Source organism: Mixophyes fleayi, chromosome 2 (assembly GCF_038048845.1).
Source record: "Mixophyes fleayi isolate aMixFle1 chromosome 2, aMixFle1.hap1, whole genome shotgun sequence".
Taxonomy (NCBI): domain Eukaryota; kingdom Metazoa; phylum Chordata; class Amphibia; order Anura; family Limnodynastidae; genus Mixophyes; species Mixophyes fleayi.
Window position 1 is genome coordinate 222,880,871 of NC_134403.1, and position 60,948 is coordinate 222,941,818.

General features: G+C 41.8%; 1 protein-coding gene across 5 annotated transcripts; it reads left to right on the top strand.

Annotated features, from left to right (window-relative positions):
- The first annotated feature begins 19,314 nt into the window (after positions 1-19,314).
- MECR (mitochondrial trans-2-enoyl-CoA reductase) lies at positions 19,315-48,811 on the top strand. Of its 5 annotated transcripts, none has more exons than XM_075195511.1 (10): positions 19,315-19,473; positions 22,353-22,450; positions 30,896-31,027; positions 33,334-33,477; positions 33,570-33,672; positions 33,969-34,071; positions 34,150-34,223; positions 34,540-34,600; positions 47,727-47,799; positions 47,932-48,811. In XM_075195511.1, exons 1-10 carry the CDS (start codon positions 19,376-19,378, stop codon positions 48,093-48,095), a joined length of 1,050 nt encoding a protein of 349 aa, XP_075051612.1. In that variant the 5' UTR covers positions 19,315-19,375; the 3' UTR covers positions 48,096-48,811. The 5 variants fall into 5 exon arrangements, with proteins under 5 accessions (XP_075051612.1, XP_075051616.1, XP_075051615.1 ...); XM_075195515.1 differs by lacking the exon at positions 47,932-48,811 and adding an exon at positions 47,586-47,635 and having other exon boundaries at positions 47,727-47,792; XM_075195514.1 differs by lacking the exon at positions 19,315-19,473 and adding an exon at positions 19,624-19,648.
- The last annotated feature ends 12,137 nt before the right edge of the window (positions 48,812-60,948 follow it).

The following is a 60,948-nucleotide window of genomic DNA, read 5'->3' on the forward strand; positions in this document are numbered from 1 at the left end:
TGACGAAGAAGAACCCAGCTCCAGCGGGAGAGTTGGAAGGTCGAATGAACCCACGCTGGAGATTCTCCTGTATGTACTCAGATGTGGCTTGAGTTTCAGGTAACGAGAGAGGATAGACCCGACCCCTGGGAGGAGTCTTGCCAGGTAGAAGGTCGATCGGACAATCCCAAGAACGATGAGGAGGAAGACGTTCAGACTGAGCTTTATCAAACACATCGGCAAATGAAGCATACTGAGGAGGGAGTCCCGGGGAGGACGATGAGATGGAAGATTGCTGTACTTTAAGAGGAATAACTTGAGAGAGACAACGATGGTGACATTCAGGCCCCCAAGACGTAACTTGAGGGGTGCGCCAGTCAATCTGGGGAGAGTGACATTGAAGCCATGGAAGGCCTAAGACAATCGGACTTGTCGTAACGGGAAGAATTAAAAACGAAATTTCTTCATGGTGTAGTACACCAATCTGAAGGGTTACTGGAGACGTACTCTGGGTGATGAGACCATTGATGAGACGTGATCCATCTATAGCCGTCACAGTAATGGGTGTTTTTAAAGTGATCACTGGTAGGGACCATTGATTCACTAGTGATTTAGAAATGAAATTTCCTGCTGCTCCGGAATCAATCAATGCCTGTGACTCAAAGGATTTGGTAGCAAAGGAAATCGTAACATCGAAAGCGCAGACTTTAGATTTCATAGACAATGGAGAGGACTCCAGGGACCCTAACTTCACCTCTCCAGAACTAGTTAGGGCCTGGCATTTCCCGATTTCTTAGGGCAAGAACTGAGCATATGTGTGGAATCAGCACAATAGATACAGAGTCTATTCTTTACTCTTCGTTTCCTCTCTTCTAAAGATAATTTGGAACGTCCTATCTCCATGGGAATCACAGAAGGTGAAACTGGACGAAATTGAGGGTTTAAACGAAGAGGTGCTTTAGCAGAAGTTGTTTTCTCAGATTCTCTTTCACGAAATCTCATGTCTACACGATGGCAAAGAGAGATCAAATCTTCTAGTGACGAAGGAAGCTCTTGGGTAGTCAGTGCATCTTTAATTTTATCGGAGAGCCCCTGCCAGAAGGCGGCAACTAATGCTTCAGTGTTCCACTGAAGTTCAGAGGCTAAGATCCTAAATTGAATGACATACTGTCCTACTGTATGGGAGCCTTGTCGCAAACGAAGAATGCTGGAAGCAGCGGAGGTCACACGACCTGGTTCATCGAACACACTTCGGAACGTGGAAATGAATTTGGCACTATCTTGTAGAATTGGATCGTTTCTTTCCCACAGAGGGGAGGCCCAAGCCAGGGCTTGTCCAGAAAACAAGGAGATAAGATAGGCCACTCTGGAACGATGGGTAGAAAAATTTTGAGGTTGGAGTTCAAAATGGACTGAACATTGGTTAAGGAAACCTCTACAAGTTTTGGGGTCCCCGTCATATTTTGACGGAGTAGGCAGGTGAAGCGTAGGAGCTGTAGACACCTGGGATGGCACTGGGGAAACGGAGGAAAGCACAGGAGCTTCAATACTAGCTGTAACAGTCTGTCCAGATGTTCCTTGGGAGGTTAACGATTGGTAACATTGAAGTAACAGCTGTTGGCGAGCATCCTGTTGCTCCACACGGCTGACCAGATGCTGCAGCATCTCTTTAGCAGTAGGTTCCGTATCTGGGTCTGTCATGGCCTGATCTTACTGTCACGGGCACTAGGAGTCTTTACCCAGGGATCACCAGGTGATAGGCTTACCAGAGCAGTATAGGTGGTAATATGGTACTCTGGTAGCAGGGTGATCACGGAACAGGAAATAGCAGATGATGAGATGCTCAGGAAAGTCTATGACTAGCAGCACTGGCAATATGGAGGTAGTAATACACGAGGAACTGTATGGACAAAGGACACGTGAAGGTAGTCAGTGGTCTGCGGTAGCAAGTTGTACCACTGCTATAGTGAGGAGGAATGTCCAACAGAAACGAGGAGGTGATGAGAGTCAGCGGTCTGCGGATAGCAAGTTGTACCGCTGTCAGAGTGAAGGAATGGAATCCAAGTGGAGGTATCCGGGGAGTCAGTGGTCTGCGTTAGCAAGTTGTACCACTGCTATGTGAGAGGATACTGGAACAGGTGAAACTGTAAACAGGAGTCAGTGGTCTGCCACTAGCAAGTTGTACTACTGAATATATATGTGAGGAGGTGCACGGGGAGAGACTGCAACACAATATATACACGGGCACCTTGACTTTGATCCACAGTAATATGCACAATATAAATGTATAAATGACTGAACAACACTGCCAATATAGAAAGTCTCTTGAAGTAATCCGGCATGAGATAACACAGTCAATGATGGCAGTAGAGTCAGCAGATAGTACACTCCAGAGGAGAACCAACACAGTCAATGATGGCAATAGACTCAGCGGATAGTACACTCCAGAGGAGAACCAACACAGTCCAGCAAGGTATGCAATACACAGCACAGTCAATGGGAAGTATGCATACCGTGGTTCAGGAGAAGGCAGTCAGACAGGAGTGCAGAGATACCTGAAGGGCAGGAGGCCAGCAGGATACAAGTCCCTGGATGGGTGAAGCAGGGGTCTAGCAGGTGCAGCGCACAGGTAGGTAGACCAGCAGGGAACACAGGAAGGCGTGGAGAGCGGATCAGCAGTAGATGGATGAGTAGCGCTGAGAAGTAACAGCAGCGGGTCTCTGCGGGAACACGGAGGTAACCAATAGCAACCAGCAGGTGCAGTAACGATGGGACACCGGAGCAGAGTTGAACTGGAACAGATGATCACGGAGAGTAGCGGGTAGCAATAGTGGCAGCAGACTCAAGGAAACACGGTAGAGTAGACAAGGACTGAAGACTGAAGCGCACAGAGGCAGCGGATAGGAATCAGCTAAACAGTCACGATGAAACACAGACGGGTTGCAGGTTGAAGACTGTAGTGCACGGAGGCAGCGGATAGGAATCAGCTAGCAGTCACGATGATGAAACACAGACGAGTTGCAGGTTGAAGCCTGTAGTGCACGGAGGCAGCGGATAGGAATCAGCTGGCAGTCACAATCATGAACAGGTGAGTGGATGTGGTTGAAGCCTGTAATGCACGGAGGCAGCGGATAGGCATCAGCTAACAGTCCCAATGATACATGGTAGAGTTGAAGTGATTAGAAGACTGTAGTGCACGGAGGCAGCGGATAGGAATCAGCTCACAGTCACGATGATACAGTAGATGGTAGAAGTGGTATGGGAACCACAGTAGCAGAAGTGGTTTGGAAACCACAGAGGTAGAAGTGGTTTGGAAACCACAGGAATCAGCAGGGCTGAATGAACAAGGAAACACAGGAACACCTTCAGAGACTCATGGGGAATGAGACTCCAAGATCAGGCAACGTGGTGTTGACCACAGGTGCTTAATATAGGGAGGTTGCCTGATCTGCCAATTAAGTTAAAGGAACATACACTGAAGGTTTGGAAAGGGCTGCGCATGCGCAGTCCCTCAGGATAGAGGACGTCCACGGTTCCTAATAGTCCGGGAAGAAGCACTCACAGTCCGGTGAGTGACACCGGATTAAATTATAAGCCCCTCGTAAGTCAAGTTTGGAAAAGATCTTGGAGCCACTGATACGGTCAAAGAGTTCGGAGATAAGAGGAAGTGGATATCTGTTCTTAATGGTGATGGCATTAAGCTGTCGATAATCGATACAGGGACGTAAGGTACCATCCTTTTTTTTTACAAAGAAAAAGCCCGCTCCAGCGGGGGAGGTAGATCTCCTGATGAACCCACGCTGCCAATTCTCCGTGATATACTGAGACATGGCCTTATCCTCGGGAAGGGACAGGGGATAAATTCTGCCCTTAGGAATGGGCCTCCAGGGTTGTAATTCAATAGGACAGTCCACGGGCGATGAGGAGGGAGGAGCTCAGAAGCTGCCTTGGAGAACACATCCAAAAATGAAATATAAGGAGCTGGAACCTCCAGATGAGTGGAGTGTGTCTGGCATGACGTAGAAGAAATACTTAGCTTCTTGGGTTTGACCCAATGTCACTCACCGGACCGTGAGTGCTTCTTCCCGGACATTTAGGAACCGTGGCCGTCCTCCATCCTGAGGGTCTGCGCATGCGCAGCCCTTTCCTACCCTTCAGTGTATGTCCCTTTAACTTAATTGGCAGATCAGGCAACACTCCCTATATTAAGCACCTGTGGTCAACACCACGTTGCCTGATCTTGGAGTCTCATTCCCCATGAGTCTCTGAAGGTGTTTCCTCGTTTATTCAGCGCTGCTGATTCCTGTGGTTTCCAAACCACTTCTACCTCTGTGGTTTCCAAACCACTTCTACTACTGTGGTTCCCATACCACTTCTACCATCAATATTATCATCGTGACTGTTTCCTGATTCCTATCCGCTGCCTCCGTGCACTACAGTCTTCTAAGCCACTTCAACTATATCTCATATCATTGTGACTGTTTGCTGATTCCTATCCGCTGCCTCCGTGCACTTCAGCCACTCTCCACATCTACTCACCTGTTCATCATCAAGACTGTGAGCTGATTTCTATCCGCTGCCTCCGTGCACTACAGCCTCCAGCTGGCAACTCGTCTGTGTTCCAACATCGTGACTGTTAGCTGATTCCTATCCGCTGCCTCCGTGCACTACAGACTCCAGCTTGCAACTCGGCTGTGTTTCATCATCGTGACTGTTAGCTGATTCCTATCCGCTGCCCTGTGCACTGCAGTCTTCATCTCTTCTCTCCCGTGTTTCCTCGAGACTGCTGCTATTATTGTCATCCGCTACTCTCCGTGATCAACAGCTCCTGGTCTACTCTGCTCACCCGTGTTCCATCGCTATTTGCACCTGCTGGTTGCTACTGGTTACCTCCGGGGATCCGCAGAGTCCTGCTGCTGCTGCCAGCGCTAATCGTCCATCTACTGCTGATCCGCTCTCCACGCCTTCCTGTGTTCCGCTGGTCTCTACCCGCCTGTCAGCATTGGATTCGTGTCTCATCTGCTATCCTGCTGCTAGATCATCACCATTCTCCTGGGTCCGCCAAGAGTCCAGTTCCGTGTTCTACCGATTCCTGTGGATTCGTGTCCCTGTTGGTTTGCTTACCTGTGCGCTGCACCTACTAGACTTCTGCTTCATCCATCCAGGGACTTCTCATCCTGCCGGCCTCCTGCCGCTCAGGTATCGCTGCACTCCTGTCTGACTGCCTGCTTCTGAACCACGGTATGCATACTTCTCATTGACTGTGCTGGTGTATTGCATATCTTGCTGGACTGTGTTGGTTCTCCTCTGGAGTCTGCTATCCGCTGAGTCTGTTGCCATCATTGACTTTACTATCTTGTTCCGGATTACTTCAAGAGACTTTCCATATTTGCAGTGCTGTTCAGTCATTCATATATATATCTATATTGTGCATATTTCTGTGGATCGTGTTAAGGTGCCGTGTTTACCCTGTGTTGCAGTCTCTCCCCGTGCACCTCCTCACATATATATTCAGTGGTACAACTTGCTAGTAGCAGACCACTGATCCCTGTTTCCAGTATCCTCTCACATAGCAGTGGTACAACTTGCTATCGCAGACCACTGACTTCCCGGATACCTCCACTTGGATTCCATTCCTTCACCCAGACAGCGGTACAACTTGCTATCCGCAGACCGCTGACTCTCATCACCTCCTCGTTTCTGTTGGACATTCCTCCTCACTATAGCAGTGGTACAACTTGCTATCGCAGCCCACTGACTACCTTCACGTGTCCTTGTCCATACAGTTCCTCGTGTACTATTACCTCCATATTACCAGTGTTGCTAGTCATAGACTTTCCTGAGCATCTCATCATCTGCTATTTCCTGTTCCGTGATCACCCTGCTACCAGAGTACCCTATTACCACCTACATTGCTCTGGTAAGCCTACCACCTGGTGATCCCTGGGTAAAGACTCCTAGTGCCCGTGACACCCAACTTAAACATCTCTTGTGGCATTAGGAGCCCCAGGAGGTGACTTGTGCTGAACTCCAATCAAACAGCGGTGCATGTAATATAAGCCATGGGAGACCTAGAATTACTGAGTTTAGGGATTGAGGTAAAACCAAAAACTCAATTAACTCGGAGTGCAGAACCCCCACCGTCAGTCGGACCGGAGATGTAACTTTAGAAATAGAGCCGTTCGTGACGCGGTTTCCATCCACGGCGGTCAGGAATAACGGCTGAGGTAAGTCATGGATGGTAATTTGGAGTTGTGATGCCAGGGTGGCAGAAAGGAAATTCCCGGCAGCGCCGGAGTCCACGAAGGCAGAGGTCAGAAGAGGGCCACTAGGAGAGTCCAACGTGATGGTCATGAGGAAATCTGGATTGGAGGTGGAGTAGGGAGTGGAAAGTCTAACTCCTAGAACGGCCTCCCTGTCACCGACTAGGATGGAGCGTTTCCCGGCCGTTTAGGACAGGAAAGTAGGCGGTGGCCAGCCTCACCACAGTAGAGACAGAGATTCTGTGGAAGTCTTCTCTCTCTCTCCTCAGGGGATAACCTAGAGCGACTTATTTGCATGTGCTCGTCCTAAACCTCTGGTGCTGGGTTTTGGAATCGAGGAGCTAGGCGAGGGAAGAAGCGTCTAGCAGAGGATCTCTCTTGAGTGCGCTCCCGAAAGCGGAGATCTACCTTATTACATAGGGAAATAAAGGAGTCCAGGTCTGCTGGAAGCTCACGAGACACCAGCTCGTCCTTGATGCGGTCCGAAAGACCCTGCCAGAAAGTCGCCACAAGTGCCTCATCATTCCATTTAAGCTCAGAAGCTAAGGTGCGGAACTGCACCGCATATTGGTCGACAGTCAGAGAGCCTTGGCGTAAGGAAAGGAGGCTGGAGGCTGCAGAAGATACGCGACCCAGCTCATCAAAAATCTTGTGGAATGCTGTGATGAAGGAGGAGACATCCTGAAGAAGAAGGTCATCTCGCTCCCACAGTGGCGAGGCCCATGCAAGGGCTTGTCCAGAAAGAAGCGACATGATGAAGGCCACTTTAGAAAGTACCGTGGAGAAGGCCCCTGCATTGCATTCGAAATGGATGGAACACTGGTTAAGAAACCCTCTGCATCTCTTAGGGTCCCCATCGAACTTCTCAGGCGTGGGCAACCGCAGCGAGGAGGAAGCGACTGCGGCTGAAGTGGATACAGGGGGAACAGTGCCAGACGAAGTGACAACAATGGCTTGAGGTCCAGAAAGTGAAATCTGCATCGAATCCAGGCGGGTGGCTATACCCTGGATACAGTGGAGTAGCCTGGCTTGCTCGGCGTCCTGTTGTTCAACATTTTGAGCCAAATGGAGTAGCAGGTCCCGAGCAGAGGGTTTGCCTTGGCCGTCCGAGGTCATGGCCAGAGTATGCTGTCACAAACAAAGAATCGGAAGGCCTTACCTGCTGGTATTTGTGCTGCAATGCCAGGAGGCGCGGAGTCTAACCACGCCCCAGGTCTTCACCAGGGAACCCCGGAAGGAGCTTTGGACTTAGCCGCTGAGACGTGTCGGTCGCGGCCCTCCCAGGTAGCCACCAGCGAGGTAGATAAGGCGTAGTCGTCAATCCGAGGTCAAAACCAAGCGGGCAATGGAGGTACCAAGGGGACAAGCTGGAGAGAAGTCAGGAAGCCAGGGGTCAAAGCCGGGAGGTCAATACTGGAACCAGGGGTAATCCGAGAGAGAGGTCAGGCAGGCTAGGGTCAGAATCCGGAGAAACAATAGGAGTATATATATATATAATATATAGGACACAAGGGAGCCTAGAGAGGGACTAGAGGACTAGATACTCTGGCACCCTAGTGGTGCCAGAGTCAGGTTTAAATAGGAGTAGATCCCCATACATTGGTGGGAGTGGAGCTGATCTGACCGCCGACAGGAAGCGGCCCTGAGCGTCTCCGTTGCCTAGCAACGGAGACGCGATGTTCGGGCGCTGTCTGCTGGGCGGAAGTGACGTCCCGTTGCCTAGGGGGCAGAGAAGGCGTCCGTCCCGGCACCAGGTAGGAGTGCAGGACGGCGCCTGACAATTACACAATGATATGATGGCATCCAAGGTGGTAGGGAGTATGATAAATGGAGAATACTTGGATCCAATAACGTAACACACGGCAAATAAATGTGAATCACTGGTACAGCAATAGTCCAGACAAAGTGTCACACTTCGGGTTTCACAAACGGAACCCAATAGCCAGGTATTTCTGAATTCAACAGGATTTATTTTGGTGTATAAATAAATCTCCAATGTCCAACAAATAAAGTCCAAAGTTACAAGAGGATAAAGGTCTGGTGGAAGTATCAAGTACTTGTAGTCCAAATCACAAGGAGGCAAGGTTCTGTGGAAGCATCTGGTTCAGATACAACACAATACTCGTGCAAAGGCTTCATAAGAGGAAGTGCCTTTTCTAGGCCCAAACAGGAAATGGGATCCAAAATGGAATCTTCATGAGACAGTCCCGGCCATCTTGGATAAGGGCTATTGTAAGGGCAAGTTCATAACAGAGATCCAAGATGGAAACCTCATGAGGCAATCATTGCCATCTTGAATGAGGGCAAATCTAAGGGCAAGTACATAACACAAAGTGATAATGTAGAACTGGCTGATCCGAAAACAACGATGATTCAATGTAGCAGGTGGGTTACTGGTATCACGGTAATTCTCTTTATAGAAAGCAATAAGCGTTGAACTTGTAGGTTCTACAGATGACAATCCTAAATGACAAGAATGAGCATAAGTACATCAAACACCTAGAAGTAGCAGAGGAGCGAAGTGTATCTGGGCCATGCGTGGAACTACAGATGACAGGTAAGTTCAGCAGGAGACACATCAATGAAATATAGCGATGTTGCACCAGCCGGGAAGAAATGGAAACTTGAGCCGTAGGATTAGCCACAGGTGCAGCAAGTAATTCACCATAGAAGTTCAGCGTGCAGGTGAACAGCGGAGAGGAGTCCCAGACAAGCCCAGCGTGAAACTTCAAGTGACAGGTACCTTCGGCAGTAGATTATCAATGAAGTAGTAGCGATGTTACACCAGCCGGGAAGAAATGGAAACTTGAGCCGTAGGATTAGCCACAGGTCCAGCAAGTAATTCACCATAGAAGTTCAGTGTGCAGGTGAACAGCGGAGAGGAGTTTCAGCAGTGGACAAACAGAAGGACAAGTACTGGCAGCCAAATCCTAATGCAGACTGAGTAACACGAAGAACAGGCAACAAGCCAAGGACCATGGATAGTTTAAATAATACTCCAGAACCAATGAGAATCAGGAGGAGGTCCAGAACAAGGTAGCAAGGAATACCTGTGTAAAAATAGTGTCTCAGAAGCAGGAGTAAGCTCAATCATCGTTCCTAGAGGAAAGTCACAGCGCCGGCACCTATCTATGGGACTGGCGTGTGACTGATGAAATCATTAGCGGTACAAGATTTACTCCAGTGATGTTCTGCTTTGCGAGAAAGTTTTTGTAGAGTTTGTGTTACTTTAGTGTGCCACGGTTGGCAAAGAAGTCTACGTGGAGTATGTAGTGTCGCTGGAGCCACTTCATCAAGGGCAGTTGCTAGGATTTGGTGAAAATTGGGTACTGCCTGATCAGGGGAGAATGTAGAAATTGGGGAGAGGTGTTGGAGAGAGGTGGAAAATTGTTGAAGATCAATAGAGTTGATAATTCTGCGGTTGTGAGGAGGCTTGGAAGAGTTTGACACTGGGGAGGGTAAAGAATTGGGGGTGAGCGAGTAGTTAATAAAGTGATGATCCGAGAGGGGGAAAGGAGTGTTAAGGAAATCACAAACTGAGCATAGTCTAGAGAAAACAAGATCAAGACAATGGTCATCCTGATGAGTAGCGGATTCAATCCACTGGAAGAGGTCAAGTGAGGATGTTAGAGAGTGTAGTTTGGAAGCAGTATTGGAACGTGGATTAGCACTAGGGATGTTGAAATCACCCATGATAATGGTGGGAATGTCAAAGGATAAGAAGTGAGGGAGCCATGCAGAGAAGTGTTCAAGAAATTTTTGGTGTGGTCCAGTGGGGGAGATGGATGACAGCAGCATGTACTTCAAAAGATGTGATCGTGAGTGATGGGACATTTGGGAGAACTGTGAAAGTGCACTGTGGGAAGAGAAGTAGTCCAACCCCACCTCCTTGTCTGCCTTCTGGTCTGGGGGTGTGGGTGAATTGGAGACCACCATGTGAAAGGGCTGCAGGTGAGACAGTGTCTGATTGCGTGATCCATGTTTCTGTTATTGCTAGAAGGTTTAGGTTGTTTGAGAGGAAGAGATCGTGTACGGAGGTAAGTTTGTTACAAACAGACCGTGCAATCCAAAGTGCACATTTAAAGGACTTTGGAAGAGAGGGGAGACAAGTGACTTGAGGTTTGCTGGATTTCTGTAGCTTTCAGATATATGTGTGTGGGAGAAGTGAGGGGGACCAGGATTAGGTGTTATATCACCAGCAAATAGATGCAGTGAGGAAGAAAGGTAGGAAAGATGATTGTAAGATGTGCATCCTTTTAGTTTCTGGCAACAGGGTGAGGCTGTTAAAGTTATTGAATTTAAATAGGAAAAGAGTTCATGAGTGTTAACTAGAGGTGAGTTAAGTAATGAAGGGGCAATGTGAACAGAGGTTTGTAAGGAACCATTGTACAGTTTGTATACACTAATCACGGCGTAATACATTATAGAGTGGCTCAATAAGCCGTATAACATCAGTACAAAAGATCTGTTTTTAATAAAAGATAAATAAGATGCGGGTTCCGCCACATTTTTTCGCACAAAAAAGCACTATATATATATTCTGACACCGAGTGTTGTGGAGGTGAACTGCAGATAATCATCCTGACCATCCCTTTCTGTGACCATCCTTTAGTACATGCTCAAAATGTATCTGGCAAATGCCCATTTCCTTATCCCTATTATTAAATGCCCATTCCCTGCAAAGACCAAACAAGAGAGGAATTCAAGACTGTATTGAACTTGAAACCAAATATGCCTAAAACTTTACATTTTCACTTGTCTCTAACCTGTATGTTAAAGTTATGTAAGTCTAGGGATTTGAATTTAAGATACAGTACACATAGCTAGTATAACGTTATAGTTTACCTCCAGACTATTAACAGGGGTATTCAGTTGTCAGTGAGTTTTGTTTTTTTGACCATGTTAAGTCATTTTAACGCTCTTTTTTATCATTTTTGAGCGGGTTAACTTTACCCGCAATTCAATTCCATTTTTAACGCTACGTTTTTTTTCATCAAACGGTCCTTTCGCGCTCCAGTAGAAGGTTGAAAGTATAGGGTGCGCGAGAGGCAGCCGCATTAAAAGCTATTCAATTGTTTTTTAACGCGGCGGGTAAAACAGGACAATATGCTGTTTTATCTCGCACCTCCTTGGGGTGTGTTAAAAATAAAAAAAAGTTAAACTTCTGTTTATCACTAATGCCTAACTATTGTAAGTTGATTTTCTTTTGAAAAAAATAATGAAATAAAAAACAAAACAAAAAACAAAATCCCTAATTAATTATATTTATGTATGTTTTTGGTACAAATATGAATGTAGTAATGTGTTTTGACATGGTATAGATGTGTAACAATCCTGTCCAGGTTTGCTACTTTTCCTGTCTGCTCTGTTCTCCTGTGGATCACATGACTCACGTTCAGGGCGTGCCATTCAAACCTGCTCTATTTAAACTCAGCACTGACACCTGCTCACTGTCAGTGCAACTTGTTTGCTAGCCTGTCTCCATGGACTTCTGTGCATTGTCTGATCCCTGTGTATTCCTGAACTCTCCTGTTGGATTTCCTGTGGGTGAACCTGCTTCATCAACCAAGCGCTGGTAGCACCATCTTTGGGACTCTGTTTGCAAGTATCTCTATGCATCAATTTACAAGACTTTGTTTATTATGACAAGTGTGCGGATGCTCATCATTGTGATACTCTGAACATCATACTCACCATCTCTGCTGTGTACAGAACTTTGCTGCATTGTTTCCATGTATTGATGTACTTATGCTCATATTCATTGAAGTACTTATTAAGCAGACCCATCGTCTTGTGTTCTTATTTTCGAAACATTGTATGATCCTGACTCAGCTAGTCACGTGCACAGGCCATCGTGGGAACCGCCCACTAGGCCTGATATTAATCCAGTCCATAACAGTTTGCACTGACCAAAAAGGAAATGAACACTATGGGCGATCCCTCTCTCAAGGACCTACTGCAATATGTAGTAGGGAGAGTGGAAAAGCAAGAGTCCAATCAAGATCGCCTCATGCAGTTCTTACAAGGTTTATCCTCTCGTCTGGATTCTTTTCAGAACACTCTGGTATCCTCCCATAAACCTGAGACCTCTGCTGAGTCTTCTTCGGATTCTGCAAACACAACTACCTTACACCCACAAATTCCCAATCCTCCAATGTATGATGGGAACCCCAAGTCATGTAGAGGATTCGTGACTCAATGTGCAATTCAATTTGAATTATTACCCAGGAACTTCCCTACGGATAGGGCTAAAATTGCCTACATTCTGTCCCTTCTTCCTGGTCAAGCCCTGGCCTAGGCCTCACCCCTATGGGAGAAGAATGACCCCTTGCTACAAAATTATACAGAATTTCTGACAACATTCAAACAAATTTTTTATGAACCTGGTCGGCTTTCCAGTGCAGCTTCAGGAAACCTTAGTCTACGCCAAGGTTCTCATTCTGTCAGGCAATATGCCATCATATTTAGGACCATGGCCTCCAAGTTGCGCTGGAATGATGAAGCGCTGGTGGCCACGTTCTGGCAAGGCCTATCTGATAAAATAAAAGACGTGTTGGCTTCCCGTGACCTCCCACCTTCCTTGGATGATCTGATCTCGCTATGTGTCAGAATAGATCTTCGATTCAAGGAGAGGGTTCAAGAAAAGGAACAGATCCGGTGTCCTAATCATCGCCCTGTTTTCCAAAACCCAGGGGCCTCTTTGCCCCCAGAAGAACCTATGCAAGTGGGTAGGTCCCACCTCTCTCCAAGTGAGAGGGAGAAAAGATTTAAAAATGATCTATGCCTCTATTGTGGAGGGAAGGCCCATTGTATCAGTACTTACCTACGCGTCTGGGAAAACGCTCAGGCCAAACAGAGCATGGTGGAACACCGTTAGGTCAGTTTGATTTTTCCCTCAACAGTTCTCCTCACAAAGAGAAACTCTTGTTTTCTGTTTTTCTGGAATTTCTCTATTCCGCTTGATGCCTTTCTGGATTCTGGTGCAGCCGGTAACTTTATTGCTGCCACTGTGGTTGAGAAATATCATCTTACTACACCACTGGAATGTCCTGTACGCCTTACAGCCATCGATGGCAGTAATATTCCAGGAGGCTTCATTCAGTTCCGGACTGTTCCTCTCACCCTTCAGATTGGAGTGCTGCATCAGGAAAAAATTTCACTCCTAGTCCTTCCAAAGACCATCAACCCCCTTGTGTTAGGTCTGCCATGGCTACATCTCCACTCCCCAACTCTGGACTGGCATACTGCTCAAATTTTGTCCTGGGGATCAGTGTCAGTCTCACTGTCTGAAGAAAGTAGTACCTCTTCATCTAACCACTGCTTCTTCGTTACCATCTTTACCTCCTCAATACCAACAGTATGCAGATGTCTTCTGTGAAAAGGAAGCAACCAAGCTTCTCCCTCATCGCATTTGGGATTGTGGAATCGAGCTCCTCCCTGACAAACCTATTCCTCGTGGTCATGTATATCCCCTTTCTCTTCCTGAGACCCAAGCAATGTCTAAATATATTCAAGAAAACCTGCAAAAAGGCTTCATCCGGAAGTCCACCTCTCCAGCTGGAGCTGGATTCTTTTTTGTTAAAAAGGATGGCGGCCTCCGGCCATGCATTGACTTTCGAGGCCTTAATGCTTTTACCATTAAGAATAGGTATCCGTTACCTCTCATCTCTGAGCTCTTCAACCGCATCAAAGTTGCCACTGTGTTCTCCAAATTAGATCTACGAGGGGCCTACAATCTTGTTCGTATTAAAGCAGGTGACGAATGGAAAACAGCAATTAACACACACGATGGGCACTTTGAGTATTTAGTAATGCCCTTTGGGCTTTGTAATGCTCCAGCTGTATTACAAACCCTCATGAATGATATTTTCCAAGACCTTCTCTATTAATTCGTCATCATCTACCTGGACGACATTCTGATATTTTCTCGAGACCTCCCTTCACATAGGGAACATGTAGGTCAAGTCCTAGCCTGTCTGAGAGAACACAACCTCTTCTGTAAATTAGAAAAGTGCCTTTTTGAGCAACCAGAGGTTCCTTTCTTAGGGTACATCCTCTCAGGCACAGCCCTTCAGATGGACTCGGCTAAACTAAGAGCAATTATGGATTGGTCCTTGCCCACTGCTCTGAAAGCTATCCAACGCTTCCTTGGCTTCGCCAATTACTACAGACAATTCATCAAGGGGCATTCTACCATCATTGCCCCATCACTGCTTTTACCAAGAAATCAGCTAATCCCAAGCTTTAGTCCCCCGAGGCCATCTCAGCCTTTGAACATCTAGTCAGCCTTCACTTCTGCTCCTATTCTTCAGCAACCTGAATGCCAATGTCCCTTCTTCTTGGAGGTAGATGCATCTTCTGTGGGCACTGGTGCAGTTTTGTCTCAACGTGACACTTCTGGGAAACTACATCCATGTGGCTTTTTCTCTCGTAATTCCTCCCAGCAGAAAAGAACTATGGAATAAGAGATCAGGAATTATTGGCTAATAAATTAGCCCTGTCTGAATGGCGACATCTGTTGGAAGGGGCCTTGTTTCCTATTACGATATATACCAACCATAAGAACCTCATTTATCTCTGTTCAGCCCGTTGTCTGAATCCTCGTCAAGCCAGATGAGCCTTGTTCTTTTAAAGATTTGATATTAGTCTTACCTTCCGTCCGGGATCAAAAAATAAAAAAGCAGATGCTCTTTCTAGCTCCTTTTATTCCGAAGACCAGGATTCTTCCAAGGACATTCATCCCGTCCTTAACCCTAGTTGTGTCTTGGCCCTTACTCCTGTGTATAAATCTACTTGCCCTCCAGGCAGAACCTTCATATTACCACATCTACGTCTCAAGTTGCTACGCTGGGCCCATTTATCTTGTTTCTCGGGTCATGCTGGAGTCAAGCAGACTGGAGAACTCCTGGGGGTAAATGTATCAAAGTGCGAGTTTGCCAGCGTGTTTAAATCGCGGCAAATCGCGGGTGTTTACCCGCGTTTTTTTTTTAAAAAAAATGGAAATGTATCAAGCTGCGATTTTGACACTCATGTTCAAAATCGCTGGTCATCTCTGGCGATTTTGAGCGATGTAAACACTCCCGAGTTTAGCTAACTCTCCTGTGTTGTAACAGTGAGATGTAAACACATCACTGTTACACTGACCTGTCATACAGCCGCCAGTAAATACAGGTTACGCAAGTAGCGTAGCGCATGCGCAATGCGCTACATTAATTGCGTAAGCGCTAGATACAGTATTATGTGATTTCCCCACTAGCGTGGGAAAATACCATAATACAGTAGTTAGCTCTTACGCAAACAGCGTAAGAGCATTGCGAAACGGACCTCCTACTAGGTAGGAGGTGTTTGCGGCGGCTCCTGTTTTTTTTTATTTTTTATCTTCAAGCAACACTAAAGAGTCGGGATGTACAAATATGTGCCCCTTCTGGGCGAAGAGTTCCTGTTGGCAAAGATTTTCTTATGGAGGTACAAATGGCTGGGACTGGGGCAAGCCGGCAAGATGGATTTACAAATAATAAGTGACATTGGTGCAAGAAAGAAGGCATCATCGGTAAGTATTTGGGTTTTATTATTTTAATAAATACTTGTGGTTTAAAAGAGGGTGGTTAGTGTATTTATTGTGGGTTTTATTATTTTTAATAAATGTATGTGGTTTATAAGAGGGTGTTGTGGCTTTGTAAACTTTTTTCTTTGTGGAACTACAGGGCCCAGCAAGCCAGGGATGTCAGGGCATGTTGGCACTTGTGGTTCTCCAAGTGCCAACATGTCCTGGCTGCCGTGGGTATGCTGGTGCTTGTAGTTATACAAGCACCAGCATGGCCACACTGTTTTTGGCAACCTGGCTGGCTGGGACTTGTAGTTCCACAAACAAAATTGGTGTCAGTTTGCTTTTTTTACCACTTTACGCTGTATTACCCTACTACCCACAGCCCAGGGGTGGTAGGAAGAGCCCTAATGCTATCAGCACTGGGCTGGTTCTTTCTAGGGGGGGGGGCCCGCTCGTTTTTTTCAGCGGACCCCACTCCCTAGGGAATCCAGCCCAGCGCTGAACAGTCTAGGGTTGGTTTGTCATAATGGTAGGGGGACCCCTGCTGCGCGTCTCCCTGCTATAGTGCCGCCAACCCTGGCTGGTTTGCCTAGTGCTGGTAAAGTGAAAATCGGGGGAACCCCACGCAAAATTTTTCCCCGATTTTCACAGGACCAGCACTAGTCAGGCAGCACTAGGGTTAAGCATAAATAGCGGGGAGACCTCACGCTTTTTTTTTTTTTTTCCAACTTTTATCTGTTCTTTACCATTTTAACACTGCCAGGGCAGTATAACAGTGATGTGTTTGTACAACACGCTGCTATCAAGCAGTCTGTTGTATCTGGCGTGTTTTGAAGCAAACTCTCCTGAGTTTGCTAACTCGCAGCTTCATACATTTGAGAGCTGTATAGCTGCAGTGGCAAACAGTCGGGAGTTTGATCACTGGCGATTTTGCAAACGGCGATTTTGACAGAAGCACAACTCTGGCGATTTTGCATGAAATCTCAGCTTCATACATCGGCGAGTTTCAACTTTCCTGAGAAAATCGCTGGAGTTGCAAACTCGCAGCTTCATACATTTACCCCCTGACCTGGTACTATTGGTGGCCATCCCTCTTGAAAGATGTGAAATCATTTGTCTCTGCCTGCTCTAAATGTGCACAACATAAGGTTCCTTGACATAGACCCTTCGGTCCTCTTATTCCCCTACCTGTTCCTGAAGTACCCTGGTCTCAAATATCTATGGACTTTATTACCGATCTGCCTCCCTCCAAAGCTCATACGGTTGTCTGGGTGGTGGCAGACCGTTTTTCTAGAGCAGCTCATTTCATTCCTTTCAAAGGACTCCCTTCTTCCGCAGTGTTGGCAGAACTTTTCATCAAAAAAAATATTTCGCCTCCACGGCTGTCCACTCCATATCGTGTCAGACCGTGGTTCACAATTCGTTTCAAGGTTCTGGAGATCCTTTTGTTCTCAGTTAGGAATTAAATTGGACTTTTTCTCGGCATACCATCCTCAATCTAATGGCCTGACCGAACGGACAAACCAAGAGCTCGAAAAATTCCTACGAATGTATGTGTCTGTTCACCAGATTGGCTGGAACTCCTCCCGTGGGCCGAGTTCGCCCATAACAATCATTTCCATGAAACTGTTTGTAACTCACCCTTTTTCGTCATGTATGGATGTCATCTCAGACCACCTACCTTTTCTCAAACTCATATCTTCTCAGTTCCTACAGTAGATTCCCTGCTATGCAAGTTTTCTCTCATTTGGACACAAACCAAAAGTAATCTGGAGAATTCTGCTGCTCGGGCTAAAAGATTTTACGTTAAGAAAAGGTGTCCTGCTCCTCCACTTCTTCCAGGGGATAAGGTCTGGTTATCCACCAAAAATATCCGTTTAAAAGTTCCTAGTATGAAACTAGCACCCAAATTTATCAGTCCCTACCGAATCTCAGATGATCAATCCAGCAGCTTTCAGATTAGAACTTCCATCCTCGCTATGGATTCCCAAGGTGTTTAACGTCTCTCTGTTAAAACCGGTGGTACAAAATCAATTTTCAAGCGTCACAGCTTCTCCGCCTCCAGCTACTTCTCAAGATCAAACTGAATATGAGATCAAACAACTATTGGACTCTCGTAGATCCATTGGTTCACTGCAATTTCTAGTCGATTGGAAAGGCCATGGGCCTGAGGAACGCTCCTGGGTTAAAGCTTCAGACATTCATGCCCCTCGCTTGCTCAAACACTTTTGGAAAAGATTCCCTAAAACATTATCGTAGGTGTCCGGAGTCCACCCTTATGGAGGGGAGTACTGTAACAATCCTGTCCAGGTTTGCTACTTTCCCTTTATACTCTGTTCTCCTGTGGATCACATGACTCCCTTCACTCCCCTAAAGTCTCGTAAACACAATTTTTAATGTGCAGGGGCAGCGTTCCCTGTTTTTCAATTGGATTGCACAAGTTTTTCCGCTGCGCCAGTGGCGGATCCAGGGGGATCTTGGCAATCGCCCCCCCCCTAGCGGGGCTTGCTGCCGACGGCTGCACGCTATGTGCAGGTCCGCTCGGCAGTGACAAGTAGGGACAGTGTGCTGCCCGGTTGCTCTGATTGTGTTTGAAACACAATCAGAGCAACCGGGCAGCACATTGTCCCTACCTGCCATTGCCGAGCGGACCTGCACATAGTGTGCAGCCGCCGGCAGCCTCAGAATTCAGAAAGGGTGTTTTTTACACAGCGGGAAAAAAAAAACTCGCTAACAATTAAATACCCCTCCCCCCCCCAAGTGTCTAATTATTGATTTTCAGCTACATTAAAGGTGAAATAACCTAGAGATAGGCAAACTGTAGTTTTCAAGCTGTTGAACTACAATTCGCATTATGGGGCCTAATCATCAATAATTTTTTTCCCCTAAAAAGGGACGTTTTCATGGAATAGCCACAAATCTAAGTACCTTGCAAATTTATTATTGGTGAATCGCAGCAGTTATCATAAATATCCTGCTGCTTTGCATTTTTTTATGAAATACATAGCAGTCCTCATAGTGTACCGCAATTTAGCAACCTTTGAAAAACATTTACACGGGGTAATGTACGACACATTACCGTTACAGCGCATGTGCAGCCATCACATGACTCAGGTCCTTCGGGTCAGTGCTGTTTGGATGCCTGTGCGCATGACAGAGTTATCAGCGCATGCACATTGGATTTGAAAGGAGGAACGAATAAGCCACCCAGGATCGCATTACAAAGATGGAGTGGTAAGTTGTTTTTTTTTTTCATATGAACTGCAGTTTATCAGAACTGCTGTTCCTGTGTAGGTTTTTTCATAAATATGAGAAATAGTTAAATCCTTATCAATGCGATAAAGATTGAAAACTATTTTTCATATTGTGCAGTCCTTGTTGAATATGCCCCTCTGTCTTAACTGGCTGTACTATTCACAGGTTACCTAACCTTGACGAATGACAGGAGAGACGCTTCCTCTTTATAATGCTGTCGGCTTGGAGGGTGCTTAGTCAGCTGTGGGCGTGGCCGCTAAGGTAACTGACGTTTAAATAAGTGGGCGAGGTTGTAGCGTCACAGATCAGTACCCAAGAGAAAGGAGAAGATATGTGGCCGGGATTGAGGATAATTGGGCGCCAGCTTAGCACGGCAGCAGCCCGGGGTCTGGTGTACGAGAGGCACGGGGAGCCATCGCAGGTGATACGGTGAGACACAGGATGTTAGATCCACATGGGAAAAAGACCTATAGAAGCACAGCATCATGGGAGGAAGCGTTTGGAGTGAAAGCCGACGCTAAACGCATGTGCAGAGGGGGCGTGGTCTTGTATACCTATATCATTCTATAGAATTAGGTCCTCACTTATCTGCCGAGTCAAGAAGGTGATGTAACTGGACTACACATCGTAGGCATCACATAGCCATAAATGGAAGGCTGAAGATACTAGTAGTTGGTAGAATGTGACGGGAGCAATGTTGTATATTTTTATGAAGTGCAGCCAAGGTCATAGCATAATTTCTAGTGTCGGGGACCTTCCTAGCTTTGAAATATGTTTTTTTTTTTTTATTTTTGTCCCGATTATGTGCTCCAACTTAACTACGTGACAAACATATATATATATATATATATATATATATATATATATATATATATATATATATATATATAATTTATTTGAATATTGTGTGTTTCTCTCCATGCCTTCTCTTTAGGCTTTGTAAGTTACCCAGAATTTGTCAACAGTGTTTCTTGTTTTTTTTTATTTAACTTAAATTACTCATTTTAGAAAGTCACTCTTTTTTTCTGTTCATGTGGGAAAGGCTAGGCCAAGAGAGCAGCTACCATGGTAATTAGCCCAGCTAAAGTTAGAATGCTAATCACTTTGCAAATTTTAATAAAACTATGCTGTGATTGGGGGTAATTATAAAACATTCATATAAATGATACGCAGATGGTAGTCATTATTTTAGTAGGAATAAAGTCTTCGGTTGGAAAGTTGTATTTTGTTGGCTGTGTCTCCAACATGAGTTCATTAAATTCTCATCAGTCATTGTGTGTGTTGCTTATACAAAAGTTTGGGAATGTTGCAGAATGACTGTCACCCCCAAAACTGTCAAATGGTGCCATCTCCCTTGTACCCTCCAGTCGCAATATTCTTTCCCCTAGGAATTTCTGGATACAGTTACGTTGTACCCATGTACAGAGGCAGCAAAATGGCAGATAAAAAAATGAAAGCTGAAACGTATAGTTTTGTCAGTGGACCCTGCCTCAGATTGTGTTTGTAAATTTGCTTTGGGAATTGGACTGGGAACACATAAAGGCAAAATATTGGTTTGTGAAACAATATTATGTCACCAAATGAGGACTGTTCTCAACTATACACTGCCACATGTCACAAATTTAGGATGCCTGATTTATTGTGATAGTGTAATAAACATACTCATTGTTTCATTATCATCTGCATCTGTAAACAAACTGGTTGATTTTTGCCAATTATAATTGGCACACCTTCAATTTCAGTGCAGCAGGAGGACATTTACCCCCTTGACTACATTTTGTGTTTGTATACTACAAAATAAAAGAATTCTGGATTATTTGTTCCTTCATTTACTCCAGTATTTGGTGCATTCAGTCTGTATAACATCAGCAGATGGTCCTTCTATAAAGTGGATGGACATTAGTCTATGCCAGCAGCCTCCTGACATATAGCAGAACCACTTGCATCTTTGGACTTTCTCTTTGTTTTCCTCCTCATAATCTCCATTCTCTATCTTTAAACCAATAACAGTAAGATCTGTAGCCCTACACAGTCATGGCCTTTTAATGTGAGCATGCACAGCGCCTGTGAGTGCTCTTCAGAAATATAACATATTGTTGGTAAATTAACAAAAATTGTGAGAACAATATGCATATTTAGCCAGTTATTCCTGACTGAGCGCAATAGACCTAACCATTAATTTAATAACTATTGACTCAACTTGAACAATGCTTGCAAATATTGTGTGTTTTTTTTTGTTTTGTTTTTTCAAACAAGCAGTAACAGACATTTAATACCGTTTGACAAATAAGTGAGTACAAAGTAATGCATAAGTTACATACTGTGAAAAAGATGTGACTGCAAATAGAAGCCGGTAATGAATGTATGCAAGAGCATATAGTGTATTAATAATTGAAAAGTTTTACAATGTTGTTAAGCATTAAACATTCAAACCAAAAAAACAAAACCAGCCAGAATCATCGTATAATTATTAGCCATTACAGTAGTGTACATAACATCCCAGAAGAGACATTGAGACAACCAGTGGTAATGGTATTCACGATGCTGTAAACAACGACAGTGTTTACAGCTACAAAATTATAAAACTGAACACTACGACATGTAAAAAATACCTACTTACCTGTAAACAGACACAGCCCATTTTTGATGTGACGAGAGCCAAACACTTCAAAATTACATCACTTGCAAACGCGACTTGGATATTTCGTTTTTTAAAGCGGAAACGCACGGACCCATGTAAGTACTACCTTTTACTTTAGGGTTAGGCTGTGGGTTCGGGTTAGGGATACAATTAACATTACCGTCCTCAAAAGGGTCCGTGCGTTGCCGCTTTAAAAACCTAAATCTACAAGTCGCGATTGAAAGTTACGTCATTTTGAAGTCTTGCCCTCTCACATCGGATCTGGCCTGTGTCTGTTTTTACATATCGTTGTGTTCAGTTTCATAATAATTATGTAGATGTAAACACTGTCAGTGTTTACAGCATCGTAAATTCGTACTAAACCCGAGACAACATATTGCAATAAAAGCGCAAGAGTATATGAGTCATAACGTGCATCAAACATCCGCCCCCAGTTTTCTATAAAGGGACCAGGTGGTGGAATCAAACACATTGAGTAAATCATTTTGCTGAGTTTCTGGTAATGGCCATTTGCAGTAAATTTTTCGTATTCCCTTAACATTCGGAAGGCAAATATGTAACTTTTTTTTTAAATGGTGATTGACCCTGATGCATAATGATGCTGCTATTTTATGACATGCTGTTGCATGACGTCAGGATGTGTAATAATGTTTTATTGTTTATTTAGTCTGCAGAGTCTAGATGTCTCTTCTCCATCCGATTATGAAGTCCGAGTTAAAATGTTGGCTGCCCCCATAAATCCTTCAGATATTAACATGGTCCAAGGTAAGATCTTTTTAATCTGTATAGAGCAAGTGTTCTACCTGATACTGGAAAATTCTTAACATAAATTTACGGAAAATATCAACACTTAAAAAATGCAATAGTTTAATGATTAAAGCTGGCCTGTATTATGCCTGCTCTGAAACATAACTGTAGGAATTACATTGAAGTATACGTTGATTATAATGTAACAATGACAAATATCTGTGCACTATTATGGTGCAGGTCAATGTCGATGTAAGATTAAATCACAAGTACTGGAGGACCAGGCACAATGGGAGAAATGTTGAGACATCAAGAAGCAATAGCAAAGATGCAGATCTACTCCACAACTCTAATTAAGCATGTAGCAAAGTTTCACAGAGACTGGGCGCCTGGTCACCATGCAGATCAAAATATGTCCGCCACTGCCTGGAACACCCTGGCTCTTGCTCGGTCAGGTCCCCGCCACATGTGTCCTCTTTCTAAATGTTAAAAATATTTTGTCTCTCTAATCTTTCAGCTGCTATCTGCTTAAGCTGTAAGCGCTCGTTTTCCTGTTCTGTAGTTAACTCTGGCAGCTGATCACCTATAAGCCCATAATACAGAATGATCGTGGCTTCATGAGCGATATAGCATAACTTTTAGCTGGGACTAGGGGTGAGTATACCATACACACTTGACAGCTTTGCTTTGCGCGCTAGTCGCCAGATAGTGGCCTGCTTTGTGTTTTAGTATGCAGAAAAGTTAACAGATTTGTATTCTAAAAAATCAGAAATTGTAATGTTTTGTATATTAACCACAGACTGGACTGTGCTCCATTATGGTGGTCAAGGTCAAATGGGCTCTGGGTTTAAGATGATATACTGTTTTAATGGACTATGGGATCTAGCTGTATAATCATATGTTGATCAAACAGGATTGTGGCTGTGTCAGTAATTTAATTACTATTGCCTGAATTATCATCTAAACGGCTAGTTCTTCATCATATTTGTTTCTATTGAACTGTCGCTGTACCAGCAATTCATCTGCTGTTGCTCTGAGTTACCATCTAAATGAATCAGCTGGTTCTTTATTGATATTGTTTCTATTGGACTGCCGCTGCACCAGTAATTCATCTGCTGGTGCTTTGAATTGCCTTCTTAACGGATCAGCTAAGTTCTTCATTGTTATTGTCTTCGGTGAACTACACCTGCACTAGTATTCCATTTGCATCTGGCTCCACTCATATTTCTGCTTTACTGGCTCTGGGAACCGCAACCTGCAGTAATAGGTGTTTCAAAGCCCATGCTCTCTCCTAGGGCTTAATGGTGAAGAGCACCTACCGTTAGACTCTGCGCCCCATTTCGAGCATCAATCATTTGCAGATATACAGCACTCTCAAATTATTTCTCAGATTTGGTGACACCGCCAAGAACTAGTTTAAACTGGTCTATTAGCATTACACAGACAATACCATACCATTCCAGTCATTTATTCCCTATCCTCCATAACTAGAATATGCAATGTGCGATCCTTTCGGCGAATGAACCGGACATCTGTGGATAAATAGGGGATTAGAATGATACCAGACATGATATGTTTCCTGTTACCTGAACCTTATATCTCACTAACATGTACATATAACCTTATAATATTTAACTATAAACCAAATAACATCTGCTCATAAACAAATGTGGATTGGAACTATTCTAAATATGAACTATATACAAGTGAAGGTGTTAGTGTATGCGTGCGTTATTTATCGTTAGATTGCGTCATGACACGTGGCGTACTGATCACAATCGCATGGTAAAACAATATTAATCAATATACTTTCTTTCATCCAATTATTCTACTTTCACTATATATCTTCTGGGGCTACATACACATGTGTACAACTAAACTGTTTCAAATTGATTCCACAATGAATAGTTTGTTAATACATTTACAAATGCGATCATCATGCAAAACAAAGAAGACGGTGCTTATTATGATCATGTTGTTTGTGTAAGTCCTGCACCGGTGGAAGCAGTTCTTGCCAGTGATAAGAAGGCAATTTTAATACCTGGGCATAAGACCAAAAAATCCACCTCTTATATGTGGAATTATTTTTACCCAAATCCTGACAACAGTTGGCTAGCCATTTGTAAAGCTGCAGTCAGTAGAGGTAGGGACCTTAACCATCTTGGAACCTCATCCATGTTATGCTATTTCAGGTGAGCTCATGGCAAGCTTTTTGGAAAATTAGAAACTTGCTAAAAAAATAACAAGCAGTCCAGCATTAGTTTACTCCCTTCTCTCAGCTAGATCTTAGCAACTGCCATCTACAGCACCAACATCTTCATCATCAATATCCTCACAAGTGATCGGAGTTAGTCCTGCATCCAAGTTGCTACGGCTAGATGACTCCTTCCCTATCCAGGATTCATCAGAAGAATCCTTGAGTGTTAAGCCTGCTACTGCTGCTTGTGGGTGGATCTTCAACCCAGAAGCAGATCAAGAAGACTACTACTAGTAGTTTACAACGATTGAATGTTAATCCTTTGCAAGTGGAAGCAAGTATGACAGCTGTCGCACAGTGGATCACAGGCGTCATGACTACTATGCTAGTATTAGATTTGCGTCTAATATCCAGTTAATGCAGCAGGTTTTAGACAGTTAATTGAGGTCCTGTGGCCCCGTTACCAAATTCCATCTTTACACCATTTTACTAGACAAGCAGTTCCTCACCTGTACAGGAGGTTAGATAAAACCTAAATATTGTGCTACAAAATGCCATTCTACCCACTGTACATTTAACCACAGATATGTGGACAAGCATAACTGGACAAACTAAAGATTATATGACTACGACAGCACACTGGGTTGGTGAATCGCCAACAGCAGCAGGATCTCACAAACAACGCCAGATCACCGGCTTAACTAAGAGGCATACCACTGACAACCTGTTAGAGAGAATAAGGGATTTCATTGCAACATGGCTTATCCCGCTTAGACTCTCTTCAGGATATGTGATTTCTGATAACGCCACCAGTAATGCAAGAGCATTACAGATGGGTAAATCCCATTACATTTCCTGTTTTGCTCACACAATCAACTTGGTGGTACAGAGCTTTTTAAAAAATGACAGGTATGTGCAGGAGATACTGTCTGTGGGCCGAACAATTTCGGGACATATTCGACATTCAGCGACAGCACGTAGGAGATTGCAGCAGCTGCAAGAACAACTTAATTTGCCTTGCCACCAACTGAGGCAAGAGATGGTAATAAGGTGAAATTCCACCCTTTATGTGATTCAGAGGATGGAGGGACAGCAAAAAGCGTTCACGCCTTGATATTGGGAACAGAGGGGGGATGTATTTTAGTCCAACGCAGTGGAGAATACTTTCTGCTTTGTGCAAGGTGCTGAAATCATTTAAAGTAGTCGCCTGTTAAGGGAGTTCAAGTGATTTCCTTAATTAGACTTTTGGAAAAGCAGCTTGAGGAATTGAAGGAGGAAATGAAACAAAGCAATTCCACTCAGTATGTCGGACTTGTAGATCAAGTACTTTATACGCTTCGCCAGGATCTAAGAGTTATCAACATGTGGAAATCAGATCACTACATTTTGGCAACTGTACTTGAACCTAGGGTTAAGAGCTATGTTTTCTCTTTTTTTCAACTAACCCAGATCTCAAGAGATGCAATGAGCTCCCTGTGAGCAAGTTGACCGCTCAAATGGTACATGACACAACGTCTCCTCCTTTTAGTTTCTCAGGCAGCTGCTGCTGGTAAAAATAATTTCAGCTTTTCCAAGAGACCCAGGGTTGATGCAGATGAGTTAGCACAACATTTTGACATCTGGTCTAGTGAAAAGAATTGCCCAAAAATTCATGACACCTCTGCCATAATTGCACCTGATCCTATCAACATTCAAAGAATGGTGGAAGGTTATTTTAATGAACGTGTACAAATGGACACGTCAGACAGTTCCTTTTACATACTGGGAGAAGAAAAAGGCAATTTAGAGACCCATGTACAAACTCTCTTTACAATACCTAAGCTGCCCATCCTCCATTGTGTACTCAAATAGTTTTCAGCACAGCTGGACTTTGTCAGCGATTGGTGTAGTAGGCTACTTCGTAAAAATGTGGAAAAGATGATGTTCATCAAAATGAACTACAAATTCCAAAAGGAAGGCCTTTACCAGCAATTACATCAAAGTATAGGACTTTTGTACTGGTAGATTCCATCAAGGATGATTTAATATTGTGTGAGGATGATGACAACATCTTGCCACTGTAGAGTTCATTGGCAGCATTGTAAGCTTAGCTGCCTTAAGTCCATTGGTGGCTTGTTGTGTTGGGGCCCAAACAAAGTTCTTCAGCCAATAAAAGTGGCCGTCCTTTTCGCTGAAGTGCTTGGTTTGTTAAACTGTACTTGTCCTTTTTAATATCCAACATAAGGGTGGGTGAAAGGGCCAAATGACAATTCCAACTTGCACCACTTTTCATTTCTGCCACTGCTATGTTTGCTAGATTTGCTATAAATTGCCTTGGGTTTGTGCCGTTAATCTGTTGCTTAGTATCCAGCTAGCTCGCTGCAGTCTGGCCGAAAATGACCTGTGTCGTGGTCAAAGTTGACTGGAAATTAATGCTATTGAGGTTAATAATGTAGGCACAATAAAGGAGCCAAATTATGTGATTTTGTTTTTATTTTTATTTTTTTTAAGCATATTTTTGCAAAAAAATACAGATCCAAAACACTGGGTCAGTGAACATCACTAATCTAAGGGTGCTTCTACAAAGTGTTAAAACTTGGAGGGTGAATGCTGATATCTGTTTTGTCTTGAGTTTATTTTTTTTTATCAGAAGTTAGAAAAAGCTTTAATGTTTTGTTATTTAATTTGACATTTCAGAGTATTTTGTGTTAAGCAGCTGTAAAAATTTCTGAAGGAATGCGTTTTTATTACATGATGTCAGTAACTCAAATCTGAAAAAAGCCGACTAGAATATTGTGAGTGTGTGCGTATATATATATATTACAGACAGGATATCTATGTGGCGCTTAACCTGATATTTGGATCTATGGTAAACACCTCCACAATTATGCGTGGCAGCCAACCTTCAAGGACCGGACTGTATATCCGGAACCAGTCTGGAAGAAATAAGAAGGAAAAGGGCGGCACCTTCTGGTGTAGTATTTGGGAATATACCACAAAATATGTTGTAGAGAGGTTGCACCATGCATATGGATTCCCAGTCTAATAAATTCAGAGAAGTAGTGCTCCAAAGGGCATGTGAGTGATACAGAAAACCCAAGAGAAACAGTTCTTAATAATGACACCAAGGGTCAACCTACGTGAGTTCATATATGCGCGTACCAAATGGAAAAATAACAAGCGCCTATCTGTGTGGTCAGCTGTGTTTGGTATCCATCTTATTCAACACCGGTCTCGGCATACACCGATGAAAACAATAAGGGAACAACATATGGTGTGGTATATCAAAATATGTCTTCCACCCGATGCTCTAAACATGCGTACCAGATAATAAGGTATAACTGTGTAACTGCTTCTCGGTCGTTCACAAACAGCTCCGCTGTCTTCACAGTATCTCGCCTCCGCTCACCTGGTAGGGGAAATAGAAGGAAAAAATACCTTCTCTGTATTCCATAAATGCAGGTTCACTGATCACAATATTAGATCCCCAGTAGGTACATGTAGAAGTTCCCCAAAGTCACCGCACAAGAGCTAAGTGAAGAATTGTCCACTAGTTATAGCCCCTGGGATGAGCAGTGTTACCTCAATATGGTGAATGAAAGTAGTAGGGCCTCAACGAGTTGAGTTTCATACAAGAAACTTCATCAGGAGAAAATTTTGGATCTAGTGTTTGTCTGTGTTATAAACACTAGGTGCTGTCATCTTGCGCGTGTGCCGTAGATGCTAAGCGCCTCCACCTTGCACGTGCGCCTCAGCATTATCGAGATATCATGCTTGCACGGTCCCATGGCATGTATCAATATTACATTAATATAGGTAGAAGGGGCATGTTAATATCTAAAGCTAGTAATTTAGTTCCGACTGCTCAGAACTTCTAATACTATAGTTTGAACAGTCTGTTTAAACAGTTTTTACACATCCATTATCTGACGGTGTGCAAGTATGGGCAATGAATATATACTTGGTATCAGACGGCCATAATAACTGGGTGTAATAGTACTAGTATATAGTGGGTATACAGGTTTGATTAACAAGCCATTATCTGAAAGAAAAAAAGGAAAAAATTCTCCATCAATGTTGTGTTATTTGGATTCTGCACAACTTAGGTTTGTGTGTATGCCATAGCCCTAATTCCCTTTTTGATATAAATATTACAACAATTTACAATATTAAAATGAGATATTAGAATGAGCTTTAGTGTTAATTGGAATATATATATATATATATATATATATATATATATATATATATATATATATATATATATATATATATATATATATATATATATATATATATATTCCAATTAACACTAAAGCTCATTCTACTGCTGGGTCATTTTATGTTGTATTTTATAAATTATATCATACTACACACTATTTTTTATACATATGGACTTGTTATATGTATTTTAGATGCATTTTATTTGTATTGAATATATATATATATATATATATATGTGTAAATAAAAACATATAATGAATTAGGTATTCTTAGTAAACCATGACGTCATAAAAAAGGTGCTATCGCATCATTTTTATTTAGTCCTTGTGGTGCTGGGGTTCCAATCTCAAGTATCCAAAACATCTCTTTGCGAGAGCCCTTTTTTTTTTTTATTAAGAGATCATCCCCTCTTGACCCTACTTTAACATGTTCAATGGCTTTGAAGTTTAATTCATGAAGATCAGATCTCTGTTTTTGGAGGAAATGTCGAGAAACAGAATGACTTTCTATTTTGTTTTTTAATATTTCCAATGTGTTCCTGTATTCTTCTTTTCAAAGGTCTTCTTTTTTTTTTTCGTTTCTCTCACGTGTTTTAAACCACAGGAGCATTCTAATAGATAAATAACTGAAGTGGTGAGGCAGTTCATGAATTGTTTAATCTGGTAATCCTTGCCATTGTTTTGATTGTTGAAGGTTCTATTCAGTGGATTGACAAATTTACTGTTTGTAAATGTTAATGTTAGTGGTTACATTTGGCGAACTCTTTAATAGCTGAAAATGGATTATTTAACTTTTTCTCCGTGAGCATACTTGAGGCTAGAAGGTCTTTCACATTTCGATTCTTTTTAAATATGACTACTGGTTTGGCTGGAAGTATGCTACTTAACATGGGGTCTTTCTTTAAGATATCCCAATGTTTGTAGGTGCTGGATTTAATTTGGGTTTCTCCACTATTATATTGAGTGATAAGCGGAACAAAAAAAAAATATATATATATATATATATATATATATATATAATTTGTTACGTGTTGACATATTATGCAGCTCTGTACATTGAGGGGATCATAATACAAATAACCTACAATGATGTAAACCACAATAGATAAAGATCAATCTCCTCAAATGCCATTACAATGTAAAAGGTGTGGGAAAGAAAGGTAGTGGAGTAACAATTATAGCTGCTGGTAGGGAAAGTGTGTATGGCTACTATAAGGCAGGAGCATTTTCTGCCACCAGTATTAAAGCAGTTATTAGCAACTGGCATTTCTGTGTGATTATCAGCGATATGATAGGAGTGAGGAGAGACAGTGGAAAGTTTAGACAATAAAGATGAACTAGTCTTTGTAGAAATCTTGAGTGTCAGCTGCTGGCAACCATGAGCGTCCTCTATTTACAGTAAGTGAACCTTCTTCCTGTTCTGGTTTTGGAGAAGAATTTTTTGCTTTTCTGGTGCATGGACCTTCTTGTGGTTATCATCCAGGTTGAAGTAGCTGTGCTCCCAATATATCTGTTTGGCATCATGCTCACTGCTGGACACAGTCAGGACGCAGGAAAAGAAACCGAAATGACAGTTGAACTTACTTGGTCCAGCAGCTGAACGAAGATGGTATTCTAGTAGATCTTCAAAGGTAGGACACAGAGCTGATCTAAAGTGCAGCCATCTCTAACTGCCACCCGCATAATATTAAAGCTGTATAAGAAATCATGTTGAATACTTTGCACTGATACGTAATTAATTTCATATACAGTTTTAATTGTAGAATACAAATTTATATCCACATGTAAAAATTGCACGCATGCCTTTTAGGAATTAAGAGATTCTGTTCTACTAAATAAATTCTTAGCAGCATATTGCCTTGGACTTAATGGAGTACAACATCCATCTACAGCATTTTGCATTCAAACTTCAGGCTGTGAGCACTAGAGAATCAGCATGTTTCTCCTTTTCCACAGGGTCCTGAGCATGTCATTACCCCTTTCTTGCTAGTGTTCATTATCCACATTAATGGCGTTGTCTTGTAATATATTTTAACAGTATAATTTCTTTTATGTCTTTTACAGGAACCTATGCTTTGCTGCCCCAGCTTCCAGCTGTAGGGGGCAATGAAGGAGTAGGTGTAGTTGCAGAAATAGGAAATCATGTGTCATCTGTCCGGCCTGGCGATTGGGTAATTCCAGTAGACACTGGTCTAGGTGAGAAAAAAAGTGGTCAACATTGAGATAATTAAAGTTTTTCTGCTAGTCTCCTCTTCCCTCCCTGTCCCAAACTCTACTTATAGTTAGATGGCACGAAGTCACACCTATAATCACATTTAAAATCTCCAGTCACAGAAACATTATGACCAAATCAGTAATTTCTAAATTTTATCAGTATCGTACAAGAGGTTTCAATGGACCCAAATGGCCAATAAAAAGTATTCAAAGGCAAAATATACCTTTTTTATATTTAGTATTGTAGTACTGAGTATGCATCATAAATTCCATAAATGTTAAGAAAACATGAGACGCTCATTTGTTTGCATATTGGTATTAGCAAAGATGGAAGCCAATTTTTTTTTATTCGGCCAACATAAAATGAAATTTTAGCCAGAGATTCCATCAGAACAGTACCCCTAGATTTCGAAATTATGGATATTCTAGAATATATGCTTGACTTTACCAAGGAATAACAATAGAATGTACAGACATGGGAGCGCCATTGGCTGAGAATCAACTATGTTATTAATATTGAATACCTTTCCATTTATCCTGATCAGACAGGTATGACTATTCATTTGCCACTGATGAGGTTCAAATGGATTTGTTTGTAGAAGCTATATCCGATTGTCTGAAATAAATGTGTATGCTTAAGGTAATATGTCCCTCAAAAATAGAAAAGTAACTATTCCTAAGCCTATACTTACTGCTCTTTACCTGACCTGTTTACCACAGTCCAAACAAGTGTTGATGTCTCTATGTTGTGTGATTTTCTTTGTTCGGAATGTAGGACAAAGGAGTGGTTGTGGACCGACAGACCTATAGTATGGGGAACAGGGCATCCCAGGGCTTTTTAGATTAATTTACATTTCAGCCAAAACTTTTTTCCTTCCATGTAATGTATGATGACGTTATAGACCCTAGAAGTAAAGTTTACATTTTATTTTGGTATATTAAGTGTGATCTGGATCTTTGAGCAGTTGATGTGCCAGACTGTATTAAGTAGTTAGCTCAAAATTACAGCATGTGGGAAACCAACCAACATATGTGACACGCGATAATAATCTGACTGATCGGATCATGTCAGAAGATGACCTCTACAGCCTGTGTGGGCAGTTATCTTCAGACTGCACTAACATGCCTCATTTAGTGATCCAGCTTCTTGGCAAAATGGCCACATCTAATTTGGCCAACTATATATGGACGAAAGGCAGGATCAGCCCACCTGGCTTCCTTTCGGTCCACTCTAAACTGTGTGAGATCTAATAATCTGTTCCGAGTTTGCCTGTGGTGTCAAGTATATCTGGAAGTGCTTCAATCAGCTAGAGAGAATAGGCACATACCAAGGTTCTGTATGCATGAAATATTCTCTGTTTGTATACAAAGATACAACATTTTATAGCCTTCTGAATATATGAATCCTACATCACAAGCACACAATAGTCTATGGAATGCGGATTAGTCTCACATATTCTTGAGGTGTTTAACTTTCTTCCCCTTCTCAGGCCAGATGTGGCAATTATTCTTATCCCAAGGGGGGTTGGAGGTTTATCTCCTGTCTGCCATATTCAAGGTCATGTGTGCAGCTACAAACTGATAATGAACCCACTTGTTGTGCATGACTCCTTTAGACAAATCTTGCTACATTCTCACAGGAATTCTCTATGTCCGCTTAACCTCAAGACTGTGGGCTTACATCTTGCAAAACTGCATTTCTGCAGAAAATGAATAACCTCTACTATATCTATGCAAGTTACAAAAATGGCTGAACAAAGGCTTTGAGGCCTTAACAAAAAATCCTATTTAACAACTGTATCAGTAAGCAATGACAGGCAGGGCACAACAGAGACAGGTCTTCCCTTTCACTCAGGAAAGCCTTGATGGCATCACATAATTTCCTTTTATCAGGCGTGAAGTGCATGCTTTAGCAATTAGCTGTACATGGTGTTTGCTTTGAACAGTGATCATGTGGCCAGGAACTAAAAGCCGTGTTGCCTAGCCACATCTTCGGAACTTGAAATTGTCATAAAAGTGACTGCATATAAATGCTCTATTGATTGCAGATTTCTATAAAAAGCCGTACTACACAAATGAGCTGAGCTGTATGTTTGAAGAGATCATCTCTTGCTGTACATGTACAGAAATTTTGTCCTATTTGCTTCTGCTTCCATTTAGCTCTTGCTATCCTCTTAATTTCTTTTTCCTTTTTCCTTTTTTTTTTTTTTTTTTTTTAGTTTGTGAAGAAAGTAGTAAGAGGAAGAATTGAATAAAACAAATGTGTTAAAATGTATAATGTTTCCTAGGCACATGGCGTACAGAGGGTGTGTTCAGTGAGGAAGCCCTGGTCCGTGTTCCCAGTGACATATCTGTGGAGGGAGCAGCAACTTTAAGTGTTAACCCCTGCACTGCATACAGACTGCTCTCTGATTATGAGACTCTTCGGCCAGGTACATGGAGTGGGATATTTGAAGCAATGGGAGGGTAGCTAGCTTTTTTTATTTATGCTGTTTATTTTTCTTTCCTTGTTCCTCCATCGCAGGTGACACAATAATACAGAATGCCAGCAACAGTAGTGTGGGTCAGGCTGTTATACAGATTGCAACATCCCTGGGCATCACCACAATTAATATTGTGCGAGATAGGTATGTGCAGAGTTAGCAGGTTGCATGTGCAAGCAGAAATTGCTGTACAGGGCACAGAGACACGGTGGAATTGAAGATCAATCTGTTGGAATTCCTCTCGTGTGTATCAAAGCACGTTTTAAGCTAGTAGTTATGTAATGTATATTTATAAACTGTATAATAAATCACTGGCAAGCTAGCATAAAGTATGAATACTATGATACTAGTATGAATACTATTGTTGGAATATCACAGGCTATAGATGGTGATTAGAAGATTTCTATACTGAACTGAGGCATATAATTATTTATCTGCAGGACAGAGCTACAGAGCCTTGTGCAGAGACTTCGTGAGTTAGGAGCTGATCATGTGATCACCGAAGACCAACTGCGAAAGCCAGAGATGAAGGATCTGTTTAAGGTAAGGCAAATCATTGTGTCCACTCTAGATCATCCCACACCATCATGAACACCATTTTCATAATTCTGCCTCTTACAGACTTGTCCCCGCCCACGACTGGCATTAAACTGTGTTGGTGGAAAAAGCACAACTGAGATGTTGCGTCATTTGGAGTAAGTAGTCTTATTCATAGTACTGAAATAGAAGGGGCAGGGTTGTAGCTGTGCATAAGAAGTCTAAGAAGATGCAGTTTTTATACTTGTCCATGGTCTGAAGTAGGAACACCATTAACCACATCATAGCACAATGAAACGATTATCTAGTGAAGATTTTTTTTCTGTCTTCAATACTGATTAAGAGAACTTTAATCTGTAAGATGGATAGTGGAATTGGTGTATATTTTGCATATTGGAGCAGCATGATAATCCAGCCAAAACTTGTCTATTAGACATAGTTACAGTGTGCAAAATTTTGTCTGTTATCTTTTAGTTACGGTGGCACCATGGTAACATATGGAGGGATGGCTAAGCAGCCTGTTACTGTACCAGTGGTGAGTATTTGTGTGTGTGTGTGTGTGTGTGTATATATTACCTTTAAAGTGATATATGTAATGCTTTTTTAATTTATTGGTTACACCATAAGTAGAATGTCTTTTTCATGCCTTTTGAGCAGAGCGTTTCTTAACGATCTCCTTAAGTAACTCCAACATGTCATATTTTGAAGCTTTTCCCATGTGAAAATGTCGGTAAGCACTTGGTTTGTCAATTAAATACTTTTAAATACATCTTTCAAATGGCTAACAAACCTTACCTTTTTAGAGAAGTGTTCTTCTAGTGTGTTACTTGCTGAGCAGCCAAGCAGTTTTTCTGACCACTCGGTTCACCTTCTCCTTGACACAGCGTGTCTGGTAGGGAATTTAGATTGTAAGCTCAAATGGGGCAGGGACTGATGTGATTGATAAATATTCTTTATACAGCACCTGTAAATTCATTAAATCCAATAAAATTGTGGTACTTCCTTTCCACTGGTTCTCCCACTAATAGGGAGAGAACACTAATCACTATCAAGGCTGGGTAAGGTAGATGACTTGAGGTGGGCACTATAGAGGGCATGGGGATGTATATGGTGTATTAAAGGCTGCATAGGTGGCACACAAGAATTCTTTAATGGTCATGGTGCTGTAAGTAAGCACACAGTGCTATACAGATGGTGCACGCTACGTTTAAACAAATGGCATATTTGAGAGTTCATTGAGCTGTGTAGGATGCACCTGAACAGACTATACTAAGGATGTTGCTACTTTGCTCAAAGCAAATTCTATCTTTTTTTTTGATGGGGTTGGGCAGATAATGCTTTATAATAACAGCATATAAAGTATAAAACTAGTGAATTTCAAGCAAAGATGAAAAATAATTTTTACAAATTAACTGTCACTTTTATGGAGTTAATGCAAGGCTGTTAATTTAATTCTATTGAGTATAGGGATACAAAATATGTCTTGTTTTCACAAGATTTTACAAAGTGAAATGGCCACAAGCAAAAGATAGGTGTTTTTTTGTTTTGTTTTTTTACCTACTCCATGGCAGCTGTTACATTGGGTTAACTCCCTACTCGGCTGAATGTAGAAAGGAAAAAAGAAACACACCTGTCTGTTCATCCCTGGTGCACCTTTTGCCTGCTGCGGTGAAGATGCTTACATCCTTCTAGTGCTGCCTGTTCAGGAAGAGAACTGAGGTCATGCCGGCACCTGTGGAGAAAGCTGGGTACGTTCCCAACGCTATGATGAGGGCGCATTCGCAGTGTGCAGCCATGGCACATACGGCACAGAGCACTGCCTTTGTGAGGCAGGCACAGTAAACCAAAAAATGGGAGCACACAGATGGTATGTCAATGCCAAGGCAGTATTAAAGGCAACCTGCATTCTTCATGTAGTGGACTATTACTACTGCTGCTTGCAGACAGAATTACTACACAGATGGATCAGTAGCCCATTCCCAGAAATCTGAAGAACACCCATAGGAAAGCCCCTAATATAGGGTGTTTTTATACTGTTCTGTTTTAACACTTTATAGTTGGGTACTGTTGAAAACAGATAATTTTATGTGGAGCTTATGCAAAGGAAAAGTCGTGCAAAAGTTAACCTTGTGTATGTGGAGCTTGTGATAATCCTTTACCAAATTACTATATAGGAGTTCTCTGTACGTTATATGCCCCTAAGAAAGTGGAGGATTGTCAACTTCCAGAACAATTTAAACTTTTTTTTTTTCCTGAATGATGACATCAAATCAATTAACTTTGATTAAGAAACAAGGAACAAAAAAAGGATAGTATGCAAATTGATGAGGATATGGAGACAGTAGGCCTGGTCCATCAGTTGGCTCTCTAGTAGAGTTAGTCTGTCTAATAGTGATTGAAGAGTCATTGAAGAAGATCCAAGGTTATATAACTGTCACAAAATTACCTGCTCCACAGTCCTTTGCTGCTGATTCTTCTGCCTCTGTGTGCAGCTCAGCACTTCCTGGCTCGGGCGGTCACATGATCGTGGCATATACAATCTGCAGAGTATGCAAAGCTCACCTGGACACTGCACCTGTGTCAGAGCAACAGGTTGCTTACTACCTGGCGTCTGGCTCTCTCTGTGTTCCTTGATGTATTCTGATGATTCACTGTGTTTGACCTGGCTTGCTAAACCACTGCTTCTGGATATCCACTGTTGTCTGTGCTACTGTGTATCTGACCTGACTATCCATACTGATCACGCTGCTGTCTGTGCTCCAGTGTATCTGACCTAGTATCCTTGTGATTATGACTTCGAACTCTCCTGTATGCAGTGTTTCTTCAGGGTATCCGACCCGGTGTTCCGCTGATTACAGCTAAGGATTCTTCTGTGTGTGTGTGTGCGCTCTATCGCTCCAGCTAACTAAACCTGCATGCCCCGCTGTACTACACTACCGCTAGAGTCTGCTCTTCCTGGTCCAGCCTTTGGTCTTCTACCAGCCATCTTTCACCTATCATGTCAGTTGGTTAACCTTAGGGCCACGACATGCAGGGCTTCTGCAGCAAAATCCATCCCGCCTTGCGGTGCTTCTTGGTGAGCCCTGGGAGGTGGGTGGGGGGGTTCATTAGACTCCGCACCTTGGGAAGGCCAGCGCTAACTGACTGATTTACATCTCACAGGAGATGTCTCAATGCTCTAGATACAGTCAACTCTGTCCACAAGCATAACAGTAAATCTATGGATAAGGATGATACGCCCATCCCTGTTGCACTGCAAGACTATTTCTAGACCATAATTGAAAACCAGAGGTTTTTTTTTATAATCCTAAAGTTTTAAAGGATCTAGGATATAAGGTGTGGCAAATGTTTTATTCATAACAATCTATCATGAAAAGACTAAACTGTATGTATCTCTTTCAAGATGAGGATGTTTCTAAATGGTCTGGTGCCTAAACTTGATTCAGCTATAGCAAGCCAGTAATAAAGAACCAAAATTCCATTAGATGACTGTGGTCCCCTGAAAGATCCTATGGGTAGAAATATTGCGAGCTGTTTCATTTTTCTTCAAGCAACGAACTTAAATCTGGAATAGCAAAGGCCTCAGTCTCTAGAACAACTTGGATTATGGGCTGGTACCTTACATACGGACATTGAAGAAAAGTTCAATAGATAATATTTATCTAAAATGTGTAGAAATCTATGCAAAAAAAGCATTTATTTCGTTTCTGAAGCCTCGCTGGATGCTATTGTTTTCTCTTCTAGGAACATGACTTCAGCAGTAGTGGCAAGAAGAGCTATTTGACTGCCTCTGTAGGCTGCAGACCGGCAATCACAAAATTGGCTGGCTATGCTTCTGTTTGAAGGGATGTTTCTCTTTGGTGAGAAACTGGACTCCATGGTGCAGAATACTGCTGGAGGTAGGTCTAATCTTCTGCCGCTAGATAGAAGATGAAGACGTTTTCTTTAAATTTAGACAGCAATTTAAGGAAGCTCACAGTTATAGACCTGGGAAACCATATTCCAGGCAGTTTGACTGCACTACTAGAGAGTCCTTTCAGCCCTTTAGAGTTAGAAGAGGCAGGCAAGGATAATCAAGAATACAGTGACTTGCTTAGAATCCAACTTCTGTTTTGTTCCTGTAGGGGGCAGAATTGCATGCTTTGCAAAGGTTTGGAAGCTCTCCACTTTGGATCAGTGGGTACAAGTTGTGGTCACCAAGGGCTACGGTATAGAGTTTCATCTTCTGCCCCAAGAGAACATCATGGTCTCAAATTCATCTTCCTTCCTGGAGAAACAAGCTTTGAAAGAATGCCTTCAGAACCTGTTGACAGCAAATGTAATTGTTCCTGTCCCTGCAAGTCAGGAAGGCGCAGGATTTCATTCAAAAACATTTCTAGTTCAAAAATCGGGAGGTTTCAGAATTGTTCTGGACTTGCAAGTTCTCAATCGACTTGTGCATGCAAGGCATTTTCAAATGGAGCCTGTAAACTCATTTCTCAATGAAATCTGAGGCAAAGATTGTTTAACCTCAATAGATTTTCAGGATACATATTGCAATTTAGCACCATCGGTTTCTAAGATTTTGTCCAGGGTTGTCACATCCAGTTCACCTGTGTTAAAGACAATAGACCTCTTGCCATCTGTAAAATCCCATCTAATTCAGGTATACAGTGCACACTGGAAAATTGATCTGAGACGCACACAGTTGTCTGGAATAATCAGTTCTGTTTTACTGTAACTTGTATACTACTATTTATATAGAATACATGGCATACCCTCTTGTAGTTATGTAGTATAATAATTAACACAATCCTTTACATTGTAGTTATGACCTTCAATCAGTTGTACAAAGACATCTGTAAATCTTTCTTACTTAAGCTGGGTACACACTGCCGTTTTTTCAGCCAATTATCGGGCCAATCACCCGATAAACGAGTGCTCAGCCAGATATCGCATTAGTGTGTATGCTTACACGATGAACGACAATCGTTCCAAAGTACCGCTTGTTGTTTCATTTGGTTGGTTGTACTGTGTAATTTCGTTCCGATCACCTTCCGATACTGCACAGTGACACCCCTGTGTTACCCGGAGGAATCAATGACAGTTACCCTCGCTTCAGTTTCCAGGCTGCATGCTGTGCATTATATTGTATATCGATATGCTATAAGTAGTACAGTGCTAACAAGTGGTTTGAGAAGCGAGTGTTTTCTGACCCTAGAGTATATGAAATGACATAGACAAATCTCCATGAACGCAGTAACGTTAGAATGCCAATAATCTGCAAAGTATTAATACAAAAGGTTATAGGACACTGTTTCTGTGTCTTATGCTGATTTATTCCTCTGCACATTGTTTGGCACAACAATATGGCAAATTTTGGATCTGTATCAGTTCGTGAAGATTATTTCATTCATGCACCTGTCACTTGTGCTGATCCTGGATCAGCATGATTTTCAGGGAGACTCGTTCCAGCATAATGCTTTCGCGGAAGGGGATGAGTATCTTCCCACCATGGAGACTGTCATCAGCATGGCACAAGAAAGTACACTTTTACACTATTTTTTAATTTTCTCCCGTTGTGACAGCAGAGCTTGCTGTCTTGGATAAGCTGGGCAAGGTTTAGAAGATGTCTCTGCAAGTGCTGTAAGAAATTCTTCTTCTATGCCAACTGCTAAAGGGAGTTAAAAAGTAGACTCAAGGTAATGAAATATTGACAGCTCTATAGTGCAGATTATTCCTTTTAACCCATTGTGACAGCTGCCCGACTGAGCATCAAAACATGAAGATTTTGCGCAGGCTGTGTGTGATAGATAGATAGATAGATATATATATATATCTATCTATCTATCTAAGTGGACATAAACTAGCTGTAAGGAAGCACATTAATTTTATGAATAGCAGAAACAATGCCACTTACAACTGTAACCCTAAGTTTCATCAGCATTCAAACATATGTAATGTGTTCCGCTATTCATGTGTTTTTCTGGTAGTGATTAAGATTTATTTCACATTTGAAATATAAAGGGCTAAAAGACCGATATACCTCTTCTATATACCAATGGTTTTTGTCATTTATGGCCAGGCAAAATGTATTGCCCCATGCAAAGATGTAAACTGGACATTAAAACATACACACTTGCTCCGTATGGCATATTGCAATGACAGCACATGAAAGGAGTCGGGCAGCATAGGTGGGGAAGGGAGGCAGAAATTCACTACTATGCATTATTACAAAATAAACGCAACATGGCCTGGAAGCAGCCTCTTCCCCCTACTCTGGCCAAGATAATCTCCAAAATTAATTTCAATTTTGAAATGGAAACCCTGGGTGTCCCATATTCCACGTCAACATCGTCCCCGCTGATTAAGTGGAGAGCCTGGCATAATTATGTGACAGATGGGGAGGGAAATCCATCACGTTCACTTACCTCACCCTCTAATGACAATGACACTGGTGAATGATCTTTTGTTTGATGGGGTGTAAAGTATTAATCAAGCCGAATGTACACAACGTATAGTCAATTGCATTGGATTTTGACGCTGTATTTTTTCTCAAGGTTATTGTGTATGCGTTCCATCCCCTTTATGTACCCTTTCCCTTTTTTTTTTGTACCCCTTTTGAAAAACCTTGAAAAAACCAATAAAAATTTTATTCGTTAAAAAAAATAAAAAAATAAACGCAACATTTTTGTTACATCAGTAAAGGAAATATCATTGTAGCAAGATGCGATTTTACAATGTGGCAGGTTGGATACACTTACAATAAGATATAACAATAGCAGAACAATACTATAATATGCTGTTAAATACTTCAGTGACAGAAATAGTTTGGTCCAAACAATCCAGTGTTACTACACACTGATAACTGTGACTTAATGCAATTCTGGGAATATAATTTAAAAAATGTGGAGTTCAAACAAAGGTAAAGTTGGGTCTTGGCATCAGCTCCCTGCAGTTTACTAGTTCCCTTGTAAAGCTTAGTCTTATTGCGATAAAATAAACTCGCTGCTGCATTTGATCTTGAGGATGTGTTTAGCTGGGAACCAGGAGAAGATCTGAAGGTAATTGAGTGTAGTGTGTACACATGAATCGGCATGCTGATCGGGGCTTTTTTTTTTTCTCTCTTTGTCGTTGGCTAAATTGGTAAAATATCGTATCGTTAGAATTTTGCAGTAGTGTGTACCTAGCCTTAGAGCAGGACAGATAGCTTATCTTGCTGAAAGTGAGTTATATCGAAGTTGTTTCCCAAGCAAAACCAGCTCATCCTTGATCTAATTAGAATTCCTTTAGCTATGAAGGTCTGTTGTTAATCATTTTTAACTAATTGGCTTCTACATTAACTATTTCTATGAAAGCTATACATTGCTTAATTTAAAAAAGATCATATTTCTTTTACATTTGCCTTTCCACATCTCCAAGAACCTTCACCAAGGTGTTTTATTGTCCTTATGGCTGCTCTCAAAGTATGGACAAGATGGCATATGCGAGACCTTCAATTGGATCTACGTGCCAAGTGGGATCACAAGTCAGATTCTTTGAACCTTATGGTCAGTCTTTCAAGGATCACAAAGCAGTTGCTCAACTGGTGGCAACATCCAAAATTAAAAAAATCAAGGCATGACTCAGAACCAGAGAGGGTAATGCTTACAACAGATTAAAGATCTATTGGGGAACTCCTCTGCATGCAGTAATAATACAATACATGTGACAAATACAGGAATGACCTCTCCAAGGGAATGTTCTAGAAATGAGAGCACACAATTCAGCTCTTTCAGTCCCTCCTACGGCACAAATAGCTAAAGATATTTTGTGACAACAGAGCAATAATTGCTTTCATAAACAAGCAAAGAGGCACCAAGGGCAAGACAATGATGTCAGAATTGACACCTCAGATGTCATGGACAGAAAACCATTTGAGATCTTTTTCAGCTCTACATGTAGCAGGCAAAGACATAGCAGATTATCTCAGCAGATATCATGTCCTATCCAAAAATTCAATCTCCCAGATATAATGTTCATGGCAACACCCCAGAATGTCAATGTGTTCCGGTTTTATTCCCATCACAGAAACAGCAGGGCACTTGGAATGGATGACCTATCAGTATCATGGAACTTCAAATATGTTCCATCTTTTTCCCATCATTACTCGCATTGTGAGGAAAATCAAGAAAGTGGCAGTGGCGGTAGTAGCAATCCTCCCATTTTGGCCTTGCTATCCTTTGTTTGCAGTGGCTTGGAGGATGCTTCAAGACAAACAATTGCCTCTACATGCAGGCCAGATCTTTTACACCAGGGATCAGCTCTTAACCTGAATTTTTGATGGCATGTATAGTAAGCGGTCACATTTTAAACACAAAAGTGTATTTAAAGTTATAAATATATTGTTTCAAGCAAGAAAGAGTAATTCTATAATTTAGAGTCTGGAAAATATTAATTCTGTGGTATAAAGAGAGAGAGTGGAGATCTGACTCTCTCTACCCTGAAGGTTCAGACATCTGCACTCTGTATTCTTCTTGATGCTAAGTTGGCATCTCAAAACCTTATTTTCCAGTTTTTATCAAGCCGCTAAAAGTTTACAGTCTAAGATTATACCTTTTGTGTCACCTTGGGATCTCAATATTGTTTTGGATGCCTTAATTTCGGATACATTTGAACTGCTGCAAGATATTCCTATGGATTGGCTCACACTTAAAGTATTGTTTTTAGTTGCAATTATGTCTGCTTGTCAAATGGTAGGGCTACATGTATTGTGTAAAAAATAAAACAAAATAAAAAACTTTTCCTAAACATGAATCCAGATAAGTTTAGTTAAATAAGCAGGATTAGTCTTTAACACGAAGTTATTTCTTCTTTCAATATTGCCGTATTTCCCCATGTATAAGGCGCTCCCATGTATAAGACACCCCAAAATTTGAAAAACAAAATATTACGGTAGTTGTCAAAAAAGGCAGGGAGAGTGTAATGTTCAGCTGCTCTGATTGCGATCAGAGCAGCCGGGTAGCACACTCTCCCTGCAATCGCCCCCCTTCCCCCCACCCCCGCTGCCACTGTACCTCTGTCCACCTCCTCCTGGATCCCCACTGCCACTGTGCCTCTGTCCCCCACCGTCCTGATCCCCGCTGCGCTGTGCTTGTCCACCTCCTCCATGATCCCCGCTGCCACTGTGCCTGTCCCCCTCCTCCATGATCCCTGCTGCCACTGTGCCTGTCCCCCTCCTCCATGATCCCCGCTGCCACTGTGCCTGTCCCCCTCCTCCATGATCCCCGCTGCCACTGTGCCTGTCCCCCTCCTCCTGGATCCCCGCTGCCACTGTGCCTGTCCCCCTCCTCCTGGATCCCCGCTGCCACTGTGCCTGTCCCCCCTCCTCCGTGATCTCCGCTGCCACTGTGCCTGTCCCCCCTCCTCCTGGATCCCCCCCGCTGCCACTGTAACGCTGCCTCGCTCCTGCTGGATACCCCCGCTGCCACTAATGCTGCCACTGTAATACTGCCCCGCTCCCCCTCGATCCCCCCCGCTGCCACTGTAACGCTGCCCTTATTCCCCTGCATCCCAGCTACCCCTGTATAAGACGCAGCCAGGTTTTAGACCCAGAATTTTTGGGAAAAAGGTGTGTCTTATACATGGGGAAATACGGTAATTCAGAGATATTACTACCATTCACAACCAATTTATGAGAGTAGAACAATTACATACTCTAGATTTAGTTAGCGCAACCTCTGCTTATCTTTCCATAATAAGCAGTTTCAGAACGACGGAACAACTTTTTGTTTTTCCCAGAGATTCCTGCAAAGGATGTGCTCCATCAAAGCATACCTTATCAAGATGAATCAAGGATGCTATTGTATAGGCCTACAAGGGGAACAGGCATGCAGTGCCTGAGGTGTTAAAGGCACACTCGACAAGGACTGTGGCTGCTTCCTGGGCATGTAAGGCTCAGTTCTCGGCGAACAACATCTGCAAAGCAACTTGATGGTCATCTCTGCACACTTTTACTAAACATCTTTTAGATGTCTCATTTGCTACTGACAGACAGTTTGGGAGAAAAATTCTCAAACAAGTTGCTCAATAAAGTTTTTCATTCAGTGTGGTTTTTAAGGCCACCCTGTTATTTTATACTGCTTTGGTACGTCTCATTGTAAGGGTTGCCTTGGAGTAGATAAAGGAAATTAATTTTACTCACCATTAATTTCTTTTCCTTGAAGTACTTCATGGCAGCCTTATGTTCCCACCCATGTTCTATATTTATCTTTTCATAGGGCAGCTGGGGTTACTAAAGACCAAGGTGTGGAGGAGGAGTTCCCTTATATGCCTTCCCGATGTTTGTTTTTTTCCTGTCTACACTCAGCTGAGTAGGGAGTTAACCCATTGTAAGGGCTGCCATGGAGTACTTCAAGGAAAGGAAATTAATGGCGAGTGTAAGAATAGACAGATGGGGTTTCTGTATTGCCAGTACTGCTTAATTTATTATAAGCTGGATTTAATAGTAAATAACATGGTGGGTTAAGCAATAGCAATGACTACAACATCAGGAACTGTTACTAAACAATGCTGATTGGTGTAATTTAGACATGTAGTAAAGAGCGACTTACATAAAAAGTGACATACAGCTATTCCACCAAGCCTGCTATAGATTCCGACGGCAGAAGATGCCGGCACTCAGTGACGTTCGTTAAAGTAGCGAGATTTACATTGCTAGTTTTAAGGGAGGCAATGCAAGGACCCGTCATGGCCAAAAGTTTTGAGAATGACAAGCATTGGTTTTCACAAAGTTTGCTGCTTCAGTGTTTCTAGACTTTTTTTGTCATATGTTGCTATGCTATACTGAAGTAAAATTTCAAGCATTTCATAAGTGTCAAAGGCTTTTATTGAGCGTTGCATTAAGTTTATGCAAAAAGTCAATATTTGCATTGTTGACCCTTCTTTTTGAAGACATCTGCAATTCGTCTTGGCATACTGTCAATCAACTTCTGGGCCACTGTCACAAACCGGTCCCATAGTTAAGTGCCGGCATTGTGACTTCCCTCTAGGAACTGTGATTGAGTATACTTTTGTTCTAAGACACTACTTTTACTCAGGTGTTTGCTGCTACCTTGGGTTGGACCTCCTCTCGATTCCCATTTGTTCTGGAGTATTATTTAAATTATCCATGGTCCCTGCCTCATCGCCTGTTCTTCGTGTTACTCAGTCTGCATTAGGTCCAGGTTCTCGGTATCTGACCTCCTGTCTATTTCCTGCTTGATTCCTCATTGCTGTTACCTGCTTGCTGAACTTCTCGTTGCTGTACCTACTTGCTGAACTACCATTTTCTGCTGCCAAGGGTGCTCGTTACTTGCAGTTCCACGCTGGTCTCCTCGCTGCTGTTAAACCTGCACGCTGAATCATCACTGTGAGTTTATTTATCCCTAATAATTGTCAAGTTACCAATTCTGAAGTAGCGTGATGTGATCTGCATTCTGCCTATATCCTGTTGCCTTGTGTTCAGTATCTGTTGATATATATTTACTTCTGTTGGTACCATTCTTTATTCATGGCTGTGTTCTTAGGCAAAATTGTGAGTGAGCCCACTCCCATGGCTGAGAAGCAACCCCACACATGAATGGTCTCAGGATGCTTTACTGTTGGCATGACACAGGACTGATGGTAGCCGCTCACCTTTTCTTCTCCGGACAAGCGTTTTTCCTGATGCCCCAAACAATCTGAAATGGAATTAATCAGAAAACCTGACTTTACCCGAGTCCTCATCAGTCCAATCCCTGTACCTTTTGCAGAATATCAGTCTGTCCCTGATGGTTTTCCTGGAGAAAAGGAAAGGCTTCTTTGCTGGCCTTCTTGACACCAGGTCATCCTCCAAAAGTCTTCGCCTCACTGTGCGTGCAGATGCACTCACACCTGCCTACTGCCATTCCTGAGCAAGCTCTACACTGGTGATGCCCCAATCCTGCAGCTGAATCAACTTTAGGAGACTTTCCAGGGGATTGCTGGACATTCTTGGGCGCCCTGAAGCCTTCTTCACAATAATTGAACCTCTCCTTGAAGTTCTTGATGATCCGATAAATGGTTGATTTATGTGCAATCTTACTAGCAGCAATATCCTTGCCTGTGAAGCCCTTTTAGTGCAAAGCAATGATAACTGCTTGTGTTTCCTTGCAGATAACCATGGTTAACAGAAGAACAATGATTTTAAGCTCCACCCTCCTTTTAAAACTTCCAGTCTTTATTCTTACTCAATCAGCATTACAGAGTGATCTCCAGCCTTGTCCCCATCAACACTCACCTGTATTAACGAGAGAATCACTGACTTGATGTCAGCTGGTCCTTTTGTGGCAGGGCTGAAATGCAGTGGAAATGTTGCAAAGAAGTACTTTGAAATTAATTGCAATTCATCTGATCACTGTTCATGACATTCTGGAGTGTGTGCAAATTGCCACCATAAACTGAGGCAGCAGACTTATAAAATATTTTGTTTCTTTCTCAAAACTTTTGGCCATGACTATAACCCTTTTTACAAATGGTTTAACATTATACAGCTGTCCGGTCCTCGCATTGCTGGATACATCAAGGTTTTAAACAGAGAACAGATATAATTGTAAGTCTTCACCATATTATCCCAGGTCCCCTTTTTACTATGAGTGTCCATGTAACAATGCTATGTGTTTCCTCAATAGAAACACACACAGCCTAATTTAAAATAAAGGTCAAGTTTTTAACTGTAGGGTGCAAATTTGCAACTGGGCAAACCATTTTGCAAAGCAAGGGGTGAAAATACAATTTGTTTCATGCACAGAAAATACTGCTGCTTTTGCATGTAGCACACAAATGCTTGGCAGCTTTTTTTTTTTACACTGTGATTTTAAATTTGACACCCTTACATCACAATATGATTTTTGCGAAGATGCAAAATTTAACCTTTCTTGCTGGGCCCAGCGTGTTCAGTTTGAATACTGTGGGGTAAATGTATCATAGTGCGGGTTGTACAAGTCGCCAAAAATCGGCGAGATGACAGCTTAAATTTAAAACGGCGCTGCCTTGTAAAGTGAAACTTCCCTTTACAAGTGAAACTTCCCTTTACAAGGGAGCGCCGCTTTAAATTTAAGCTGTCATCTCGCCGATTTCCGGCGACTTGTACAACCCGCACTATGATACATTTACCCCTGTGTGTGTGATTTTGAGTGGCTGGGGAAGTGCATAATGCCTCCAACTTTATTGGTTATATAAAGGCTTTAAAACAGAGCAGATGCTTTTGTTTCTAAGGCATGTATACAATACACAAAATGGAGTAGGCTGGTGTTCTCCATTTAAAAAGCACTATTATTAAAAAGTCTAAATATTCGTGGTCCAAATAATTGTTCTCCATCGTCCATCAAATTCCAAAAGTTGCAAAAGACCAAAGATTCTTCTTCCCCCACATGCTTCCTTTGCCAATATGCTACAGAAAGTCAGATTATAATCTGCACAACAAATATATCCCCCAAACAGCAACTGCTATTGTTTCATTACTAGTTTTGAATAATGAAGTGCTTCCTATTTCTTAACTTTAGACAGTTGGAAGCCATAGCTTTATTTATCTGAAGTATTGGAAAGTCCTCTAGTAAGTAACTTTTTTTTTTTTTTTCTGAGTGTGATATGGTCACTGGTTCATTAATCATTTTCTGTCTTTCTTCATTTTTTTTTTTTTTCAGAGTGCTCTAATATTTAAGAATGTGAAGCTATGTGGATTCTGGGTAACTCAGTGGAAGAGAGACCGACATCACAGTGCGTATAAACACACAAACCTAAAACACCATTGTCTATAACAAACTTTCAAACAACTCTGATTTTCCCACATGCTATTTGCTTGTGGTTTCTGTATGACATTGCTTCTTCTTTTTTTACCATAATTTTTAGATAGAGAAGAAATTACCAAGATGATCCGGGACCTCTGTGATTTAATCCGCAGAGGGAAACTTGTTCCTCCGCCGTGTACCCAAAGGCCCCTGGACGATTTCTCCCAGGCTCTATGGGATGCCCAGACACCATTCCTCTCCCGTAAACAGATATTGATTATGTAATCAAGAAGTGTATTGATTTGCTCATGTTGTATGCCTCAGATCCTAATAACCAGAATACAAAATGTATATTTATATAGGTATTTATAGATATATATTTTTATGTCTGTAAACAGTCTGTGAAACTTTAAAAATCCATTACAAATTATAATGTGAAGTGATACTCTGAAATTATATATATATATATATATATATATATTATTTACACATTGTATTTATTATCTGTTCCTTTTTTTGTTAATGTATGTATATAATGTATTCATATTAAGTTTTAATATGTATGGGAATTCATGATACATTTTTTTCATAGATCTACATTACTTTTTACACTTAGTAGTGGTAGCAAGGAAGTAATGTAGTTTATGAATGAAACAAATACCATAATATATTACATGCAATCTGGAAATGGTCTAAACATATAGGGGGGAATTCAATTCCGTACAACACAGATAATAGTGCGCGGCCCGCGTTGTTCTGAAGAACAGCGTGGGGAATTGAATTCACACCCCCCCCCCCCCCCATAGATTGCAAAATAATAAATCTCATCTTTATGCAAAAACATAGGTAGAGTAAACTTCTCCTTATGCAGATAGTCTTTAAGATGGATGGTGGCAGTTCTGTGCATTTATTGCTATATTTCAGTCATTTATAGCTAAACCCTAAAATATTAAATTTTCTTAAACTTCACAAATGTAGAAATGATAAATTAGTACTTGTAACCTGACTTTCATTTATTCTACAACCGTGTGTGTGTGTGTGTGTGTGTTCCTAAAGCCATGTTTACCATGCACTGTCCATGGTGGGTTTTGTTTGTTGAGCTGAACATTGGTTTCAGTTCTGATTAAGTATTTGTGCATGGACTTTGTTTCTCTGATTATTTTTTGGTATGAATGACTTCTCCAGACTCTTCTGTTTTTTTTGATTCTGTACCTTTTTGCCTTTAATGTTGCTGGGGTCGGCCTATTTGTATATGAGTTGTCTACTTCTGTTTCCCTCTCTACTGTATTGGTGAACATCCTGAACAATGGTTTTGTGAACTAGTGACAACAGAATAGTGGTAAGCCTATTTGCTTTATGATAGAGGGTTCTGCTATGGGTGAAGATCATGCAACTTAGACCATAGTTTTTCACAAAGGGGTTAGTGAACCTAGATATGTGTAAACTACTCCCAGTTTAAATAGGATCTGAATATAGTGCCTAATAAGCACATGGCTGAGCAAAGTCCAGTATCTCGTTTAAATTGTTCTGTGTCTTCACCCTTAGGTGTGGCCTTATTGCGGCAGGCTTTTATGACCGTCATTTAGGATCCAACTGCAATAATACTTATTTGTTCCCTGACTTAGTGGCATCAACTAATAAATGGTAGGAGTTGAGGCCTGAACTTCATGTCCTGCAGAAAAGCCATATTCCTGATTACCTAATGTGCTCATAGCAAATGTTCAAGGTTAATCCACTGTCTTGAATTGTAAATTGAACATAGTATGAAATGACGTCGCCGAAATCCAAAAAAGCACTTATATTTCTGGAAACTGTTGGGCTGCAGAAGGGAATAGGTAAATGGTTGTAAAGCATGTACAGTGGAGACCTTATTGGTTGCATGTAAGCAACCTGCAGCCAAACCATGACTGATTAGAGGTTGGACACAAATTAAAGGTATCCTGAACTACTTCTTTCTCAGCTGGTCATGTGACATCTCTCAGTCAGGTCTTATGAGACAACAGCTTTCAGAATATATTTATTTTCTTTTAATTAAAAAAATAAAAATCTAAAGAATCTTCTTAACCACTTTTGAGGAACAACTTTTTTTTTTTTTTTTTAGTCAGACTAAGCTAGAAGTGAAATTCATTCTACCAAAAATATCCAGGATCTGTCCATTGCTGTGAGAATTAATTTTTGCTCCCCCCTTTTCCTCTGTATATCTATTTAAACATGTGTTCAATAACTCACTTTAGAGCTTAATGCAAATTAAAGTGTCCTTATTAACCATATATGTTTATATTATCAGCTTTAATTAATGCCTATTTCCTAAGCTTGTACACATATTGTTGTTCTATAGAGAAGGTTTTTATCTCTGCATTATAATTACTATAAGAAAATACTAATATGGGAATGAAGTGTAGCTTAGCATTCAACACAAAATACAGTTCCCTTTTAAAATATGAAAAATATCAATAGGCAAACTAATTTGTACCAGGTATGATATTCAAAGAAGTTATAGAACTTCTTTTTCTCCAAATCAAGATAAGAAAGGTGTGTACCCAACTGTTTCTTATGGAGAAAAAAATATCAAGCTTTATTGGACAACTGATACTTAAATGCATTTGTCCAAGTCAAGGCCATTCTTGTTTCCACGCATCCGCTGGAGTTTTGGGGATTGGTCATAAACACCATTCAGTTTGTACTCCATCCAGAAAACAGGAGGCTGGTTACTCAACAGTCAGTAGGAAGACTCAGACAACATCAAGTGACCTCAGCAAGAATGTGTTAGTCAAATTGGTCATGGGTCTATGTGAGCAGATTTTCTCATTGGGACAAAAGCCATAGCAGACTTTTTGAACTAATCCACATGTGCCGGAGTATCTTGCATAAACTATGATGGTGTATAGTGCAGGATAACCTCAATGGGGGTGTATCTTTGAACACTCCTCATGAGTTTATTTTTACAACCAATGCCAGTTGTTTTGGGTGGTGAAACTGTCTGAACCAAGAGACCATTCAACTGAATTGTTTCCAGCAACAAAGTTGAATGCCAACTATGCAGATATTGAAAATGGATGACTTAAGTTTTACTAGTATTCTAAAACACAATGAAACGGGAGTTGGTCAATTGGACAAATTTTGGCCAGGTATATTAACAGACGGGGAGGTACACATTGCTCTCTGTTTTTCTGAGATCTTTCCAAGGGCCAATACGAAGTTTTCAGTGTTTTTGTGCTGTTCCAAGAAAAGAGAGGGAGTGATGCGGATGTATTTTCAATTACCTATATGTTCCACCTAGCCTACTTCTTACCAACAGTCCTCTAATTTTTCATGTTCTCTGGAATGTGAGGGAAAATACATGTAATCTTGGTAGCTAAAGACACTTTGGGGCGTATTCAATTGTTGCTCCGGCCGCCGGAAGAACGAGCGCGTTAAAACTATTACCGTTTATACGGTAATTACGCGCTGATGCGAGATGAAATTCAGCGAGTAAACTACCGTATTAACGGTTTTTACGCACAAGTTTACCGTATAAACGGTAATAGTTTTAACGCGCTCATTTTTTTGCGGTCCGGAGCAACAATTGAATACCCCCCTTTGGTTCTTGCCCATATTACCGCTGACATAGGCACCATGTGGAAATGTCAAGCTTGCTTTCCTGAAGTGTCAAGCTTGTATTAACTGTCTGGAATTTGACAGGGATGAGATGAATGCAGTAGAGTAGAGAATATTTTGGTGGCTAGAAACAAGTCTTCTTGCAGAACATATTAGTGAGTATGGCAATTCTTTAACGGTATAATGAGAAAAAAATCTTAATTCTCCCTCACCTAAAATAGTGATTGTATTCCTCCAAGCAAGACTGGAGATGAATCAGTCTGGGGACTTTAAAGGCAGGAATCCCATTTATTTCATCACACGCAGAAAAAGAATGGTCCAAGCATACTCTGTTAATAAGATCTGTAAAGATCACAATGCTTCTGAAATTCAAAGTTTGATCTAAATTTGGTGTGACAACCTTAATAATATACCACTTATTTTTATTTTCCTGCTCTTTGAATTTAAGCAGTAGTGAACCCTTTGTGTAACTTGTGAACCCCATTCTTTTTACTGTCTAGGAAATTGCCATAACAAATATATACGAATACTCTTTGGAGCTGCTGGGCAGGATTCAGTTTGAAATGACAACACTCACCAAATGTGTCTAAGACATCCAAAGGCAAGAGGGTTGTTCCACCTAGCTGCCAACTGAGGTTCTGCAATGTTGGTATGATTCATGGTTGGCATGGCATCAGGAAAACAAGCAATTTGGACCTCCAGGAATTCTTGAGGCAGATTGTAAGGAATGGTGTCCTTTTCATTTAATGTTCCACTACCTGTGCACACCCCAAGGTGCCATGGACACTTTCCTGCAGGCACCTCACCATTCCTCCTCTATCCGCAGTACTCCTTGCAGCCAGTATCCGATTATCTCTGATATTCCTGTGCAGTTTCAGCATTATTTGGTTCGTACCATTTATCTGCATTTTGATCAATAAACATTCTTTATCTCATCCTGGGCGTCATAGCTGTTACTTACTTTGAAGCGTGACGTGCAGCCATTCTAAGGCACTCCCTTCTACCAATTTTTAAATGAGCAAAGTTGGAATTTCATTTCCCCACTTGCTTTTCAAGAATCTTGTTTTGTTTGCCAGTTTATAAACTTCAACTTTGTCCCTCGTGATTCTACATTCTCCATTCTCCAACTTGAGCTTTGTCCTTCACAACCTGTCCTCTCAGGACTAGGCAGCTTGGCTGGTCGTGGTGTGTCTCTGATAGCTAGCCAAGTGCATATCTTCTCGGTGTTACCAGCATTGTGACAATATACATAGTTTCATACCACTCGTAGTGTAATCTTATTGAACTCTCCCCTAAAAGGAAAATTCTGTTTATACAAGAAACCAATATTATAAAGATGTACTTTCTAAATTCTGTAATGGATAATTCCCATGTGACCATGCCAAATCTTGTTGTTCCTTCTTCCTAGTGATTTAACAATGACAAGTTTTTATTTCGTAGATATACAATGTGATAGTGCTTACAAGTAGAGCTTGTTCAGCTATTAGTGTTTTAGTGGGCTGTGTATGAAGTAGGGATGTGCACCGGCGACTTTTGAGGTCTCGTGTTTTGTGTTTTGGATCCGGATTTTCGTTATTTTTGAGGTTCGGATTTGTCTCGCAAAACACTTGACGAAAGGTCTCGGTTCGGATTTAAGGTATTGGATTCGGATTTTTTTTGAAAAAAACATAAAAAGTTTAAAAATCAAGTTTTTGGGCTTATTTTCACTCCTAGGCTATTATTAACCTCAATAACATTCAATAACAAGCATTTCCACTAATTTACAGTGTATTCTGAACACCTCACAATATAGTTATTAGTCCAAAACGTTGCAACAAGGTATCTTTCTGGACTGCGTAGAGGAGTGGGTCACCACAATATATATTAAAAACCCTGAACTTTTATGAATCGCACCAATAATTGTACCTGGACTGCGTAAAGGAGTGGGTCACCACAATATATTAAAAACCCTGAACTTTTATGATTCGCACCAATAATTGTACCTGGACTGCGTAGAGGAGTGGGTCACCACAATATAAATTAAAAACCCTGAACTTTTATGAATCGCACCAATAAATGTACCTGGACTGCGTAGAGGAGTGGGTCACCACAATATCTTAAAAACCCCGAACTTTTATGAATCGCACCAATAAATGTACCTGGACTGCGTAGAGGAGTGGGTCACCACAATATATTAAAAACCCTGAACTTTTATGATTCGCACCAATAATTGTACCTGGACTGCGTAGAGGAGTGGGTCACCACAATATCTTAAAAACCCTGAACTTTTATGATTCGCACCAATAAATGTACCTGGACTGCGTAGAGGAGTGGGTCACCACAATATATATTAAAAACCCTGAACTTTTATGATTCGCACCAATAAATGTACCTGGACTGCGTAGAGGAGTGGGTCACCACAATATCTTAAAAACCCCGAACTTTTATGAATCGCACCAATAAATGTACCTGGACTGCGTAGAGGAGTGGGTCACCACAATATATATTAAAAACCCTGAACTTTTATGATTCGCACCAATAAATGTACCTGGACTGCGTAGAGGAGTGGGTCACCACAATATCTTAAAAACCCCGAACTTTTATGAATCGCACCAATAAATGTACCTGGACTGCGTAGAGGAGTGGGTCACCACAATATATTAAAAACCCTGAACTTTTATGATTCACACCAATAATTGTACCTGGACTGCGTAGAGGAGTGGGTCACCACAATATAAATTAAAAACCCTGAACTTTTATGAATCGCACCAATAATTGTACCTGGACTGCGTAAAGGAGTGGGTCACCACAATATATTAAAAACCCTGAACTTTTATGATTCGCACCAATAATTGTACCTGGACTGCGTAGAGGAGTGGGTCACCACAATATAAATTAAAAACCCTGAACTTTTATGAATCGCACCAATAATTGTACCTGGACTGCGTAGAGGAGTGGGTCACCACAATATATTAAAAACCCTGAACTTTTATGATTCGCACCAATAATTGTACCTGGACTGCGTAGAGGAGTGGGTCACCACAATATCTTAAAAACCCTGAACTTTTATGATTCGCACCAATAATTGTACCTGGACTGCATAGAGGAGTGGGTCACCACAATATCTTAAAAACCCTGAACTTTTATGATTCGCACCAATAATTGTACCTGGACTGCGTAGAGGAGTGGGTCACCACAATATATTAAAAACCCTGAACTTTTATGATTCGCACCAATAATTGTACCTGGACTGCGTAGAGGAGTGGGCACTGGGCACCACAATAAAATATATAAAAAACCTTCAACAGATCTGCATTACACTACACATACGGCTGCTCCTCCATCCTCTCCATCATATACATGTTGGAGTTTTAGCGTGTGACAACCTCTTGTTTTTGATAATGTCAGTGCATTTTGAATATTTTTCAATTTGCCCCACACCACTGAATGTACTTTATCTATGATACGCAATACGCATCTATCTATCTTGACTGCGTAGTGTGGTGGCCCCGGTACACAATTTGGTACCGAGGCCACAATATAATTAAAAAACCCTCCACGTGTCTGAATTCCACCAAACAAGTATCTGGACTGCATAGTGGGGTGGCCCCGGTACCCAATTTGATACCGGGGCCACAATACCTCCTCCAAACATGGTACAGACAATTCGTCATTGAGATCCCAGACAGACAGGGTCAAAGTGTTATTGTTTGACTTTGTAAACCCAAAAAACTGTCCCTGTTGCACATAGTCGTGCAATGAAGACTGACTTTTTCATTTAAAGGCACGATCTTTCAAGTGTAGTGTTTGTAAGTCTAAGTCATATTATACTTTTGGTAAAATTGGTTTATTTTGTTCCTCTTTATGGTAATTAATTAGTAATAGAATTAAAGTATGAAATAGAATTAAAGTATGAAATAGAATTAAAGTATGAAATAGAATTAAAGTATGAAATAGAATTAAAGTATGAAATAGAGTGGTATAGAGTTGTAGTGTGGTATAGATAGAGTGGTCCACACAATATAATAATAAAACCCTCAACTGGTCTGAATTCCACCAAACAAGTATCTGGACTGCGTAGTGTGGTGGCCCCGGTACACAATTTGGTACCGAGGCCACAATATAATTAAAAAATTGGGCATCAACTGTCACCGTTGTTTAATATCTGATACACCTAAATATGGACTGCACAGTGGAGTGGCCCCGGTAGTAAATTTGGTGCCGGGGCCACAATACCTCCATCAACCCTCTAAATCCCACTCCACTGATGGCGGACACCGGGCGCACGTCTAACACCAACATTGCAGTTACAGCCGCAGTTATACGCTTTGCAATAGGGTGACTACTATCGTATTTTGTGGTCATGGCAAACGACTGTTGGACGGTCAATTGTTTTGTGAAAGACTTAGCGGTCTTACGACTTCCCCTCTGGGAAGATGACCGACTAACAGCAGCAACAGCAGCAGTGGCAGTAGTAGGCGTACCGCTGCAGGATTCCTCGGATGAATCCCGTATTGAGGAGGACTCAGTCTGGCTGCTGACTTGGGCTGCAGGACTGAATCTGATGGAGATTGTGGAGGAAGTTGACGAGGAGGGTGTTGCTGGTGTGTATCCAACTGGACCACGGGATTTAGGTGTCCCTGTACCGATGAGGGTCCTAGCCCCAGTTCCTGAACTAACCACTGAACTATGAAGGTTATTCAGGTGACGTATAAGGGAGGATGTTCCTAGGTGGGCAAGATCCTTACCCCTGCTTATTTGAGCTTTACATAAGCTACATATGGCCATACATTGGTTGTCTGGATTTGGATAAAAATAACTCCAGACCGAAGAGGTGCATTTTTTGGTCTTCTGACCAGGCATGACGATGGGCTTTTTCATCCCATGGACATCAGCTGTTTCCCCCCCTGGTGCCTCATTTACAATAACCACATCACCATCCTCATCATCAAGTTCCTCCACAGCGCCAGCTACATCATCAATAGCCTCCTCCCGAGCCACCTGTTCCCGTACAGTGATGGGAAGGTCAGGCTTGACAACCACCAACACCCTTGGACTCGCCTTGGGGATTTGTGATAATTTCTCTTTAGAAGGCAGAGTTGTTTGCTGTTTTGTTGCTGACAGCATAACTCTCTTCAATTTTTTGTAGGGGGGGGGGGGAGGAGGAGGGCTAAGATCCGTGGGTGAAGCTGAACCACTAGTCATGAACACGGGCCAGGGCCTAAGCCGTTCCTTGCCACTCCGTGTCGTAAATGGCATATTGGCAACTTTACGTTTCTCCTCAGATGATTTAAAGTTTCTCTTTTTGCTACTTTTTCTTAACTTGGGCTTTTTGGATTTTACATGCCCGGTACTACGAGATTGGGCATCAGGCTTGGAAGACGACGTTGATGGCATTTCATCGTCTATGTCATGACTAGTGGCAGCAGCTTCAGCATTAGGAGGAAGTGGGTCTTGATCTTTCCCTACTTTATCCTCCAAATTTTTGGTCTCCATTATATGTAGCACAAGATACTGCAGAATGTGTGAACTTGGTAATATTGCAGTACCAATGGACTTATACTGCTGGATTGGTTTTGCAAATTTGGTTATAATTATTATATTTTTTTTATTTTTTTTTAATTTTTTATTTTTTTTTACTTTTTTTTTATTTTTTAAAAACTTGGGAATAATGGGGAAATAACTATGCCCTTAGAAGCACAGAGCACAGGACACAGCACCACTGGACTGAACAGGACACGGCACAGGACCCAGCAGCACTACGGAACTCAGCAGGACAGAGCACAGAACACAGCACCACTGGACTGATACTGCAGAATGTGTGAACTTTGTAATATTGCAGTACCAATGGACTTATACTGCTGGATTGGTTTTGCACATTTGGTTATAATTATATATTTTTTTTTTAATTTCTAATTTTTTATTTTTTTTTACTTTTTTTTTATTTTTTAAAAACTTGGGAATAATGGGGAAATAACTATGCCCTTAGAAGCACAGAGCACAGGACACAGCACCACTGGACTGAACAGGACACAGCACAGGACCCAGCAGCACCACTGACCTCAGAAGGACAGAGCACAGCACACAGCACCACTGGACTGATACTGCAGAACACAGCACAGCACAGCACAGCACAGCACAGCACAGCACAGCACAGAACAGAACTAAACAGCACAGAACTAAACAGCACAGAACTAAACAGCACAGAGGACCACCTAACACACCCTCCCTCTACCCTGATCAATGCCCGAGTGAAGATGGCGGCGACTAGCGGGGAATTTATAGGATCCGAGTATCGCGAGATCCGACAACGGGATTATGAGTCAGAGCCTCAGTTTCACTTTTGAATTTGGCGCCAATACCCGGATCTGTCTCGGATCCGACTCGGATCCGCAACGTTCGGGTGGGCTCGGATTTCATAAATCCGAGTGCGCTCATCCCTAGTATGAAGTGTAGTTTTCAGTCACTGAGAATCGAGCAGGCAACAGGAACATTCATCTCATTGCTTGCTCACCATTCCATTCACATACTAGGGCATGTTTGTATCTGCTCCAAGGAATGCAGTCTACAGTGTTTGAGGAATGTCGGGGATGCACTAGCACCAGGATCAATGATCCTGATTCCTGTTCTAATCTCGGCGCACCATGTATGCGGTCAGTACAGTTTGACACCTGGACAGGGCCAACAACTACTGCTAAAAACAATAGCATTTTTTGGGTGGATAACATTTTCACTCTGCTATGATAACAAGGAAGATTGAATGCCGTAAGTATCAATGACCTCAGACAATATAATTTTAAGTGAAGCTATGTGAAAAAGCCCTGGACGAATGAGTTGAATTCTTGTCACATAAGCCCTGTTATCCAAGGTAACCAGTACTGTGCTTTAAGGGACATGCAATGGCATGAAACAGAATATAAAAGATAAAGATGATCAATCATTGATAAAATGTAGTTCATTGTGGGTAGACAACTAACCAATCAGTGTCTATATCTCACATACTAATTTTTTCACTCTTTATTTGTTAGGCTGGGAGGCCTGTTATTTGCGTGTGGTTCCGCAAGGAGCAGATGTTCGTTGTTCATGTGTTTTTTGTTTTTTTATTCCTTGTGGAATACAAGCTTAAAGAAAAAATGGATTTAGCTTATTAATAATAGATTGCTGAACAAGGGATTGGGAGAGACTTCATTTGAATTGAAAGTTTTTGGGGGGTTTTTCTATGTGGCACTAGAGATCCCAACTAACAAAGCCTAAAAGGAGTAGAGGACAAGAGACAAAACAAAACAAATAACCGTTGTCTAACTACCACGAGAAAATTAACAGAGGGGAAAGCAGATTAGAGCATCCAATGTCCCCCTTAGAATCAGAGAAAAGGATTTAATGTACGAAAATCCCATTTATTATTTTTGTTTTTATTTATTTTTTTTAAAATCTTCTTAGGGGAACACTGGAGAACAAAGGGGATGTTCCAAAACTTTCACTAAGGAAGGGTACGTTCTGATGCACCCACAAACTGAGTAGAATGAGCCCTCACATTCTTAGGAACCAGTTGAACTGCTCCTAGCTAAGCCTGGTGGATTATAAGGTAATCCAACTGACAATAGTCATCTTGGACTGGCCAGCCCTTCTTCTGACTCTCTACAAAGCCCAAACGGTCTTTGATCCTGTTGACATACATTTTTAAAGTAAAGTCCTGACTACATCCAAAGAATGAAGAGAGCTATCTTTATCCTGGGATCTACCGAGATACAGAAATGCACCAACACCAGGCTGGGTTTCAGGAGCGCCTTAATCAGGCCCTGCAGGAGAACCCTCTGACGGAGAGTGTCAAACAAAAACCCCAAGAAGACAAATCTCTGAGAAGGAATTGGAATTGGATTTTGTGAGCTCGGTTTTCCAACCATGTGATTTCTAGATTCAGAGTTGTCTACCGGATATGGGCCTGAAACAAGGTCAGAGAAGCCACCTTGATTATGACGTCCATTTAGGGAATGATAATCGCCACCTTGGATCTCAGTAGGGCTGGCATGACTGACATGATCTTGATAAAGACCATTAGGTCTGTGTATAGACTGAAGGGCAGGTTTCAGAATTGGAAGGGTTGGGACTTTACAGCAAACCTTAGGAGACACTGATGCCCCTTCCAGATCGGAACATGTAGGTAGGCATCCTTTATGTCCATGGACACCATAAATTCCCCAAATTCCATGCTGTTGATTACAGACCAAAGAGAATTCATCTTGAATTTGCCCACCCTGAGGTGGAAGTTCAGATATTTTAAGTAGAGGATGGGCCTGACGGACCAGTCTGGCTTCTATGCCAAGAAAAGTTTGGAGTAGAACCCCAAACCACTTTGCCTTCTGGAACTGGAATCTAAGGCAGAAGAAGACCAGGTCCAGTTGGCTTCCTGCAGAGCCCAACGTTTTACTGGATCCCCAGGAAGACTTCTGGTGCAGAACAAGATCTGTGATGTACCACTTTGACTGATTCCCCTTACCCAGGCATTGGTGGTGGAATTGAACCACCTGTCCCGGAAATGCAGCAAATGGGTTCTCACCACAGGGACACTCATAATGGGCTGCCCATAATGTTGACTGTCTTGGGAGCTGGGAATTTAGTTGCCCAAGGCAGCCTGCCCTTCTGCTGGCCCCCTTCAGAGGCATACCCGTGTTGGAAGTGAACAGGAGGCATGAGAAAGTACTGATTGCGGGATCTCCACTGCCTGCTCTTTTCACCCGCCAGCGCTATGGTTGAGCTGATGCCCCATAGGATAAAAATACATTTTTGCCCATGAAAATAAAATAAATAGATAAGAGGCTGCCCTGGCAGCTACAAAAAAAACAAGCCCTGCTCAAACGGTGAGTAAAAGAACAGAGCAGCTAATGAGGGTATAGATGGAGAGGAGCTTGAGCTTTTGCTGGTTAATTTAAAGTGTCCAAGCTCCATTACACTGCACTCTATACCCCATGGTACTCCAATGTCGCCCTATAAAATATAGTAATAGGAACTGCAGATGTTAAAGTCTACCAGTATTTTCTTTCCACCAATCAGCTCTTTATCCGTTTTCCCATGAAGACCAGCAATGTTTTATTTCTGTGACAAATCTTTATATAATGTTATTGGATAAGTAAGCTCACAGGAATGTATGAACCAAGTCTCAAAGCTCTGTCCTTCATCAGTCTGTTTAAAATGTAGATCACGAATAGGGCTTGCACTAGAACCAAAGAATTAGTTAAATGTTGATACCTGATAGTTTCTATTTGCAATTATATTAGTTATTACCTGTGATTTTTTTTTCCAGCACCACATTAGTTCTTCCTTAAGTTTTTATTACACTACCCATAGTGGTGATATGACCACTATATTGATTATTTATTTCTTTAGGACTGTTTTGTTCAAGCTGCTCCTTTCACAATTGTACGTTTAAGGAATACTTCACAATTGTTTCAGATATAAATGTAAAATGATGAAAACTTGAATAATATATGACTTTAACGTGTCATTTTCCAATTTTCCATTGCACATGTCACTTCCTGATCATTATGGCAACTTTTCTATTGCA

Coding starts and splice junctions, on each gene's coding strand:
- MECR (XM_075195511.1), top strand. CDS start 19,376: ATGTGGCCGGGATTGAGGATAATTGGGCGCCAGCTTAGCACGGCAGCA. Junction 22,451..30,895: donor AGATATTAACATGGTCCAAG/GTAAGATCTTTT, acceptor TGTCTTTTACAG/GAACCTATGCTTTGCTGCCC. Junction 33,478..33,569: donor TTATGAGACTCTTCGGCCAG/GTACATGGAGTG, acceptor CCTCCATCGCAG/GTGACACAATAATACAGAAT.